This window comes from Engystomops pustulosus, chromosome 6, assembly GCF_040894005.1.
Source record: "Engystomops pustulosus chromosome 6, aEngPut4.maternal, whole genome shotgun sequence".
In the NCBI taxonomy this organism is placed as follows: domain Eukaryota; kingdom Metazoa; phylum Chordata; class Amphibia; order Anura; family Leptodactylidae; genus Engystomops; species Engystomops pustulosus.
In genome coordinates, this window is record NC_092416.1 from 13,891,711 (window position 1) to 13,963,799 (window position 72,089).

The window sequence follows — 72,089 nt, forward strand, 5'->3', positions numbered from 1 at the left end:
TTGTCTAGTTTATCCCAGAAAACTGCTGCAAAATTTTGGCGCACAGGCTTTTTCTAAAGAGGCCACACCTTCTCCGTCCTGCCCTCTTGTTTTACTAAGACATTTCAAACAGATTTGTTTGGGCATAAATTACACGATAATTATATTTCTTTCTTCTACCAGCAATGGAGTTTGTACATGTAGTAGGAAGTGAGAAATTACTTTAGTGAATAGGCCCAGCTGCTCCACCAAACTACCAGCCCCCTCATGTAGGGTATGAAGTATATTTCTACCCTACATACCCTTCTATATTTGTTTACCTGTAAAAAATGACCTAAAAATCATATGCAAATGAGCTTTTTGGCATAGAGGCTGGTGTGGGAGTGTCATTTTAGACATTCCAATATTGACTTCTACAAATACATCTGACAGAATTTTTATCAATAAATTTGAATATTAATTTCTTTTTTTTTTTTTTTTTCATTTCTATTTTTTTGCTTTTTTTTTTAGACTAAAGAAAACCTAAAACGTACTTACACAAGTCTTATAAAACAAGAAGTTTCAGGAACTTATTTCACCTTAAAGGTAATAGTATTTTTATTTCTATAATCTTTTTATTTCTTTTACATAATTTTTTTAACTGAAAATTTAATGCAAACCCCAAATGATAATATTTTACTGTAAAGACTTAAAGCAAAACAGTGATCATGTTAATATGTAATGACATTTTCAATAACCTTTCTTGTGTTTTTGTATTTTTTTCTAGGTTAAAAATTTTACTCAAGACATACAGATGCAACATGGAAAACATGGAAATAAAGAAGGTTGTGTAGGGAAGAGCTGGACACAGAATGCAAATTATTGTGTAACATTCTATATACTGGGATTAAATTGCAAGGCAAAAACAAGTATATACTCGTGTATAAGGCGAGTTTTTCAGCACAAAAAATGTGCTGAAAAACGTCCCCTCGGCTTATACACGAGTCACAACGAGTTAAAAAATACTTAAAAAATAATAAACTTATATACTCACCCTCCGGTGGCCCCGATCTGCAGCGCTGCTCCCCCGATGTCCTCTTCTGGCTTCCTGGCGCCTGTTCTGCCTCCTGTACATCACGCTGGGCGCCGCCATTGCTGTCTCCCGGGTGCCGCTGATGACGTCATACTAGGCGGCGCCCAGCACGATGTACAGAGGACGGGCACGGAAGCCAGAAGAGGACATCGGGGGAGCAGCGCTGCAGAACGGGGCCACCGGAGGGTGAGTATATAAGTTTATTTTTTTTTTTAATGCTGGGCTGGGCTGTATACTACTGGGGGCAAGCTGGGCAGTGCTGTATACTGCTGGGGGCAAGCTGAGCAGTGCTGTATACTACTGGGGGCAAGCTGGGCAGTGCTGTATACTACTGGGGGCAAGCTGGGCAGTGCTGTATACTACTGGGGGCAAGCTGGGCAGTGCTGTATACTACTGGGGGCAAGCTGGGCAGTGCTGTATACTACTGGGGGCAAGCTGGGCAGTGCTGTATACTACTGGGGGCAAGCTGGGCAGTGCTGTATACTACCGGGGGCAAGCTGGGCAGTGCTGCATACTACTGGGGGCAAGCTGGGCAGTGCTGTATACTACTGGGGGCAGGCTGTATACTACTGGGGGCAGGCTGGGGTGGCTGTATACTACTGGGGGCAGGCTGTATACTACTGGGGGCAGGCTGGGATGGCTGTATAATACTGGGGCCAGGCTGTATACTATAAGGGGCTGGCTGGCTATATACTGGGGGGGGGGGTCTGTGACCAATCCATTTCCCACCCTCGGCTTATACTCGAGTCAATAGGTTTTCCCAGTTTTTGGTGGTAAAATTAGGGGTCTCGGCTTATACTCGGGTCGGCTTATATTCGAGTATATACGGTATCTATTGGAGGCTGTATGATACAATTGAAAAAAAATATTGCATCACATGAAATAAATTTTCTCTTTTTCTTTTCATGAAATTAGCTTTTTTTTCTATTTTTATTTATCAGCCGTCACCATCTATATGAAAAGAGTCAATGGTGTATGAGCCATCATAAGCTGCCATCTTTAAGTACAGAGGATTGAAAGACATTGGGGCAGATTTATTTACCCGGTCCATTTGGCGTCGGCGCGTTGTCCGACGTGGATTCGGGTCTGCCGGGATTCACTAAGGTCTGTGCGCCCGATATCCACCAGGTGTCGCTGCTGCGCCGAGGTCTGCCCGAGTTCACCTTCTTCTTCCCGGTGCATGTGAGTGCGTGTCTTGCGACACCTATCGTTTTTTAAATTCCACGGTTTGTCCGACGGCCACGGCCCCGATTTCTGACGCGTGCCAATGTGACACAATTCAATTGCGTGTGCCAAAACCAATTCGGCGCAAAACGGAAATATTCGGGAAAACCCGACGGAATCACGGCCGCAGAACCCTGTATTACTGATGATTGTAGACAAGAGATCTCAGGAAGTGGACTATCGATTAATAATTCCTTTATATAGTGCACACAGATTACGCAGCGCTGCACAGAGCTTGTCAAATCGCTCCCTGTCCCAATGGGGCTCACAACCTAATCAACCTACTGATATGTTTTGGAGTGTGGGAGGAAACGGCAGGACCCGGAGGAAACCCACACAAACACGGGGAGAACATACAAACTCTTTGCAGATGTTGACCTGGATGGGACTTGAACCCAGGACCCCAGTGCTGCAAGGCTGTAGTGCTAACCACTGAGCCACCATGCTTCCCAATTACAGTAGTTACAGTAGTCAAGATGAGAGAGAATCTAAGTAAGAATTAGGGTTTTAGAGGTTTGTACTTTATGGTCAGGTCACGGAAATCTATTTTGAGGTGCATAAGAAGTGATTGAACATATGATGTAAAGAAGAGGTCAGGGTCAAGCGCAACCCCAAGACAATGGGCCTGTTACCCCAGAGCTACGGTGATACCAAAGATGGAAATGGAGATGTAAGGGTTGGGTTGATTAGTAGTCAGTGCCAATGTTGTATATCTGGACTTTTCAAAGGCATTTGACACCGTGCCACATAAAAGGTTGGTATATAAAATGAGACTGGTGGGAATAGGAGAAAATCTGTGTATCTGGGTAAGTAATTGGCTTAGTGATAGAAAACAGAGGGTGGTCATTAATCCCTTCTAGGGTCCCGGTGCATGGAGAGGGCTCGCGGGCCGATCCCTCTCCATAGCCGGTAAGTCTTTGCTGCATATTGCAGCAAAGGCTTACCGGTAACACCCGCAATCGGTGCTAGCACCGTTCGCGGGTGCTTTCACGGGGTGCTTTCACTGCCGGAGGCTTCAAAAAGATGGCGCCGCATGGACGCCACCATCTTGCCGCGGATCTTCACTCCCCGATGATTTCATGGGGAGCGGTGATCCGTTGCCATGACAGCTTCGGGTCTCACGAAGGCCTGAAGCTGTCTCGTTTTAACCCATTCATTACAATGTGCTATCAGCACATTGTAATGAATGAGGAGTAAAATCCCCATATACTGCCATATTGCAGTATGGCAAAATATGGTAGGATCGATCAGACAACCTAGGGTTAAAGTACCCTTGGGAGTCTGAAAAATAGTAAAAGTAAAAGTAAAAAAAAGTTTAAAAAAAAAAAATTATAATAAAAAAACCTAAAAATTCAAATCACCCCCCTTTCCCTAGAACTGATATTTAATATTATTAAACAATAAAAATCATAAACACTTTAGTTATCGCCGCGTCCCAAAATGTCCAATCTATCAGAATATAATAACGGGTTTTCACTGCCTTTAACCCCCTAACGGAAAATAGCGTCTAAAGTCAAAAATGACATTTTTTGCCATTTTGGAAAATATAAAAAAATTAATAAAAAGTGATCAAAAGGTCGCACAGTCCTAAAAATTATAGCAATGAAAACGCCATCGAAAGTCGCAAAAAATGACATCACCCACAGATCCGTACACCAAAGTATGAAAAAGTTATTGCCGCCAGAAGATGGCAAAATAAAAAAAAAATATTTTGTACAGGAGGTTTTAATTTTTTAAATGTATGAAAACATTATAAAACCTATACAACTTTGGTATCCTTGTAATCGTAGAAACCCAAAGAATAAAGTAGACATGTGATTTGGGGCGCTCAGTGAAAGCTGTAAAATCCAAGCCCACAAGAAAACATTGCAAATGTGTTTTTTTACCATTTTCACTGCATTTGGAATTTTTTTCCCGCTTCCTAGTACGCGCCATGGAATATTAAATACCGTCAACACGAAGTGCAATTTGTTATGCAGAAAATAAGTCATAACAGAGCTCTTTATGTGGAAAAATAAAAAAGTTATAGATTTTTGAAGGTGGGGAGTGAAAAATGGAAGTGAAAAAACTAAAAAAGGCCAAGTCGTTAAGGGGTTAATGGCACATTCTCAGATTGGGTTGATGTTACCAGTGGAGTACCACAGGGGTCAGTATTGGGGCCACTTCTTTTTAATATTTTTATTAATGACCTTGTAGTGGGTTTACACAGTCAAGTTTCAATATTTGCAGATGATACTAAGCTGTGTAAAGTAATAAATACTGAGGTCGATAGTTTAGCATTACAGAGGGATTTGTGGAAGCTTGAGGGATGGGCAGAGAATAATAATAATAATAATAATAATAATCTTTATTTATATAGCGCCATAAAATTACGTAGCGCTTTACAAATCATAGGGGACATATACAACTATATTACACTACAAAGAACAAACAGTCATATGGAACAATAGGAGTGAGGGCCCTGCTCACAAGAGCTGACAGTCTATGAGGATGAGGGGGTGACACAAGAGGTTGTATAATGGTCCAGCCATTCTTTATAAGGGAACAATATAAAATAATTTAATAAATAATTTACTAAACAACGATGTTGCTGCTTGAACCAGCCATCAGCCGCCATCTTATTTACAGGGTCCTAGGTGAAAACGACTGCAGAGAATCCTGGAGCTTGGTATATATCTGCTGTTTGCCCGATAACAGATAGGATAGTACATAGGATGGATTAGTAAAGGGAGAGTTGACATTTCATGCAGTTAGCGAGAGTGATAGGCTTGCCTAAAGAGATGGGTTTTAAGAGCACGTTTGAAGCTTTGGAGGGTGGGTATTAGTCTCAGAGTCTGGGGAAGGGCATTCCAGAGAATTGGTGCAACTCGGGAGAAGTCCTGGAGACGTGCATGGGAGGTTCGAATTAAGGTAGAGATTAATCTAATGTCACTGGCAGATCGAAGAGCACGGGAAGGGCGATAGACTGATATGAGAGAAGAGAGATAGGGAGGTGCAGCATTATTCAGAGATTTGTGGATGAGGGTTATTATTTTAAAGTGAATACGGAAGGAGACAGGTAGCCAGTGCAGTGATTGGCACAAACTGGAGGCATCTGTGTAGCGTTTGGCCTGAAAGACGAGCCTGGCTGCTGCATTTAGAATAGATTGAAGAGGAGAGAGTTTAGAGAGTGGAAGACCAATTAGTAGGGAGTTACAGGAGTCTAGTCGAGAGTGAATAAGTGCAACAATTAGCATTTTAGAAGTTTCAAATGTCAGAAACGGCCGGATTCTGGAGATGTTTCTGAGATGCATCCGGCAAGAGCGAGCAATAGATTGAATATATGGTGAAAAAGAGAGGTCGGAGTCCAGCACAACCCTAAGACAGCGGGCCTGCTGCCTCGGTGCTATAGTGACCCCACAGACCGAGATGGAGAGGTCAGGGGTGGTTAGGTTAGTTGATGGTGGAAAGACAAGAAGTTCAGTCTTAGAAAGATTAAGTTTCAAGAAGAGAGAGGACATGATGTTAGAGACAGCAGAGAGACAGTCACTAGTGTTCTGGATTAAGGCAGCGGTGATGTTACGTGCAGAAGTATACAGCTGGGTGTCATCAGCATAAAGATGATGCTGGAAACCAAATCTGCTGATGGTTTGTCCAATGGGGGCAGTATAGAGAGAGAAGAGAAGAGGACCTAGGACTGATCCCTGAGGAACCCCGACACTGAGAGGAAGATGAGAAGAGAAAGATCCAGAAAAGGAGACACTGAAAGTGCGGTCAGAGAGATAGGAAGAAAACCAAGAGACTGCAGTGTCCTTTAGGCCAATAGAGTGAAGCATCCTAAGGAGGAGCTGGTGGTCCACAGTATCGAACGCTGCCGATAGATCCAGGAGAATGAGGAGAGAATAGTCACCTTTGGATTTTGCAGTGAGGAGATCATTGGAGACTTTAGAAAGAGCAGTTTCAGTGGAATACATAGAGCGGAAACCAGATTGTAGGGGGTCAAGGAGGGAGTTCGCTGAGAGATAGCGGGTTAGTCGAGAATAGACCAAGCGTTCCAGGAGTTTGGAGATGAAAGGGAGGTTAGAAACTGGTCGGTAGTTAGTAGCATTGGATGGGTCCAGTGAAGGTTTCTTTAGTAAAGGAGTAACAATAGCATGCTTGAAAGAAGAGGGGACGACACCAGAAGAGAGAGAGAGATTGAAAATTTTAGTTAGGTGAGAAGTGACTGCTGGGGAGAGAGACTGTACCAGATGTGAGGGGATGGGGTCACTGATGCAGGTAGTGGGGCGAGCAGAGGAAAGGAGCCGGGACACTTCTTCCTCTGTGACTGGCTCAAAGGAAGAGAGTGAACAAGATAAGGTATGGGAGGGAAGGGGATTGGAGGGGTGAGTGGATTGAGCAATTATTTCCTGGCGGATACAATCAATTTTATCCTTAAAATAGGCGGCCAGATCTTCAGCCCCAAGGTCTGTGACAGGTGGCTGCACCTTTGGTGTTAGTAAGGAGTGAAGGGTATCAAAGAGCCTTTTGGGAGAAATGGTTGATGAGGTTTAATGTAGAGAAATGTAAAGTTGTGCACTTGGGCCATGGAAACAAAACGTATAATTATGTTCTAAACGGTCAATTACTTGGTAAAACTGGAGCTGAAAAGGACTTGGGGGTATTGGTGGATGGTAAACTTAATTTTAGTGACCAGAGCCAGGCGGCTGCTGCTAAAGCAAATAAAATTATGGGATGTATCAAGAGAGGAATAGATTCTCATTATAAAGACATAGGGGGATATTTATCATACGCTGGCGCTCGTGTGCCAGCGTATATGATCGCCCCGCCGCTGAAAATTCGCAACCCGATACATCAAGAGGCTTCTACCTCTTGATGTATCTGGCTGCCAGTAGCGTTTATCCTACGCCAGGCAGGGCCTGGAGTAGAAAAATATGCAGCCGGCGACTTTTCACGCTTGAAAAGTCGCCGGCAGCAGCGAGTGCGCAGGCGCGGGGACAGTAACGCCCCGCGCCGGCCAACTCCCATCCGGCCGCGCCCCCCGCTCGGCCGGCCGCGCCCCCCCTTCATGCCCCACTAGCGTGAAGGTGGCGGATTGGGGAAAATAATCGCAAAAGCTAGCAATAAGCTAGCATTTGCGATTATTTCAGGGCCTCTGCGCCAGTGGCGGTGTGCAGAGGTCCTGATAAATATGCCCCATAGTTTTGCCCTTATACAAATCCCTGGTCAGACCACACATGGAATATTGTGTACAGTTTTGGGCACCAGTGTATAAAAAGGATATAGTAGAGATGGAACGGGTGCAGAGGAGAGCAACCAGGATAATTAGGGGAATGGGGGAACTAGAATACACTGACAGATTACAAAATTTTGGATTATTCAGTTTAGAAAAAAGACGACTGAGGGGAGACCTCATTACAATGTACAAATACCTGAACGGACAGTACAAGGATCTCGCCAAAGATCTTTTTATACCTCGGCCTGTGACCAGGACAAGGGGGCATCCTCTACGCCTAGAGGAGAGGCGATTCTACCATCACTATAGACAGGGGGCATCATCTACACCTAGAGGAGAGGAGGTTCTTCCATCACCATAGACAGGAGGCATCCTCTACACCTAGAGGAGAGGCGATTCTACCATCACCATAGACATGGGGCATCCTCTACACCTAGAGGAGAGGCGATTCTACCATCACTATAGACAGGGGGCATCATCTACACCTAGAGGAGAGGAGGTTCTTCCATCACCATAGACAGGAGGCATCCTCTACACCTAGAGGAGAGGCGATTCTACCATCACCATAGACATGGGGCATCCTCTAGGCCTAGAGGAGAGGCGATTCTACCATCACCATAGACATGGGGCATCCTCTACACCTAGAGGAGAGGCGATTCTACCATCACCATAGACATGGGGCATCCTCTAGGCCTAGAGGAGAGGCGATTCTACCATCACCATAGACATGGGGCATCCTCTGCACCTAGAGGAGAGGCGATTTTACCATCACCATAGACAGGGGGCATCCTCTAGGCCTAGAGGAGAGGCGATTCTACCATCACCATAGATATGGGGCATCCTCTAGGCCTAGAGGAGAGGCGATTCTACCATCACCATAGACATGGGGCATCCTCTGCACATAGAGGAGAGGAGGTTCTACCATCACCATAGACAGGGGGCATCCTCTACACCTAGAGAAGAGGAGGTTCTACCATCACCATAGACAGGGGGCATCCTCTACACCTAGAGGAGAGGAGGTTCTACCATCACCATAGACAGGGGTCATCCTCTACACCTAGAGGAGAGGCGATTTTACCATCACCATAGACATGGGGCATCCTCTGCACCTAGAGAAGAGGAGGTTCTACCATCACCATAGACAGGGGGCATCCTCTACACCTAGAGGAGAGGCGATTCTACCATCACCATAGACAGGGGGCATCCTCTACACCTAGAGGAGAGGAGGTTCTACCATCACCATAGACAGGGGGCATCCTCTACACCTACAGGAGAGGTGGTTCTACCATCACCATAGACAGGGGGCATCCTCTAGGCCTAGAGGAGAGGCGATTTTACCATCACCATAGACAGGGGGCATCCTCTACACCTAGAGGAGAGGAGGTTCTACCATCACCATAGACAGGGGGCACCCTCTACACCTAGAGGAGAGGAGGTTCTACCATCACCATAGACAGGGGGCATCCTCTACACCTAGAGGAGAGGAGGTTCTACCATCACCATAGACAGGCTTCATCCTCTACACCTAGAGGAGAGGAGGTTCTACCATCACCATAGACAGGGGACATCCTCTATACCTAGAGGAGAGGCGATTTTACCATCACCATAGACATGGGGCATCCTGTACACCTAGAGGAGAGCAGGCTCTACCATCACCATATACAGGGGGCATCCTCTACACCTAGAGGAGAGGCGATTTTACCATCACCATAGACAGAGGGCACCCTCTGCACCTAGAGGAGAGGAGGTTCTACCATCACCATAGACAGGGGACATCCTCTACGCCTGGAGGAGAGGCGGTTCTACTATCACCATAGACAGGGGGCATCCTCTACGCCTAGAGGAGAGGCAATTCTACCATCGCCATAGACAAAGGTTCTCTCCTGTAAGAGCAGTGAGACTATGGAACTCTCTGCCGCAGGAGGTTGTTATGGCCGACTCTATGTTCATGTTCAAGAGAGGCCTGGATGACTTTCTGGAGAGAAATAATATCACGGGTTATGGGGATAAAACATTTATTTAATTCTTAAAGGTTGGACTTGATGGACTTGCGTCTTTTTCCAGCCTTATATACTATGATACTATGATACTATGACAGTATAGAGGAAAAAGAGAAGAAGACATCGGACTGAGTCCCAAGGATCCCTGAAACAAGTGGGAAGGGATGAAAAGAGAGAACCAGAGAAGTAGACACTAAAAATGTGGTCATAGGGAATGTAATAAAACCAAGATACTACAATTGTCTTAAGATCTGAGGCGGAGCTGGTGGTCCACAATGTCAAACACTGCAAAGAGATCAGAAATAATACTGTACTATAGCACTTGCTATTATTATTTGTTTTATTATTTTCTGTTTTGTTGCATTCTGTAATATTCCGCAAATGCTTGTATTGCTTATTCTGTAATCAACTCAAAATGCATTCGAAGAAAAAAAAAAAGACTAAGAAGAAAATAGTCAGTTTTGATATTACAATGTGGAGATCATTGGAGACTTTAAAAGGAGCAATTTCCATGGAGGGCAAAGTGTGGAAACCAGATTGTAAAGGGTTGGAGAGGGAGATGGAAGATAATGGGTTAGGAAACAAGATAAGATGATCTCAGACTTTGGAGATGATAGGGAGGATAGAGATTGTTTGGTTATTGGACATGTCCAGGGAAGGGGTTAATAATGTGGTTATGTAGTTACGGCAGAATGTTTAGAAGAGGAGGGAAAGACACTTGAAGCCAAAATGTGTGCCAAACTTTTGGTGCCTAATATTTTGTATTAGACCACAACCCTTCCCTGCCAGGCCTCATGTCAGTTAGCCTAATCCTAACCCTAAAACTATTGATTGATGTGTGTAAGGTCTGTTGTTTTTTTCATTAGTTATCCGGGCCCCTTGTGCCTATAAGATGATACAGGCTTTATAGCTGCCTATGAAATCTAATTACACCATAACTGAAGAGATGATCACATTTCATAGGAAAATTACAGAAATATGAAAAAGGAACAGAAAATTCGGAAGGAGAACTTCCACTTTTGGCTTTAAGGTTTGTCAAGACCCAAAAAGAACCCATTCAAGTGTGTATGTTAATCCCTCTGCCATCATCCTACATCACAGTCAGGGGATGCTGCATTCTTAACAGGTTCAGGTCCTCAGGTAGGACTAATATTAATAACAAAATATATAAATATGTAAATAAATATATACAAAATTGCTTAAAATATTAGCAAAAAAAACATATAGGGGCACAATAACTAAGAACAATGCAGTTTTTACTATATGCAGTGTATACTATGTGCAGTGTCCTGTTTGCTATGTGCAGTGTCCTGTGTACTATGTGCAGTTTGTACAATGTGCAGTGTGTGCTATGTGCAGTGAGCAAAATGTGCAGTGTGTACTATGTGCAGTGTCCTGTGTACTATGTGCAGTGTGTACTATATGCAGTGTGTACTATGTGCAGTGTGTACTATGTGCATTGTGTACTATTTGTAGTGTGTACTATGTGCAGTGTCCTGTGTACTATGTGCAGTGTGTACTATATGCAGTGTGTACTATGTGCAGTGTGTACTATGTGCAGTGTGTACTATGTGTAGTGTGTACTATGTGTAGTGTGTACAATGTGCAGTGTGTACTATGTGAAGTGTCCTGTGTACTATGTGCAGTGTGTACTATGTGTAGTGTGTACAATGTGCAGTGTGTACTATGTGCAGTGTCCTGTGTACTATGTGCAGTGTGTACTATGTGTAGTGTGTACTATGTGCAGTTTGTACAATGTGCAGTGTGTACTATGTGTAGTGTGCAGTGTGTACAATGTGCAGTGTTTACTATGTGCAGTGTCCTGTGTACTATATGCAGTGTGTACTATATGCAGTGTGTACTATGTGCAGTGTGTACTATGTGCAGTGTCCTGTTTGCTATGTGCAGTGTCCTGTTTGCTATGTGCAGTGTCCTGTGTACAATGTGCAGTGTGTATAATGTGCAGTGTGTACAATGTGCAGTGTGTACTATGTGTAGTGTGCACTATGTGCAGTGTGTACAATGTGCAGTGTTTACTATGTGCAGTGTCCTGTGTACTATGTGCAGTGTGTACTATATGCAGTGTGTACTATGTGCAGTGTGCACTATGTGCAGTGTGTGCTATGTGCAGTGTGTACTATGTGTGGTGTGTACTATGTGCAGTGTGTACTATGTGTGGTGTGTACTATGTGCGGTGTGTACTGTGTGCAGGATGTACTATGTGCAGTGTGCACTATGTGCAGTGTGTACTATGTGCAGTGTGTGCTATATGCAGTGTGTACTATGTGCAGTGTGTACAATGTGCAGAGTGTACTATGTGCAGTGTGTACTATGTGCAGTGTGTACTATATGCAGTGTGTACTATGTGCAGTGTGTACTATGTGCAGTGTGTACTATGTGCAATGTGTGTACTATGTGCAGTGTGTACTATGTGCAGTGTGTGCTATATGCAGTGTGTGATATATGCAGTGTGTACAATGTGCAGTGTGTGCTATGTGCAGTGTGTGCTATGTGCAGGGTGTGTGCTATGTGCAGTGTGTACTATGTGCAGTATGTACTATGTGTACTGTGCACTATGTGCAGTGTGTACAATGTGCAGTGTGTGCTATGTGCAGTGTGTACTATGTGCAGTGTGTGCTATGTGCAGTGTGTACTATGTGCAGTGTGTACTATGTGCAGTGTGTGCTATATGCAGTGTGTACTATGTGCAGTGTGTACTATTTGCAGTGTGTACTATATGCAGTGTGTACTATGTGCAGTGTGTACTATGTGCAGTGTGTGCTATATGCAGTGTGTGCTATATGCAGTATGTACATTGTGCAGTGTGTACAATGTGCAGTGTGTACTATGTGCAGTGTGTGCTATATGCAGTGTGTACTATGTGCAGTGTGTACTATTTGCAGTGTGTACTATGTGCAGTGTGTGCTATGTGCAGTTTGTACTATGTGCAGTGTGTGCTATATGCAGTGTGTGCTATATGCAGTGTGTGCTATATGCAGTATGTACAATGTGCAGTGTGTACTAGGCGCAGTGTGTACTATGTGCAGTGTGTACTATGTGCAGTGTGTGCTATATGCAGTGTGTACTATGTGCAGTGTGTACTATTTGCAGTGTGTACTATATGCAGTGTGTACTATGTGCAGTGTGTACTATGTGCAGTGTGTGCTATATGCAGTGTGTGCTATATGCAGTATGTACATTGTGCAGTGTGTACAATGTGCAGTGTGTACTATGTGCAGTGTGTGCTATATGCAGTGTGTACTATGTGCAGTGTGTACTATTTGCAGTGTGTACTATGTGCAGTGTGTGCTATGTGCAGTTTGTACTATGTGCAGTGTGTGCTATATGCAGTGTGTGCTATATGCAGTGTGTGCTATATGCAGTATGTACAATGTGCAGTGTGTACTAGGCGCAGTGTGTGCTATGTGCAATGTGTACAATGTGCAGTGTGTACTATGTGCAGTGTGTACTATGTGCAGTGTGTATACTATGTGCAGTGTGTACTATGTGCAGTGTGTACTATGTGTAGTGTGTACTATGTGTAGTGTGTACAATGTGCAGTGTGTACTATGTGAAGTGTCCTGTGTACTATGTGCAGTGTGTACTATGTGTAGTGTGTACAATGTGCAGTGTGTACTATGTGCAGTGTCCTGTGTACTATGTGCAGTGTGTACTATGTGTAGTGTGTACTATGTGCAGTTTGTACAATGTGCAGTGTGTACTATGTGTAGTGTGCAGTGTGTACAATGTGCAGTGTTTACTATGTGCAGTGTCCTGTGTACTATATGCAGTGTGTACTATATGCAGTGTGTACTATGTGCAGTGTGTACTATGTGCAGTGTCCTGTTTGCTATGTGCAGTGTCCTGTTTGCTATGTGCAGTGTCCTGTGTACAATGTGCAGTGTGTATAATGTGCAGTGTGTACAATGTGCAGTGTGTACTATGTGTAGTGTGCACTATGTGCAGTGTGTACAATGTGCAGTGTTTACTATGTGCAGTGTCCTGTGTACTATGTGCAGTGTGTACTATATGCAGTGTGTACTATGTGCAGTGTGCACTATGTGCAGTGTGTGCTATGTGCAGTGTGTACTATGTGTGGTGTGTACTATGTGCAGTGTGTACTATGTGTGGTGTGTACTATGTGCGGTGTGTACTGTGTGCAGGATGTACTATGTGCAGTGTGCACTATGTGCAGTGTGTACTATGTGCAGTGTGTGCTATATGCAGTGTGTACTATGTGCAGTGTGTACAATGTGCAGAGTGTACTATGTGCAGTGTGTACTATGTGCAGTGTGTACTATATGCAGTGTGTACTATGTGCAGTGTGTACTATGTGCAGTGTGTACTATGTGCAATGTGTGTACTATGTGCAGTGTGTACTATGTGCAGTGTGTGCTATATGCAGTGTGTGATATATGCAGTGTGTACAATGTGCAGTGTGTGCTATGTGCAGTGTGTGCTATGTGCAGGGTGTGTGCTATGTGCAGTGTGTACTATGTGCAGTATGTACTATGTGTACTGTGCACTATGTGCAGTGTGTACAATGTGCAGTGTGTGCTATGTGCAGTGTGTACTATGTGCAGTGTGTGCTATGTGCAGTGTGTACTATGTGCAGTGTGTACTATGTGCAGTGTGTGCTATATGCAGTGTGTACTATGTGCAGTGTGTACTATTTGCAGTGTGTACTATATGCAGTGTGTACTATGTGCAGTGTGTACTATGTGCAGTGTGTGCTATATGCAGTGTGTGCTATATGCAGTATGTACATTGTGCAGTGTGTACAATGTGCAGTGTGTACTATGTGCAGTGTGTGCTATATGCAGTGTGTACTATGTGCAGTGTGTACTATTTGCAGTGTGTACTATGTGCAGTGTGTGCTATGTGCAGTTTGTACTATGTGCAGTGTGTGCTATATGCAGTGTGTGCTATATGCAGTGTGTGCTATATGCAGTATGTACAATGTGCAGTGTGTACTAGGCGCAGTGTGTACTATGTGCAGTGTGTACTATGTGCAGTGTGTGCTATATGCAGTGTGTACTATGTGCAGTGTGTACTATTTGCAGTGTGTACTATATGCAGTGTGTACTATGTGCAGTGTGTACTATGTGCAGTGTGTGCTATATGCAGTGTGTGCTATATGCAGTATGTACATTGTGCAGTGTGTACAATGTGCAGTGTGTACTATGTGCAGTGTGTGCTATATGCAGTGTGTACTATGTGCAGTGTGTACTATTTGCAGTGTGTACTATGTGCAGTGTGTGCTATGTGCAGTTTGTACTATGTGCAGTGTGTGCTATATGCAGTGTGTGCTATATGCAGTGTGTGCTATATGCAGTATGTACAATGTGCAGTGTGTACTAGGCGCAGTGTGTGCTATGTGCAATGTGTACAATGTGCAGTGTGTACTATGTGCAGTGTGTACTATGTGCAGTGTGTATACTATGTGCAGTGTGTACTATGTGCAGTGTGTACTATGTGTAGTGTGTACTATGTGTAGTGTGTACAATGTGCAGTGTGAACTATGTGCAGTGTCCTGTGTACTATGTGCAGTGTGTACTATGTGCAGTGTCCTGTTTGCTATGTGCAGTGTCCTGTTTGCTATGTGCAGTGTCCTGTGTACTATGTGCAGTGTGTATAATGTGCAGTGTGTACAATGTGCAGTGTGTACTATGTGTAGTGTGCACTATGTGCAGTGTGTACAATGTGCAGTGTTTACTATGTGCAGTGTCCTGTGTACTATGTGCAGTGTGTACTATATGCAGTGTGTACTATGTGCAGTGTGCACTATGTGCAGTGTGTGCTATGTGCAGTGTGTACTATGTGTGGTGTGTACTATGTGCAGTGTGTACTATGTGCGGTGTGTACTATGTGCGGTGTGTACTGTGTGCAGGATGTACTATGTGCAGTGTGTACTATGTGCAGTGTGTATTATGTGCAGTGTGTGCTATATGCAGTGTGTACTATGTGCAGTGTATACTATGTGCAGTGTGTACAATGTGCAGAGTGTACTATGTGCAGTGTGTACTATGTGCAGTGTATACTATGTGCAGTGTGTACTATATGCAGTGTGTACTATGTGCAGTGTGTACTATGTGCAGTGTGTACTATGTGCAATGTGTGTACTATGTGCAGTGTGTACTATGTGCAGTGTGTGCTATATGCAGTGTGTGATATATGCAGTGTGTACAATGTGCAGTGTGTGCTATGTGCAGTGTGTGCTATGTGCAGGGTGTGTGCTATGTGCAGTGTGTACTATGTGCAGTATGTACTATGTGTACTGTGCACTATGTGCAGTGTGTACAATGTGCAGTGTGTGCTATGTGCAGTGTGTACTATGTGCAGTGTGTGCTATGTGCAGTGTGTACTATGTGCAGTGTGTACTATGTGCAGTGTGTGCTATGTGCAGTGTGTACTATGTGCAGTGTGTACTATGTGCAGTGTGTGCTATATGCAGTGTGTACTATGTGCAGTGTGTACTATTTGCAGTGTGTACTATGTGCAGTGTGTACTATGTGCAGTGTGTGCTATGTGCAGTGTGTGCTATGTGCAGTTTGTACTATGTGCAGTGTGTACTATATGCAGTGTGTACTATATGCAGTGTGTACTATGTGCAGTGTCTACTATGTGCAGTGTGTGCTATATGCAGTATGTACAATGTGCAGTGTGTACTATGTGCAGTGTGTGCTATGTGCAGTGTGTACTATTTGTAGTGTGTACTATGTGCAGTGTCCTGTGTACTATGTGCAGTGTGTACTATATGCAGTGTGTACTATGTGCAGTGTGTGCTATATGCAGTGTGTGCTATATGCAGTATGTACAATGTGCAGTGTGTACAATGTGCAGTGTGTACTATGTGCAGTGTGTGCTATATGCAGTGTGTACTATGTGCAGTGTGTACTATTTGCAGTGTGTACTATGTGCGGTGTGTGCTATGTGCAGTTTGTACTATGTGCAGTGTGTGCTATATGCAGTGTGTGCTATATGCAGTGTGTGCTATGTGCAGTGTGTACTATGTGCAGTGTGTACTATGTGCAGTGTGTACTATGTGCAGTGTGTACAATGTGCAGTGTGTACTATGTGCAGTGTCCTGTGTACTATGTGCAGTGTGTACAATGTGCAGTGTGTACTATGTGCAGTGTCCTGTGTACTATGTGCAGTGTGTACTATGTGCAGTGTCCTGTGTACTATGTGCAGTGTGTACTATGTGCAGTGTGTACTATGTGCAGTGTTGGACGAGTATCTCGCCGGCTCGAGTTCGAGCATTAAATTAATAAAAGACAGTGAAGAATAACACATTACATGTTTACAGATGTTTTGCTTGTAAGAACACATTGAAATAACACTATTCTTCACATTGCAGGTGTGTGTGCGTGTCTCCCGATAGGTTCGGAGATACGCCCGCACATCTGCAAAGTGAAGAATAGAATTAAAACATTAAAAACAGTGAACACAGGACCATGTAAGTGCAGAACACATTGAAAGAACGCTATTCTTCACATTCCAGATGTTCCAAACATCTCCGAACCTAGCGGGAGACACGCGCGAATACCTGGAAAGTGAAGAATAGTGTTATTTCAATGTGTTATCACAAGTAAAACATCTGCAAACATCTGGAAACATCTGGAAACATCTGGAAACATCTGTAATGTGTTCTTTAGTGTTCTTCTTTTAATGTGTTCTGTCAGTGAAAAAATGCTCGAGTCTCCCATTGACATCAATGGGGTTCGTTATTCGAGACGAGCACTCGAGCATCGGGAAAAGTTCCTATTGAATAACGAGCACCCGAGCATTTTAGTGCTCGCTCATCTCTATTAACCACACATATAGCAGTGGTGATACCCATCTCTCGTCAGTAGATGTCAGTCTTGTTCATCATCTCATATGGGATATCGTAAGATTGTATCACTGTTGTGATTGTATTATAAATAGACTGAGTGCCAGGTTGACTGACTTGTATCAGGTCTAATGCACTCTGTGCTATTCAGTGTCGCTCTGTTAATGGTCAGTACTCTAGGCACTAATGTCTATATATGATACTATTAGATATTATATCATGTCCCGATCACGGGTCTGTAATATCCCTGTACATCTGTTTTAGTAATTACTTAATGACAGTTCTATTCACTGTCAAATTATCAGTGTGTACTGATGCTCTATATACACTGTCCTGTCACTTGGTATTGCACTTAGCCTCGGATACTTGCAATAGTGCTAATTCGTAATGAACAACACTCATATTCCTCACTGGACTTAGCTGTCATGCACTCATTTATATATCCACACACACACTTTGCCTACTAACTAAAATCATTGTATCACACTAACACCCCCTGACATGTTTGTGGCGTCCTCAGGGGTGCCAGGGCTAGAGTGTGCTCGTGTTCACTCGGCTCAAGGTTATAATACTTCTGTTTGTGATGTCACAATGCCGTTCCCATTTTTCTTACCCAATAGCACTCTTTGTCTCAAATGGACCAATAGTATACTATATCTCCTGCTGCTCCTATTGGTCACAATCTACCCAAACACAACCTTCTCATCACGCATGCAGGTAGACTCGAAGTCCGTCAAACATTATGGGGCAGATTTACTTACCCGGTCCATTCGCGATCCAGCGGCGCGTTCTCTGCGGTGGATTCGGGTCTGGCCGGGATTCACTAAGGTAGTTCCTCCGCCGTCCACCAGGTGGCGCTGCTGCGCTGAAAAGCACTGGAGTTCACCGAGCCGGGCTGAGTGAAGGTAAGTGCAAGCTCAGCGACAGATTTTTTTTTTTAAATGCGGCGGTTTTTCCGAATCTGTCGGGTTTTCGTCGGGAAACTGCGAATCGAGCCCTTAGTAAATGACCCCCAATGAGTTAGTAAGTGCGCTTGCGTGAATTACAACACCTGACCGATCATCACAGATTGTGAATCCAGGAACTGCGGCCCCGCGCATGCGTGTGGACTTAGAGTACTTTTGCTCTCCGCTTCCTCAACTCCGCGCGTGCGTGGGAACTTAGAGTTCTATCACTCTCTGCTCCACCACTCATTTGTCTAAAGCGCTGGACTTTCTACCTTTGCGCTTTGTAAGTGCGCTTACAATTGAGGAATTTGCGGATTGTCCAAACCTTCCCATTTACAGTGAATTGTTTCACTTTTGGCATATACTTACAGAAACTACAGTCTCCACAAGGATACGATCCCATTATTGATGTTGTCAGCCAGGACTGTTTTTTGATACGTTTTGGTTCATAGTAGCTATGCACCAATGTATCTTTTATATTCCTTCCCCGGCGGTAGGTTATACTGGGTCTATTGCTGATTATTTCTTTCAGATCCTCATCTGACTGTAGTATAGGCCAATATTTGTTCAAAATATTAATGATGTTTTTGGTACGTGAATCGTAAGTCCCTATACATTGTACCATTTTCGAACTCTGCTGCCTACGCACCGACTCTGAAATTAAGGTATCTCTGTTGGTAAATTTGGCTCTCCTTTATGCCCTCAAATATTGACCAATGGGAATTCCTCTTTTTAGGGGTTTTGGGTGCCAACTTTTCCAGTTTAATAAACTGTTCTTAGATTTAACCTTCCGTTAGACTGCGGTCTCTAGGTCTCCCTGGTGATTTATACTTATTGTCAGATCCAGAAAACTAATCTCGGTGTAAATTTCATGCCTATGCCATTTTTGTTCAATATACCAACCAGCCTGGAGAATGAGTCCTTGTCCCCACCCCAGAGGACAAGGACATCGTCTATATAACGGCCCCAAAATAATATGTGATCTGTGTATTGTGTGTTTTCATCATTAAAAACATAAACAGATTCCGACCACCCAAGAAAAAGGTTTGAGTAAGTAGGTGTGCAAATAGTGCCCATGGCAGTACCTTTCACCTGGTGGTAAAAGGTACCACCAAACAGAAAATAATTGTGGGAAAGTAAAAAAACAAGTAATGTCAGGGTAAAGTAATTGTGGTCTGCAAACTGTGTGCCTTTTGTGTCTAGGAAGCTCTTGACTGCAGTCAATCCCAAGTGATGTCTGATATTTGAGTACAAACCCTCAACATCAGGACTGGCCAGAAACGTTCCTGGGGGTACCCTCATGTCTTGTATTTTATTAATAACATCCTTTGTATCTTTTAAGTAAGATGGTAAGGTGGACACAGCTGGATGCAAAATATTGTCAACGTACTCACTGATGCCCTGGGTCAGGTTGTTAGTACCTGACACTATAGGACGACCCGGTATGGGGGAAACTTGTGTGTGAACCTTTGGGAGGGCATACAGGGTTGATATGGTTGCTTTTTTTTAATTAAAGATATATTTGTATTCCTCTGATGTTATGAGATTTCTACAGAGGCCATCGTCTAAAATGCTTTTAAGATCACTCAGATACTGACCAGTCGGATCATGTGGTAATATTTCATATGTATCCCTATCCTCCAAAATTCTTCTTACCATGCCCGCATACTGTTCACAGTCCATTACAACTGTATTACCCTCCCTTATCGGACGGTTTCAGAATGATACTGTTATTTTCTTGTAACCTTCGTAGAGCCTGTTGTTCTTGTGGGTTTAAATTAGTGTTACTTCCACTTCTATAAAATTAAATTTTTTTTATGTCTTTAGTGACTAATTGTATGAAGGTTTCAATCATGGGGTATTGGGAAAATGGTTCTTAGATTTAGGCTTCAGAGGTGTAAAGGGTGGATTGATTCCCTGTGGACATTTTATGTTTTCCTCCTCCTGATCTTAAAGGATTTGTCATCCCTCTGATTTTCTGTATTGCATTCATTATCCCATTTTATATGCTGTTTGTGTAATGCAAGCTTGCGTGCAAATAAATTGATGTCCTTTACCCAGGTAAAGGCATCAAAAGGTGGCGTAGGGCTAAATGATAGGCCTTTTCTCAGTAGTCTTAATTCATCATTATCCAGATCATAGGGGGAGATGTTTATTACCAACTAATCTCTCTCATTTTGTGTTTTAATATCAACATTCCCTTGGGTTGAATTTAATTTCCGTTGAACCCCCATTTCTCTCGGTCCCACAATTGCATATTCGGGACTGGTGTCCCTAAAAAAGAGGTCTTGGGCATAGTGTTTATATTTGTAGTAGTTGAGATTGAGGGATTTGTCATCATTGTTTGGTTCATTCCAACATTGATATTGGGCGCGCCCAATGGTTCCGATGGCATGAACACTGGCACATTTCCACAGGGGATTAGTTCCCTCGGTGTATGGTGGTATGATTCATTCCAGTCGAGGTTTGAATGGATGGTCTTTGTGTGTTCGGAATTAACACAGGTGTGCCTGATGTCTGTATATGCTGTGAATATCCCATCGATGGGTATGAGCTGTGGGTATATGAGACAGTAGATAGGCTGAGAGGGCCATTTCTCTATTTTCCTGTTCTGAGATCTTTTTGTCCACCTTTATGGTGGTTAATTTTCCGTTTAATACTGCCCCCTTGCCTAGACTGGTTGGAATCTTCTGATTCTGAGATGTCAGTGTTTGTAATCGTTCTGCCCCTGAATTGGTTAGAGTTTCTTTGGGCATAAATTTGACCTGTCTCAAAATCTTTAACGTCGCATAGGAACCTCTTATGTTTACATTCCTTTATATCATTGGTAAGGGAGGTTACATTTTTTTGTAATTTGTTTTCAAGAATAAGAAATTCTGAGTTTGTATTGAACGCTTGAATCTCTTTAATTCCTTCATCTAGTAAACTGAGATATGTTTTCTCATAAAGGTAATTATTGAGTCAAAAAGAGTTTTCAGTGAGGAGACTGGAGCGGCTCTTGGCACGTCGGAGACTGGAGTGACTCTTGGCACACCGGAAACTGGAGTGGCTCTTGGCTCACTGGAGACTGGAGTGACTCTTGGCACACCAGAGACTGGAGTGGCTCTCGGCACACCGGAGCAGCCTCTGAGAAGGCCGGAGACTCTGGAGCGGCCTCTAGGAAGGCCGGAGACTCTGGTGTAGCTTTTGGGAAAGTCGGAGACTCTGCAGCGATTTCTGGGAAAGGCAGGGACTCTGGAGCGAATTCTGGGAAAGTCGGAGACTCTGGAGCGGCTTCTGGGAAAGGCGAAGACTCTGGAGCGGCTTCTGGGAAAGCTGGAGACTCTGGAGTGGCTTCTGGGAAAGTCGGAGACTCTGGAGCGATTTCTGGGAAAGGCAGGGACTCTGGAGCGGCTTCTGGCAAAGCCGGAGACTCTGGAGTGGCTTCTGGGAAAGATGGAGACTCTAAAGTGGCTTCTGGGAAAGCCAGAGACTCTGGAGCGGCTTCTGGGAAAACCAGAGGCTCTGGAGTGGCTTCTGGGAAAGCCGGAGGCTCTGGAGTGGCTTCTGAGAGAGCCGGAGACTCTAGAGCAGCTTCTGGGATCAAGCAGGGCAGGCATGGAAGCCAGGCTTGAGGTTGTTCGAACCTGGACCGAATCTTTGCCAGAAACATGGTATGGGTAGCCATGTCCGGATCACCACTATCCAACAGAGGAGCAGCCCAGGCCAGGGCCTCTCCAGAGAGCAGGGAGAAGACAAACGCCAGCTTAGAGCATTTGGTGGTGGTCTGGGAGGACATCAGTTTAATGTGCAGTGAGCAAAGGAAAACAAAGCTCCAGCAAAAATTGGGGTCGCCATCGAATTTGTTAGGCATTAAAAATTTGTGTCCAGAGTCTACTGCTGGAAAACACAGTGGGGTGACTGGAGCAACAGGAGGCGGAGTTGTGGGAGCCTGCTGCTGGGAGGCAATCATCCATCGAAGGGTGGCAGTGAGTTTGACCAGGAGTTCTTCTTGGACAGCAATCTCTTGAGACTGCTGGGCGAGAATGCTTGGAAGATCATCCAGCAGCCGATGTGGATCCTTAGCATAGTCCATGGCTTTAGCAGGATACAAGACCTTGGCGGAGTCCATGGCCGGATCTTACTGTCACAGTTCGAGAGGGACGAACTGTCAGAGTCTCTTTGTTTTAAATTGACCAATGGGTTTTAGAAAGATTGAATTCCATATAAGTGTAAAGGTCAAAGGTGAAATCAAAATGGATAATAAAACCTAAAATGTAATAAGTTTGGGTGAAAAAGGAAGGAAACAGCCATCAATCTACACAATGATTTGCAAATGCAATGAGTCACAAATTGGACAAAATACAGAACTTAACACTTTCCACTTCCCTCCAGCTTCAGATCTACAAAAATGACTCTTCTTATTGTGATGGGGAAGTAGCAGAAGGTCGGAGGAGGTTCTCCTGGGGAATATACAAAGCTCCAGAAAAGAAAAGCTCCAGAGTTCTGCTTCCTCTCCAGAGCACAGAGATTTATACACAAATGTGTGGGTGAGGACACCCGGACTCCTGGGATTTCTGTAGGAGTCCTGGAAGAATATCACCAGAACTTTAAGAAATATCAAATAAATCCCCAGGAACAGGTCCACTTTCATCATGTTACACAGATGACATTTTACCACAATGGGGCACTTTTACTAAGAGTCTGAATCACGCATTTCCATCGGGTTTTCCAAATTTTACCATTTTGCGCCGTTTTGCACCGAATTGCCCCAGATGTTTGGCGCACGCATTTACATTGTGTCACATCGGCGCCGGCTTGCATGCGGCGGAAAACGGGGGCCGTGGCCATCAGAAAACCTGACGGATTCGGAAAAACCAAGTATTTAAAAATAAAATTGTGTTGCTTGACCCACACTTAGGCCCCTTCCACACTAGCGAGTGTGATGCGATGAACTCGCATCACACTCGCAACGCAAGCTGCCGGGAACGCACGGCCCGAACGCTGCACCGCGGGAGTGAACTCAGCATGTCAGTTCACTCCCGCGGTGCAGCGTTCGGGCCGTGCGTTCCCAGCAGCTTGCGTTGCGAGTGTGATGCGAGTTCATCGCATCACACTCGCTAGTGTGGAAGGGGCCTTACATGCACCAGGAAGAAGAAGGTGAACTCCGGCAGACCTCGGCGCATCAGCGACACCTAGTGGATATTGGGCGCACTACCTTAGTGAATCCCGGCAGGATGCAAATCCACGTCGGACAACGCGCCGCGGGATTGCGAATGGTCCGGGTAAGTACATGTGCCCCACTGTGTTTTTTTTTTTAACTTGTCAGATATAGTTATACATGAAGTGTCTCTTTCTCTATTTCCAGCACTTCTACATTTGTTTTTGGAGAAGTAACTGCAACGAGGAAACTAGAGATGTACCGATATCTAGCCACTTCTCTAAATGTAATGACAAAGTGATAGTACGGATATTGCAGGTTTTCTTCAGTGCTAGATGTGGCCGGGGTGTAAGGAGGACGTGTGAGTATATATGTGTATAATCATGAGCCTGTGTGTTACATATGATGTGTATACAGTGTGTAGAAGAGGGAGGTGTACAATGTGACCAGCGTCCTAGAGTCAGGAGCCCATGCAACATACAGAATCACCGATTCTATAATCAGGTGAAAATGTGTGATTGTGGGATTACCCTTTAATTGATTTTGTAAGGAATATCCAGTCAGTGTGCAGACAGTTTTTTTTTTACATTTTTACTATTTTTAATATTTGCCTTTACTTTAGATTTTGCCACAACAAGAAAGAAATTATTAGAGCAAAAACCTTAAACTGACACCATGTTGGAACAATGACCGGGAGCTTTCTAAGAGGATGTTTTCTTCTGCTTCTTACTCTGGGTAGGTGGAATCTTATTGTTTTAAAATACCATATATACTCGAGTATAAGCCTAGTTTTTCAGCACAAAAAAAATGTGCTGAAAACACAAACTCGGCTTATACTCGAGCAAAAAATATAGGTTTTACCAGGTTTTTGTGGTAAAACTAGGTTTAATTTATGCACTGATGCAGGGGTAGAATTCCTATTGGGATCCTCCACCCCGAACAAGGTGGTAGCACATGTTTATAGATATTTGATCTATGGGTTCTTAAAGGGAATCACTCATCCTTCCAAAAGAAAATGGCATGATCAAGTGGGGTCTCTGTCTGAGACAGATTGGGAAAAATGCTACAGGGGCATTAGGCTGTCCTCCCTCTCTTGGAATCATAGAATGGTGCAATTTAATTTTGTGCACCAATTGTATTATTCCCCTCACAGTTTACTTAGAATAAAACTTAAAGACAATTTCAAGTGTCTGCGGTGTAGCCTGGAGAATGCGGATTTCGAACATGTGGCATTCGCCTGTAATAAAGTTAAGTTTTTCTGGTCTAGGGCTTTTCTATATTTGGAAGAAACATTTAAAGTAAAGATGCCCCACACTATTCAGGTTGCCCTGCTTAGTTGTCATCAATTTAGTAATGGGGAAAGGGGAAAAAAGTCCGTGGTTAACAAGGTTCTCTTGGTGGCAAGACTGGTCATTGCACGGAAGTGGGGGTGTCCGACCGCCCCGTCCCCGGAAGAATTCCAGGGAGAGGTGAAGTGTAAAAAGTATGAGAAATGGATGGCGGTCAAGGGAGGATATCTTGAGAAGTGGAAAAAGGTTTGGTGTATAGAGTCGGAGAATGACGGATGAAGTAGAGTAAGATGGGCATAAAGTTAGAAAGTTAGTAAAATTCTGTGCATTACTACTACTAAAAATTAGCAAAATGTTGTGTATTAGTTTCATTACATTTTCGTGTTTTTTTAATGATTTATTTATTTATTTATTTTCTTCTTCTTCTTTCCTCACGGCATAGGGGTTGGGTTGGCGGGGTGGGAGGGCGGATGCTGGGGCTATTATAGTATTTACTCGGGTTACAATTCCTGTATTTTCTCCGTGTGCTTTTGATAAATGTGGATATAATATTTTATAATGTTTTGTAACCCTTGCTGTCAATGTTAATGTATTATCATAAAAAATAAAATCTTAAAAAAAAAAAAAAGGCAGGCGGCACCAAGCTGTATGTATTTTACACTACATGTCGGTGCTCTATATGCATCTTATACTACATGACAGCATGCTGTATGCATTTTATACTACATGGTGGTATACTGTATGCATTTTATACTACAAGGCGGTACGCTGTATGTATTTTATACTACATGGTGGTATACTGTATTCATTTTATACTACATGGTAGTACGCTGTAAACATTTTATACTACATGGCAGTACTCTGTATGCATTTTATACTTTATGGCGGTACGCTATATGCATTTTTTATTACATGGCGGCACGTTGTATGCATTTTATACTACATGGTGGTACACTGTATGCATTTTATACTACATGGCGCATGCTGTATGCATTTTATACTACATAGCAGCACGCTGTATGCATTTTATACTACATGGCGGTATGCTGTATGCATTTTATACTACATGTCCATACACTGTATACATTTTGCATTGCTTTATGGCTCACCTTGGGCAGCAGAAAGGCTTGGTTCACCCCTGTTTACTATGAACCCATTTCTGTTTCTTGGCAAATGGAGATGTAATCCAGCAAGTCTAGATATGCATTATACATTTCAATTTATTCGGAGACTTATTTTTTTTACTCATGAAATACAAAAATGCATATTAATTGTTCACATTCTTTATAAGTCAAAGGAAGTCGCCATCTAATTGCTTTCTATTTTTGTGCCAAAGTTAGGGTGCCATAGCCGGACTCAAAAAATATTACAATTCAAAAACACTGAAAAGTAAAAAAAAAAAAAGAACTCAGCCTTTGTTATGTGACTGCTGTCAGTAATAATATTTTATAATATGACTTTTATTTTTCAGGCTGTTCTGGAGATGAAGTGAAATGGACATTTACTTTCCCTCCATCTATAAATGTGGTGAAACACTCGGATGTGGAGATCCCCTGCACATTCACGGCCCCCGCTGACTATGGAGACGACCTGATTGTGTGGTATAAGTACAATAAGCTCAATTATCCAATTGTGTACAGTGAGGACCAACATCAGGTCATCCAGGACTACAGGGGGCGCACATCACTTATAAGAAATGGGAATAACAGCTGCTCCCTGAGGATCAAAGACGTGAGATATACAGCGCGGTATTATCCGGGGATAAGTGACACCATAAATGCCTTTCATTTAAACACAGAGGAAGAAAAGAAAACCGTCCAAGTCAAAGTATCAGGTATTTATACTGTAGAAAATAATATTATCATTTATCAGTTTTATAGAAACTTTCTCCAAGCATCAAAAATGAAATTAATTTAAACCACATGACCTGCTGAAGCCTATCACTAGGAGGCTTCTATCAACTGAAAGACGTTCCCAATTTCAAGTGTCACAGCTCCACCCACAGGACGTGTGACTCCACCACATGATCTATTGTTAGATTGGCTGCAGCTACTCACATGACACACCATTAGCCACACCCACCCCACATCCTTTAAATCTCTTTGGATGCAGCCAGTATATTACAGGGTTACAGGACTATCATAACACAAAAATTGTAATACAGCGCCAAGCAAAAGTCTTCGCCCTTGAACCTTTCTACCTTTTGCCACATTTTAGACTTCAAACTTGAAGATATAAAATTGTAATTTCCTGGTGGAGAATCAACAACAAGTGGGAGACAATTGTGAAGTGGAACCAAATTTATTGGATATTTTACACTTTTGTAAAAATTAATAAACTTAAAAGTGGGGGGGTGCAATATTATTCGGCTCCTTTACTTTCAGTGCAGCAAACTCCCTCCAGAACTTCAGTCTCTGAATGATCCAATGTCGTCCTAAATGACTGATGATGATGAATATAACCCCCTGTGTGTAATCAGGTCTCCCTATAGATCCCCCTGCTCTGTGATATTTCAAGGTTCTGCATCATGAAGGAACACACCAGGCCGGTCCGTTCTGGAGAAGTTTAAAGCCGGATTTATATACAAAAAGATTTCACAAACTTTAAACCTCCCAAGAAGCCGAGTACAATCGTCATATTGTACTGGAAGGAGCATCAGACCCTGCAAATCTACCAAGACCCGACCGTCCCCCTAACCTTCATCTCACACAAGAAGAAGACGGATCAGGGATGCAGCCAAGAGGCCCATGATCACTCTGGATGATCTGCTGAGATCTACGGCTGAGATGAGAGAGTCTGTCCATAGGACAACAATCAGTCTTACACTGCACAAATCTGCTCCTTATGGAAGAGGAGCAAGAAGAAAGTCATTTCTCAAGGAAATCCATAAAAAGTCTTGTTTAAAATTTACCACAAGCCACCGGGGAGACACCAAACATATGGGAGAAGATGCTCTGGTCGGATGAAACCAAAATCAACCTCTGTGGCCACTATGACAAACGATAAGTAACATACCTCATCCCCCTGAATACACCATCCCCACTGTCACACATGATGGGGGCACCATCCCCACTGTCACACATGGTGGGGGCACCATCCCCACTGTCACACATGGTGGGGTGCCCTTCCCCACTGTCACACATGGTGGGGCACCATGTCCACTGTCACAAATGGTGGGGGCACCGTCCCCACTATCACACATGGTGGGGTGCCCTTCCCCACTGTCACACATGGTGGGGCACCATGTCCACTGTCACAAATGGTGGGGGCACCGTCCCCACCGTCACACATGGTGGAGGCACCATCCCCACTGTCACACATGGTGGGGTGCCCTTCCCCACTGTCACACATGGTGGGGTGCCTTCCCCACTGTCACACATGGTGGGGCACCATGTCCACTGTCACAAATGGTGGGGGCACCGTCCCCACCGTCACACATGGTGGGGGCACCATCCCCACTGTCACACATGGTGTGGGCAGCATCATGGAAAAAAACCTGTTGGTGTCTGCAAAAGACCTGAGACTGGGATAGAGATTTATCTTCCAACAAGACAAAGATCCCAAACATAAAGCAAAATCTGCAATGGAAGGTTCACAAATAAACATATCAAGGTGTAAGAATGGCCAATTCCCATCCAGACCTGAATCCAACCGAGAAACTGTGGAAAGAGCTGAAAACTGCAGCTCACAAACGCTTCATCCAACCTCACGGAGCTCCAGCTGTTCTCCAAGGAAGAACGGGAAGAATTTCAGCTAGAGATGAGCGAGCACTAAAATGCTCGGGTACTCGTTATTCGAGACGAACTTTTCCCGATGCTCGAGTGCTCGTTTCGAGTAACGAGCCCCATTGAAGTCAATGGGAGACTCGAGCATTTTTCAAGGGGACCAAGGCTCTGCACAGGGAAGCTTGGCCAAACACCTGGGAACCTCAGAAAAGGATGGAAACACCACGGAAATGGACAGGAAACAGCAGGGGCAGCATGCATGGATGCCTCTGAGGCTGCTTAAATGCACCATTATGCCAAAATTATGGGCAACAGCATGGCCATGACAGAGTGACAGAATGAAGCTAGATAGCATCTAAAACATCCAATAATTGACCCTGACACTATAGGGGACGGCATGCAGAGGCAGCGGCAGCAGCGGAAGGCTAGAGAGTGGCATGGCGACATACCCTAAATGGACTCAGGCTTCAAACCAATGGGTAGCAGAGAGGAACCAAAGGAGGTGAGCAAGAAGCGCTCAAATAATATCGGTACATGATAAAAGTTTGCCAGTATATTTTGTGGATTACACAGCAGGGTGGCGACAAAGTTAACATGGAAGCCATGAAAACAATCCAAAATTCTGCCTGACACAGCTCGTTTGATAAGGGGACGATGTATGGAGGCAGTGAACTAGTAGTAGATTAAAGGTGCTGCAGTTAAAACTATGTTAGTTGTTTCTTGGCATGGAGCTGGCGCTCTGCTGCCAGGCGAGCTTTCGCCAATCCAAGCCCCTGTCTCTAGGCTACTCCCCAAACAGCACTTCTAAGAACCTTTCGGATAAGATCAAGTGTAGTAGCGTTCTTATAAGTTTGGGATATGGCGGGTGAGGGGAATGTAAACATCTGCGCAAGAAGCGCTGAAATAATATCCGTAAATGAAAAAAGTTTTCCAGTATATTTTGTGGCTTACACAGCAGGGTGGCGACAAAGTTAACAAGTTTGATGTGGAATGCCCTGCAATAGCTCTTGGGCGGTGTGCCTTTTATCACCTAGGCTCAGCAGTTTGAGCACCGCCTGCTGTCGCTTAGCGACGGCACTGCTGCTGTGCCTAGAGCTACCGACTGATGGCGCCATGCCCACGGATGGTAATTCGGAGGAGGAGGAGGTGGAGGAGGGGTGGGAGGATTTGGAGGTATAGTAGGCCTTTGAGACCTGGACCGAGGTAGGCCCCGCAATCCTCTGCGTCGGCAGTATATGACCAGCCCCAGGGTCAGACTCGGTCCTAGCCTGCACCAAGTTAAGTGTAGTAGTGTTCTTATAAGTTTGGGATATGGCGGGTGAGGGGGATGTAAACAGATGCGCAAGAAGCGCTGAAATAATATCCGTAAATGGTAAAAGTTTGCCAGTATATTTTGTGGATTACACAGCAGGGTGGCGACAAAGTTAACAAGTTTGTTGTGGAAGCCATGAAAACAACCCAAAATTCTGCCTGACACAGCACGTTTGATAAGGCGGGCATGTATGGAGGCAGTGAACTAGTAGTAGATTAAAGGTGCTGCAGTTAAAACTATGTTAGTTGGTTCTTGGCATGGAGCTGCCACTCCGCTGCCAGGCGAGCTTTCGCCAATCCAAGCCCCTGTCTCTAGGCTACTCCCCAAACAGCACTTCTAAGAACCTTTTGTATAAGATCAAGTGTAGTAGCGTTCTTATAAGTTTAGGATATGGCGGGTGAGGGGAATGTAAACAGATGCGCAAGAAGCGCTGAAATAATATCCGTAAATGGTAAAAGTTTGCCAGTATATTTTGTGGATTACACTGCAGGGTGGCGACAAAGTTAACAAGTTTGTTGTGGAAGCCATGAAAACAACCCAAAATTCTGCCTGACACAGCACGTTTGATAAGGCGGGCATGTATGGAGGCAGTGAACTAGTAGTAGATTAAAGGTGCTGCAGTTAAAACTATGTTAGTTGGTTCTTGGCATGGAGCTGCCGCTCCGCTGCCAGGCGAGCTTTCGCCAATCCAAGCCCCTGTCTCTAGGCTACTCCCCAAACAGCACTTCTAAGAACCTTTTGTATAAGATCAAGTGTAGTAGCGTTCTTATAAGTTTGGGATATGGCGGGTGAGGGGAATGTAAACAGATGTGCAAGAAGCGCTGAAATAATATCCGTAAAAGGTAAAAGTTTGCCAGTGTATTTTGTGGATAACACAGCAGGGTGGCGACAAAGTTAACAACTTTGATGTGGAATCCATGAAAACAACCCAAATTTCGGCCTGACAAACCTCGTTTGATAAAGGGACGATGTATGGAGGCAGCTATATGGACGACTTTTGGAGGTAGCAATGGAGACAACGTGTGGAGGCTGCTATGGAGACAATTCAATTTGGATAGTGCCTGTATGTGGCAGTCCAAAAAATTTTCAAACCAGAGGAGCAGGTAGGTGGCCCTCCAGAAAAATAGAATAGATTGAGTGCCTGTATGTGGCAGTCCAAAAAACTTTTTAAACCAGAGGAGCAGGTAGGTGGCCCTCCAGAAAAATGGAATAGATTGAGTGCCTGTATGTGGCAGTCCAAAAAAGTTTTTAAACCAGAGGAGCAGGTAGGTGGCCCTCCAGAAAAATTGAATAGATTGAGTGCCTGTATGTGGCAGTCCAAAAAAGTTTTTAAACCAGAGGAGCAGGTAGGTGGCCCTCCAGAAAAATGGAATAGATTGAGTGCCTGTATGTGGCAGTCCAAAAAAGTTTTCAAACCAGAGGAGCAGGTAGGTGGCCCTCCAGAAAAATGGAATAGATTGAGTGCCTGTATGTGGCAGTCCAAAAAAGTTTTTAAACCAGAGGAGCAGGTAGGTGGCCCTCCAGAAAAATTGAATAGATTGAGTGCCTGTATGTGGCAGTCCAAAAAAGTTTTCAAACCAGAGGAGCAGGTAGGTGGCCCTCCAGAAAAATGGAATAGATTGAGTGCCTGTATGTGGCAGTCCAAAAAATTTTTCAAACCAGAGGAGCAGGTAGGTGGAGCTCCAGAAAAATTGAATAGATTGAGTGCCTGTATGTGGCACTCCCAAAAATTGTTTAAAACAGAGGACCGGGTCGGTGGCCCTCCAGAAAAATTAAATGCATAAAGTACTATAGGTAGAGCCAGTGGGCCCTGTCAAAAAATAGCCAGTTTCCTCTGCTTTACTGTACAAAGAGCAGGAGAAGGAGGAAAATGAGGAGGAGGAGGAGGAGGAGTGGATAAATTATTCAGGTTGAGCTTCCTTCACCTGCTGGAGATTGGAAATTAGGAGAAATCCATGCTTTATTCATCTTGATAAGCGTCAGCCTGTCAGCGCTGTCAGTCGACAGGCGTGTACGCTTATCGGTGATGATGCCACCAGCTGCACTGAAAACCCGCTCGGACAAGACGCTAGCGGCAGGGCAGGCAAGAACCTCCAAGGCGTACAGCGCCAGTTCGTGCCACATGTCCAGCTTTGAAACCCAGTAGTTGTAGGGAGCTGTGTGATCATTTAGGACGACGGTATGGTCAGCTACGTACTCCCTCACCATCTTTCTGTAAAGATCAGCCCTACTCTGCCGAGACTGGGGACAGGTGACAGTGTCTTGCTGGGGTGACATAAAGCTGGCAAAAGCCTTGTAAAGCGTACCCTTGCCAGTGCTGGACAAGCTGCCTGCTCGCCTACTCTCCCTCGCTACTTGTCCCGCAGAACTACGCACTCTGCCGCTAGCGCTGTCAGAAGGGAAATACTGTTTCAGCTTGTGCACCAGGGCCTGCTGGTATTCATGCATTCTCACACTCCTTTCCTCTCCAGGGATGAGAGTGGAAAGATTTTGCTTGTACCGTGGATCCAGGAGAGTGAACACCCAGTAATCGGTGCTGGAATAAATTCTTTGAACGCGAGGGTCACGGGATAGGCAGCCTAGCATGAAATCTGCCATATGCGCCAGAGTACCAACGCGTAAGAATTCGCTCCCCTCACTGGCCTGACTGTCCATTTCCTCCTCCTCCAACTCCTCCAATTCCTCTTCTTCTGCCCATACACGCTCAACAGTGAAGGACTCAACAATGGTCCCCTCTTGTGTCTCGCCAACATTCTCCTCCTCTTCCTCCTCATCCTCCTCCACCTCCACCTCCTCCGATATGCGCTGAGAAACAGACCTAAGGGTGCTTTGGCTATCAACAAGGGAATCTTCTTCCCCCGTCTCTTGTGAGGAGCGCAAAGCTTCCGACTTCATGCTGACCAGAGAGTTTTTCAACAGGCCAAGCAGCGGGATGGTGAGGCTGATGATGGCGGCATCGCCACTGACCATCTGTGTTGACTCCTCAAAGTTACTCAGCACCTGACAGATATCAGACATCCACGTCCACTCCTCATTGTAGACTTGAGGAAGCTGACTGACCTGACTACCAGTTCTGGTGGAAGTTGACATCTGGCAGTCTACAATCGCTCGGCGCTGCTGGTAAACTCTGGATAACATGGTCAGTGTTGAATTCCACCTCGTGGGCACGTCGCACAACAGTCGGTGAGCGGGCAGTTGGAGGCGGCGCTGCGCTGCCCTGAGAGTGGCAGCATCTGTGCTGGACTTCCTGAAATGCGCACAGATGCGGCGCACCTTCGTGAGCAAATCAGACAGATTGGGGTATGTCTTGAGGAAACGCTGAACTATCAGATTTAACACATGGGCCAGGCATGGCACATGTGTCAGTCTGCCGAGTTGCAGAGCCGCCACCAGGTTACGACCGTTGTCACACACAACCATGCCTGGCTTCAGGTTCAGCGGTGCCAGCCACAGATCAGTCTGCGCCGTGATGCCCTGTAATAGTTCTTGGGCGGTGTGCCTTTTATCGCCTAGGCTCAGCAGTTTCAGCACCGCCTGCTGTCGCTTAGCGACGGCACTGCTGCTGTGCCTAGAGCTACCGACTGATGGCGCCATGCCCACGGATGGTCGTTCGGAGGAGGAGGTGGAGGAGGGGTGGGAGGAGGAGGAGGCATAGTAGGCCTGAAACAACTGGACCGAGGTAGGCCCCGCAATCCTCGGCGTCGGCAGTATATGACCAGCCGCAGGGTCAGACTCGGTCCCAGCCTCCACCAAGTTAACCCAATGTGCCGTCAGCGATATATAGTGGCCCTGCCCGGCAGCACTCGTCCACGTGTCCGTGGTCAGGTGGACCTTGTCAGAAACGGCGTTGGTCAGGGCACGGATTATGTTGTCTGACACGTGCTGGTGCAGGGCTGGGACGGCACATCGGGAAAAGTAGTGGCGGCTGGGGACCGAATACCGAGGGGCGGCCGCCGCCATGAGGCTGCGAAAGGCCTCGGTCTCTACTAGCCTATAGGGCAGCATCTCCAGGCTTAGCAATCTGGAGATGTGCACATTAAGGGCTTGGGCGTGCGGGTGGGTTGCACTATATTTGCGTTTCCGCTCCAGCGTCTGGGGTATGGAGAGCTGAACGCTGGTGGATGCTGTGGAGGATCGTGGAGGCGACGATGGGGTTTTTGTGGCAGGGTCCTGGGCAGGGGGCTGACTATCAGCTGACACAGGGGAAGGAGCAGTGGTGTGCACGGCCGGAGGTGAACGCGCTTGTTGCTACTGAGTGGGGTGTTTAGCATTCATATGCCTGCGCATTCTGGTGGTAGTTAAGCTAGTAGTGGTGGAACCCCTGCTGATCCTGGTTTGGCAAATGTGGCACACCACAGTCCGTCGGTCATCCGGTGTTTCCTTAAAGAACCTCCAGACTTCTGAAAATCTAGCCATCGCCGCAGGAGCCCTTGCCACGGGAGCTTCACTAGTTGACACATTTGGCGCTGATGCACCAGCTCTGGCCCTGCCTCTCCGTCTGGCCCCACCACTGCCTCTTCCAACCTGTTCTGCTATAGGACTCTCCTCCGTCTCAGAAGCACTGTGTTCACCCGGCCTCTCAACCCAGCTTGGGTCTGTCACCTCATCATCCTCCGATCCCTCAGTCTGCTCCCCCCTCGGACTTCCTGCCCTGACAACAACTTCCCCACTGTCTGACAACCGTGTCTCCTCATCGTCGGACACCTCTTTACACACTTCTTCCAGTACGTCAACAAGGTCATCATCACCCACAGACTGCGACTGGTGGAAAACCTGGGCATCGGAAAATTGCTCATCAGCAACCGGACAAGTGGTTTGTGACTGTGGGAATGGTCCAGAAAACAGTTCCTCAGAGTATGCCGGTTCAAATGGCAAATTTTGCTGGGAGGGGGCAGACTGGGGGGGAGGAGGCTGAGGTGCAGGAGCTGGAGGAGTGCCGATTTCGGTGACATGGGTGGACTGCGTGGAAGACTGACTGGTGGACAAATTGCTCGAAGCATTGTCGGCAATCCACGACATCACCTGTTCGCACTGTTCTGGCCACAACAGTGCTCTACCACGATTCCCAGTAACTTCAGACATGAACCTAGGGAGTGTAGCTCTGCGGCATTCCCCTGCTCCCTCATAAGCAGGTGGTGTCTCACCCCGCCCAGGACCACGGCCTCTGACCCCTGCAGTAGTTGGACGCCCACGTCCCCGCCCTCGTCCTCTACCCCTAGCCCTCGGGTTAAACATTTTGAAAATGAGAGTTATAACTTGAATTTTTTTTTTTACTTTTTTTTTTTGTTTTTGTTTTTTTTGTGTTTTTTAGTTTTTAAAACCAAACGATGCTATCCTATTGCTATGGCTATTTTACAGCCAAGTATGAAAGCACACTGCTATGCCAGATGAGATGACGCTGAGTTATGAAAAAAATAAACGTAAAATAAAAAAGGAAATGGCAGACTGTGCCTAATTGAAATACAACCCCGGGCCCTAATAAATTTTCCCACTTCGGTCTTTGCGATGGATATGTGCGTCACTAAGCGCAAAACACAGTGGTCGCAAGTCTGACTCCAAATTGCTCACAATTTGCTAGTAGATGCACTGCAACAACTATAGCCACCAGCAGATCAACCAGAAATCAAATATATATAACGCTACTGTAGGTGTAATTAAGCCGTTTGTATTCTCCTATGGCTATTTTCTAGCCAAGTATTACAGCACACTACTATGCCAGATGAGATGACGCTGAGTTATGAAAAAAATAAACGTAAAATAAAAAAGGAAATGGCAGACTGTGCCTAATTGAAATACAACCCTGGGCCCTAATAAATTTTCCCACTTCGATCTTTGCGATGGATATGTGCGTCACTAAAACACAGTGGTCGCAAGTCTGACTCCAAATTGCTCACAATTTACTAGCAGATGCACTGCAACAACTACAGCCACCAGCAGATCAACCAGAAATCAAATATATATAACGCTACTGTAGGCGTAATTAAGCCGTTTGTATTCTCCTATGGCTATTTTCTAGCCAAGTATTACAGCACACTACTATGCCAGATGAGATGACGCTGAGTTATGAAAAAAATAAACGTAAAATAAAAAGAAACTGGCAGACTGTGCCTAATTCTACTCAAACCCCTAATAAATTGTCCCACTTTGGTGTTTGAGGTGGATATTTGTGTCACTAAGAGCTAAACACAACGGTAGCAAGTCCCCCTGCTAATTCCTCACAATATGGTACTAGCTGCAAATAAAAAAAAAAAAAAATTATAACGTTATTGTAGCCCTAAGAAGGGCTGTTGGGTTCTTTTAGAATCACTCCTGCCTAACAGTAAGCTAATATAACACCCTAACGCTTTCCCTGAGCAGCAGCAGCTCTCTCCATAGCGGCATCCAGACAGAGAATGATCCGAGCAGCGCGGGCAGCGGCTAGTCTATCCCAGGGTCACCTGATCTGGCCAGCCAACCACTGCTATCTACGTGTAAGGGTACCACGTCATGCTGGGTGGAGTGCAGAGTCTCCTGGCTTGTGATTGGCTCTGTTTCTGGCCGCCAAAAAGCAAAACGGCGGGAGCTGCCATTTTCTCGAGCGGGCGAAATACTCGTCCGAGCAACGAGCAGTTACGAGTACACTAATGCTCGATCGAGCATCAAGCTCGGACGAGTATGTTCGCTCATCTCTAATTTCAGCGTCTCCATGGGCAGAACTGATATCCCCAAGCGACTGCAGCTGTAACTGCAGCAAAAGGGGGCGCTACAAGGTATTAACTTGCACCCCCACTTATCAGTTTATTAACTTTTTTACAAAAAAGTTTAAAATATCCAATACATTTTGTTCCACTTCACAATTGTCTCCCACTTGTTGTTGATTCTTCACCAAAAATTAGAAGCCTGAAATGTGGCAAAAAGTTTTCAATGTTCAAGGGGCCGAATTCTCTTGCAAGTCAATGTTTGTTGGTGATTTACAGAATTAAAGTTACAAGTAAATAATTTTCTACAATTTCATATTTTTTTCAGGTTGCGCTGAGTTCTCATGCAAGGATTGGGGCTTCACCTTCCCTCGGTCTATAGAGGTGGTAAAAGGTTCTTGTGTGGAGATTCCCTGCCGTCTGACTTTTCCCGATGATACCCAGAGTTTTACCTTGTTCTGGTATAAGAATGTGCCCATAGGATACCCGAAGATATTCGATAGTAGGACCCCGAGTGATGTGGGAGACAAATATAGAGGAAGAACTTTCCAGCTCAGAGATTCAATGGACACCTGTTCCCTGCGAATTAATAATGTACAGGAAGCAGTGGAGATCTACCCCGGGGTCAATGAAGATATAAACTCCTATCACCTCAGTTATGAAAAATTCTGTAGAGTCTCAGTCATAGGTAAACTGTAGGGGATTATAATATAGGGGGATTGGGTGGTACCCGAGCCTCAAGCCTTCTAAGGGGCCCATGGCCACACAAAACACCCACCAATTTTTTACTGAGAACGACCTTCACCCACGAAATCCTCAAAAATCTGTTCCTTCTCTCAATGTACACAAGAGCCATTTCAGGACCTTTGGAGGTCCAAAGGTCCTGAAATAGCAGATTTGAAAGCAGCAGAAGGTACACGTCCTCCTTTCCCCAAGAAGCTGATTCTAGTACCAGATGTAGGAAGTGATTCCTGATTTGTAGGGGCTATAATATGCATACAGCCCTGGGCCCATGGCTTGCTTATCCACCCCTGTAGGTAAATGAGGGGCATTTAATAATTCCTGGCCATTCCATTATTCTTCTATATTATTTGCAATCCAAGGTCTCTTGTCCACAAACGATTTTCACGTACAAGTGTGAGGGCTATCATAGTCTACAAATGACAGCCCTCAGACAGTAGCTGCTGACCACATGGAGGAAGTTCACAGCAGGAAGTAGAGATTAAAGGGGTTATCCGGGTTTAAAAATTTTTTTATGGCCGGGCTGGGGAGGCCTATTTAAACATAATAAACATGAACTTACCTCCTCCGGTGCTGCCGAGGTCCCGCGCCGCGGCCCGTCTTCTCCGTGCGCCGGTTTCAGTACAAGGGCGCACAGGGAGCTTCCGGCCGGCCGGAAGCTCCCATGCGCACCATCTCCCAGCGCTTACAACGCTGAGAGATAGGGACGGATGGGAGGAGCCGTCCACAACGCGGACCGGAAGCTCCCTGTGCGCGGCTTCCGTGCCCCTGTTTGTTTACAGGGACACGGATCGAAGTGACCGCGGCGCGGGACATCGGCGGCGCCGGAGGAGGTAAGTGCATGTTTATTATGTTTAACTAGCCCTCCCCAGCCCGGCCATAAAAAAATTTTTAAGCCCGGATAACCCCTTTAAAGGAAATCTACCATTTGTTTTTATCCATTCATACCTTAAGAATATTGTAGCTACACTGATGCAGAAACATATCTTGTTTAATCCCTGAGCTCAGTGGTTTTAAACAATTATAAAATTCTGCATCCTGGGTGCCCTGGCTACAGTACATAAATACATTACTTCCACATACACAGGAGCTGCCTGAACTGTACAGACAGGACTAATCAACCTGAGATGGATGACTCATTCACAGTAGATGGGGGATGCTGCAGCTATTGATTACTTCTGCCTGTTAGAGACAACACAATGATGATGTATTCTCAGCTTATTATGGGCAGGACAAGGCTAGAGCAGTGCATAATTAAGGAGAGGAGAAGCGCCAAGGCAGCCACATTGGGGGTCATTTACTAAGGGCCCGATTCGCGTTTTCCCGACGTGTTACCCGAATATTTCCGATTTGCGCCGATTTCCCCTGAATTGCCCCAGGATTTTGGCGCACGCGATCGGATTGTGGCGCACCGGTGCTGGCATGCACGCGACGGAAATCGGGGGGCGTGGCTGAACGAAAACCCGACAGATTTGGAAAAACTGACTCATTTAAAAAAAGAAAAGTGTTGCGGAGCTTGCACTTACCTTAACTAGGAATAGGCCAGTGAACTTGAGTGCGTTCCGATGCTCTTCAGCTCCGAAGGACGTCGGAGGAACTGCCTTAATGAATCCCGACCGGACCCAAATCCACCACTGTGAAAATCTGACAGAAGTAGGATTATACTTGGGTCACCAAAACATATGGTCAAATACCACCAGGATATAATGGAAACATGGAAAAATCCTTTAATTAATTACCCCTGGTCATGTCGCTAGGCTTCCTGAAAGTTATACATTGATGTAGACTGAGTTGTATTTTTTAAGGGAGCACTTTTCACATCCTGCAAAAAAATATTTGCCTAAGTAAAACTTTTCTTATCCATTTTTTTCAGATTCTCCACCTGCACCATTATTAATAGTATCCAATAAATATAAAGAGAATGAAGCAGTCACTATTTCCTGTTCTGTAAACCACACCTGCGCCTCCAGCCCCCCATCCATTACATGGAATAAGCCTGACATACAAGTTATTAGGAACCATGAGGATCTGGACAGAGGAATTTGGAGGATAACGTCTACATTCACCTTCACCCCTTCATACAGAGATGATAAAACACTGCTTCAGTGTACAGTTACTTTCCCAAATATGAAAATCTCAAGGCACTCTGTAACCCTGGATATTACATGTAAGGAAGCCTGCAATTATTATTATTATTATTATTATAATTATTATTATTATTATATCTCTGTTTAAAGTGCTGAACTCTCCAATGATTTTTTTCCCAAAAATTTGAAAAGATAAAATAAAATTGGAATTCAAAATTTAACAAAAAGTAAAGGAACTATTAGTATTAGCAACATTGTATCTCATGTAAGTACCAAAACATAGTAATGGAATCCAGTGAGCTCTCAGTTTAAACTGATTGTTAAACCTTTGAACCTCTCGATCACCTTCATCTCAGAACATTTTTTTAAAATTTTAACCACACCCCCACCAAGTCTGCAATCAGTCTAGGGGAAAACAGGATACAAACTTGGCTGAACTTTGATCTTGGAAGTTCATTGGCATGTTCTTCTGATGACCAGTCTAGGTTCTCCTGCACACGAATGTTGTTTGTGGACAGGTTTTTGGCCTTTGCTTCAATGGTTAATCTACTGCCCCAAGTATTTCAAAGGGCTCCCACACACGACCTGTTTATGAGCCGATGGCCCGAGTAGTCTTTTTTCTTGTATCTATGACACACAGGACCCCCACAGCACACTACAGGCCTATTGTTTTTGGCCTAAGGTCCGTTCCACACTTGCGAGTGTGATACGGTGAACTCGCATCACACTCGCAACGCATGCTGCCCGGATCTCCCGACCCGAACCCTGCAAACCGGAACGGAACTCAATGGGGCAGATTTACTTACCCGGTCCGTTCGCGATCCAGCGGCGCCTTCTCTGCGGTGGATTCATGTCCGGCCAGGATTCACTAAGGTAGTTCCTCCGCCGTCCACCAGGTGGCGCTGCTGCACTGAAAAGCATCTGAACGCACTCGAATTCACCGGGTCGGACCAAGTGAAGGTAAGCGCGTCCCAAGCGACACTTTTTTTGTTGTAAATGCGGCGTTTTTTTCCGTATCCGTCGGGTTTTCGCTCGGCCATGCCACCCGATTTCCGTCGCGAGTATGCCAGCGCCGATCCGCCACAATCCGATCGCATGCGCCAAAATCACGGGGCAATACAGGGAAAATTGGCGCAAATCGGAAATATTCGGGTAATACGGGTAATACGTCGGGAAAACGCGAATCGGGCCCTTAGTAAATGACCCCCAGTATGTCAGTTCAGTTTGGGCCGGGAGATCCGATCAGCATGCGTTGCAATTGTGATGTAAGTTCATAGGATCACACTCGCAAGTGTGGAACAGCCTAAGGGAGATACTAGGCTAAACCGATAATTTAGGTGCCTCAATCTGATCCTATTAATTTTATTTTTTAGCTATTTGTTAACTTGTGAAATGTATTCACAAAAATAAAACAAAAATCCTCCAAATAAGAAATACATAAAACAAAAATAAAAAAAAAACTGCTTTTAAGCATCTGCTATCTTATAAGTTAGGGCTTTGACTAATAATAATCGTTTTCACCTTGAAACGTGCCACATTTTCATTTTGTAATGTTACAATTCTGAAGAAGTTTTTTTTTTTAAATATATAAATGGAAAAACCACTTTAATAAATTATTATTAACATGATAAATAAAAGACAAAGTTTAATGAGTGGAAAGGAACTACAAAAGAATTATTTTCTTCTTACAGATGAGCCAAAGAATGTAACAATATCAGTTCTTCAGGCGATAGAAGAAGACAACATGTGGTTACGGTGCTCAAGCCAAGCCAATCCGGCAGTGACTACATACACATGGTATAAGGTTGGAAAAACAAAGACCATTATGGGAAGTGGAGAACTGATAACGGTGCAGAACGGGACCTCGGAGAAGTATATCTGCTCTGCCGGTAACGAGATTGGAACCACCGATTCACCAGAGTTTTCCTTCGTAAATCAGAGTGAGTCTTAGCGACAATACAAAAGATGGTTTTCACAGAACAACCTCTAGGTGTTGTATATTATTACGTCTGTGGATTGATATATTATAGTTACATAGGTTGAAAAAGAATGCAGGTCCATGAACTTTTTACGTTTAATGTGTGGATCCAGAAGAAAGGGGGAAAAAACCCCTACAGGGTTAGAGGGGGATTTAGCATTTTTGCATTTTGGGGGCCACAAGCAAAGTTATGTATATACTCTGCCACTCGGTGGGGTGAGGAGCAGCCCTGAACCAATTTCCTCCACCTCTACTTGGTGTAATTTCTTCCCTGCCAGCACTCGAGATTTCAGCACCATGTGGAGGGGGAAGAAACAACACTGAGAAGAGGATGAAAGCAGTGCAGGGTCACACCAAGTGGTGGACATGGAGGATGTAGATCTTCATCCTGCGCTGTCAGGCTTCCCAGAATTGGTTGTCATTTTATCAGCTGCTCCCAGTAGTGGATTATTGCCCAGAGCCCAAGCCTTCTAGGGGGCCCATGACCACCCAAACCACCCCCCACATTTTATACTGAGATGGACCTTCACCCATGAAATCCTCATACACCTGTTCCTGCTCTCGATATATATTTACACCATTTCAGGACTTATAAAGGTTCTCCAAAGGTATTGAAACCACAGATTGAAAGCAGCAGAAGGGACACATCCTCCATTCCCCAAGAAGCTGATTCTAGTACCAGATGTAGGAAGTGATTCCAGCCTTGTAGGGGCCCATGGAGGTCATAATCCGCCTCTGGCTGCTCCTGTATAGTTCTGACACCAATTATTCCATATTAGTGAAATACATTCCCTACTTCACAATAATCTCTGGATCAATTACACTTTCACTTACAGAAGTTTGAATCCCATGGCTTGTAGAATTATTGTAATATATCACAAAAAGGGCAAAGCATATTCACTTAATTTGTGCTTTATGATGAGACCTACACAATGCTCCATGAGGTCTATGTATAAACTTTTTAGCATTTTAGTAGGGGTTATTATTGAAAATATTTGTTTAGAATGTATCATTTATTATTATTATTATTATATGTATCAATATGACAGTGCCGGCTGTAGACGCTTGAGTCCTTCCGAAATTAAAAGGCTTTATGATTGGGGTTTCTTACTGGATGGTCGGAACCCAATTATTTGGCAGATCCCCGTCATTACTGCCAAGATTCCTATTTAGCAAAGGGGCAGAATAGGTTCCCTTCTGCTCAGTCTTTATGCTCTATGGCAGTGGTGGCGAACCTATGGCACGGGTGCCAGAGGTGGCACTCAGAGCCCTTTCTTTGGGCACTCAGGCCATTGCCCCAGGACAGAGTTCATCATGTGGAAGAACAGGTAGCAATAAGTTACTGCATCAAATGCCATGTTGGCACTTCATGGTAAATAAGTGGATTTTGTTTGGGCACTCGGTCCTTAAAATGTTCGCCATCACTGCTCTATGGTATATATTGCTAGTAATAGAGGGGCTTTTATTTTATCCTTAATTCTGATGACTTTTATTTCTGGACCAGTATTGGATGTGCTCCTTTTTTTGCAATTCCCTCCCCACTCCCTGTAGAGTTTTCCTGTGTTGTGCCTGATTTCTAGTCAGAATACAGATGTTGAAGTCTCTAAATTGCTTCTGGGCTTTAAAAAAAGTTGCACGTTTTTGCATGAAAAAATAGAATCCACAGCTGGCAAAGGGAAAATTGTTGCACAAAAATTTTGTGACTTTTAGAAAAATAACTTAGACTGAGATCCCAGATTTACCGGCCTCTAAAATAGTTAAAAAAAAAATAAAAATACAAAAAAATAACAGACGGCTGCAGATCTCCAGACTAAAAAAAAGTGATCCTATTAGTCCTTCCACTATTATCATCACAGTTTGTCTCACATCTCAGTTTTTTTTTTTGCCAGATCCATCTAAAATTGATAAACGTCTGAATATTTCCATAATTGGAGGTACGGCCGGGCTCGTGGCTCTGATTATTATCGTCCTGGTGATAACTTTCTGCATCTTAAAGAGGTACAAGAATAAGTACATGATATATAATTGATTTAATTTAGAATTTGTATATTTCACTTCCTCTTTATGTCTTTCACCATCTTCCACTTTACTTTTCTTCCTTCTATTCTTTCTCCTCATTCATTTTAAAACCCTCCTTCCTTCCTTTCTGTGCCCTTTTTCCCTCCTTATCATTAACCACTTTCTCCTACTTCCTTTTTCAATCCCTCTCCCATAGCCTCTCCTTGTTCTTATTTTACCTTCCTCGCTCTTTCTTAACCCTTCCTACCTTCTTTGTCTCTTTTCTGTCTCTCTTTATCTCTTCACTTCTTCTCCTTTCTAGTCTATAACAAATGTCCTCATTACCAGTAATACATACTGCACCATTGTTCTTTTCTAGAAGAAAACAAACCCAAGCACTAGCAGAAGATAAAGGAACTGAGGAGGATGTTAAGGTATTTTTATAATACTACTACTACTAATAAATATAATAATAATAATAATAATAATAATAATAATAATAAAATAATAATTAAATAATAAGAAGAATGATAATAATAATTCTAATTATTATTATATTATCATTATCATTGTATTTGTTAATTTTTATTCAGAATAGTAGTTATTAATAATAATAATAATAATAATAATAATGATAACTATTACTACTTTTATTATTAATACTACTATTATTATCATTACTTATTATTATTATTATTACTACTATTATTATTATTATTTTTACTACTACAGGCGGTCCCCTACTTAAGGACACCCGACTTACAGACAACCCATAGTTACAGACAGACCCCTCTGACCTCTGGTGAAGTTCTCTGAATGCTTTACTATAGTCCCAGGCTGCAATGATCAGCTGTAAGGTGTCTGTAATGAAGCTTTATTGATAATCCTTGGTCCCATTACAGCAAAAAATTATTTTGTCTGGATCTACTATTATTAAATATACAGTTTCAACTTACATACAAATTCAACTTTAGAACAAACCTCCGGACCCTATCTTGTACGTAACCCGGGGACTGCCTGTACTACTTTTATTGTTATCAGTAGTCCGGCTACTTTTCTTACATCTCAGTAAACATTGTATTCATAGCACCAACATATTCCATAACATTCCTATTTTAGAAAATACACATAATCCTACTTTACATTGTAACTAACAATTCAAACAAGAGGAATCTAGTCACAAGAGCTAACAATCTATGAGAAAGTAAGCGCTTCTTTTGTGCAATGGTCAACTCATCTTTTATACAAAAATAAAGAGTCAGTGAATGTACATGTTAATAAACGCTGGTAATATTTCGGCATTTGCATGTTACCGCACTTAGTATACAGGTTAGAGCCGGATGAAGGGATCACATTTTTATGAAATACAATAATAGTGGGGTTCATAGGCAGTGGGATTAGGAAATGTGACAGCTCAAGCTAAAATAAATAGTTTTAGAAAAGGAAAATAAGTGAAATGTTAGTTAGGGATCTGATTGTAGTCAGGCTTCAGAGGTAGTGGACCCATTGGACCACCACGGACGATGACGTAAGCCAACACCTGGGACCGGAATCTAAGTGGCACCGGTTTTCATTGTGTTTTACCAATAAAAGAATCAACTGATACAAGAACACTCTTCCTTCATTGATACGACGCAGTGTCAACGTCATCGAGGCATCTCCTTGTGGATCTCCTATATTTCGTACGTTTAATATCCCCCATCGGCCGAATCCCAACTGACTGCGCCACTTTTGTGGAATTGAAATCCTGATAAATACCCTCCATTACACAATTATCTATTGCCGCTCGGCTACATTAATAAAAAAAACTCTAGGTCCTTAGTTACATTTTTATCAAATTGCAAAAGCCACTAACCACTTCACTGTGACCTATTTTTAGTGGGTCCCAACACTCTATGGTGCAGCATCACGTGGTGTCTACCATCACCACAAAACACATTGGGGCAGATTTACTTACCAGGTCTATTCGCCATCCAGCGGCGGGTTCTCTTCTGGCGATTCACGAAGGTAGTGCGCCCGATGTCCACCAGGTGTCGCTGCTGCGCTGAATTCCGCCAGAGTGTACTGAAGTACACCAAGCCAGGCCGTGAGCAGGTAAGTGCGTGTCAAGCGACACTTTTTTTTAAAAAATACGGCGGCTTCTCTGAATCCGACGGGTTTTCCGACGGCCACGCCCCCCGATTTCCGTCACGTGCATGCTGGCGTCGTCGTAAAACGGTAAAATTCGTGTACCCCAACGTAAAAACACGATTCGGGCCCTTAGTAAATGACCCCCATAGCCAACAGGGACCAAGACCTAGTTGCCCCCCAACACACATAATGTCAAGCTAAGCCCCCATGGCTCTGGGCCTCGGGTCTACACCAGCACCGCACCACAAAAACAGCAGAAGCCAAACAATACTGCACCATGGGAACAGGTCTTAAATGCTCACCATTCCATGTGGTCTCAGACACTAGTCGGGGGGAGGAGGGGCCACTATATGCAGTCTCCTGCTAAATCTCTGGGTCATATGGGGCGGAGTACTGGTGTCTGGCAAAAAACAAAATAAATGAGGGGATGGAATTGAAACTATAATAACATTTGGAGAGAAATAAGAACTGGTCCTCACATCTACTCATCATAACAGAATGATCTATTGCCTCTAGGCTTCATTAACAAAAGGAACTCAAAGTTCTTAGTTACATTTTGATCAAATGTTGGTGTGTATCAGTTACAATATTTATCTCAAAATCAATGAATACCTACATGAGTTTACTTATCTCTAACCCATTATCTCCATATTGATACAGATAGTGATGGAAAATATTGTATATGAAAATATGGATGTTGGGGCAAAGTCCAACTCTCCGAGATTGCGGTATGTTGTAACTTTCGTTGTAAAGAACAATCCTCAGGGCCCTTGATTTCTAAAAAAAAAGAAATCTACTAATACTACATCTTATAACTAGTGACCTCTGAAGGATATTCTACATGTATTTTTTTCTAAATTTTTATTATACGAGTATCTTGAATCTACTGAGGAAGTATAGCATCATACATATGTAATTCATTTCTGTATTTTCAGGAGCTCTCACAATGAACTGAATGACAATATAGAGGGAAGAAATAAGGTAAGGACGGATTATACCGTGTATATAGTTTCATGTACCTTAGCACCAGAGATGAGCCAATAATTCAGGAGTCAATTCACTAAAGTTTTGCTGAATGTCTAAAAAGATTTTTTGGGAAATTTATCATCAGGCGGCTCCTTACGACTCTTCTATGTCTGTCCATGTAGTTCCGCTGCAGTCAGATTCATTAAAGGAAACCTACCACCATGGATCTACCTATTAATGTAGATCCGGTGGCAGGTTCCTCTAATGTAGAGTAGTATAGTCCTTTTTAGGGCTTATTCTTTCATGGCCTAGAACTTTTATAAATTTTAATCCCCCCAATATGCAAATTTCCTAAAGAGGCTACTGGGGCGTGGAGTAGCGGGAGCTGAGGCTACACTGCACGGCTACTCCCCGCCCCAGTAGCCTCATAGCTCCTCATAGCTGAACGCTGAAGATGCATTGGTAGGCGGAAAGCTAGAGGCTACTGGGGCGTGGAATAGCCGTGCCGTGCAGCCTCAGCTTTGGCTACTCCCCACCCCAGTAGCCTCTTTAGGAAATTTGCATGTTGGGGGAATTAAAATTTATAAAAGTTCTGGGCCACAAAAGAGTTATCCCTAAAACGGGCTCTACTGCTCTACATTAGAGGAACCTACCACCGGATCTACCTAATTAGGTAAATCCAACGTGGTAGGTTTCCTTTTAAAGTGGCTGTGGCCCTGTGGATAAATCTGCTGGCAGTGTTTTATGCTATGGGGGTTGTTTGCGACAAAATAAGATCAACGATAAAATCAAGAGTCGCAGCACATAGACTGGTGTCAATTTGCACCTAAACGGAAAGTCAAAATTTCATGAATTCAATCCAATTGTGAAACATTTCCATAAACAAAATTTTTCCATAATTTTCTGCTCCGTAATCTGCATCAATATGGAAATTAGCAAATTAATAAATTAATAAGTGTGTTAAATTATTTTGAGAAAAAATTTGAGAAAATATTAAAGCAGAGGATTATAGTTTAGTGCAAATATTGGGGTGCATTTGGAATTTCTGGGGCCCCAATCAAAATGATGTCTGTGGAGTCTATTGTTTCCTGATCTATAATTTCTAGAGTGTTTTTAGTGATAAGAGAATCAATTTGGTGGTTTGTAGAATAATTCAGGCACCAAATCGAAGCCTATTTTTTATGATTCATTTTGGACACACTGATGTTGCTCCAATTGTCTTAAAAAAATTCTAGATAACCTCCTGTAGTTCTTTTAAACACAGTTTTTTTTAATAAAAATGTATTTTTTATCCAATTTTGTTCATTTTTTAATATTTTTTTTCATTAGGGTTAGGATTAGCACTAGTATATTTGTTAGAGTTAGCATCAAGGTTATTCAAGCAAAATTGGTTTATACTGATTTTGACCCGAACCAAGGGCAAAATGTATCAGAAACTAGAAAAGGGTCATTGGTCATTGCTGAGGCGAACTTAAGGCTGCAGCGGTGACATAACCATCAACACTGCTTGTCAGAAAGAAGAAGACAAGGAGGTCACACTAATGGGTCGCTGGAGAAGTAGATTTTATGGATAAGTGAATTTTATTTTTAGGGCTTACTCGGATGGGCGTGTCCGCTGCACATCCGCAAACAATGCAGACGTGTGATGTCGCTATTGTAGCCACACCCGTTTTTTCACGTCTGTATGTCATCTGTTTTTTTTTCACATCTGCGGATGGGTTTCTAATCTACTTTTTACCTTGCCATTTGTGCAATTGAGAAAAAACTGACCAAATATGGATGTCATCTGTTTTTCGTCCATTTTTTTAAATCTTTGAAGGTCCGTGTTCTGTGTCTATGAAAAAAATTGTGCACATCTGTGAAAAAAAAAATTGATGTGTGAACAGACTTGTAGGAATCGGTCAGTATGCCATAAGCAAAAAAAACAAAAACGGATAGCATATGGACCTCTAAATACCCATCTGAATGAGCCCTTAGACTGGAAAGCAACTTTAAGAAAAGATTTGAATATGTTAAATGTCAACAGTTTTCAAAAATTGATGCTATTTTTATAGGGGAGGAAGTCTGAAGACTCTGTAATGTACACATCGGTGGAGCTGCTTCCAGGAAATTCCATTTTGAGGCCTTCAAGACAAACTGAAGAAACAGAATATGCAGAACTGAATATATAGACATCTGCTGCTACACGTTCTACAGATCCAAGTCATCCTCAAATCCCCACACATGGACATTGTTACAGTAATTGTCTACACTGTGCCACAGAATCTTCATTGTATCCATGAAGATCATGGAGTTACTACGGAATATGGTCTCAGCTAGAATTCATCTATCCATGGATTGGGATCATCCAACCAAAAGTGATCTTCATGCCGCAATACTTTCAATTTATCTTTCGTTGCCAATTCTGAAGGAACCATGGTCAAGAGTTGAGTGGCTACAGAAGAGCACAGGGAGATAAAATGTGAGCTCATGCAGTCTGCATAGACACACCCTATACAGGCAAGAAAACTCATTTCCAAGGAGGGAGTTGCTTGATTTAAAAAAAAAAAACTAAGAAGAATTTGTGAAGAACTGAGCCTTTGGTCGTCCACTTGGTTAACGAGGTTCAATGTGGATAAATGTAAGGTTATGCACCTGGGGTAATAATCCACATGCAACATATGTCCTTGGGGTAAATGTTGGAGAGTCCCTTGTTGAGAAGGACCTGGGTGATAAATAGATCATAAATTAAATAACAGCACAATGTCAATCAGCTGCCTCTAAAGCCAGTAGGATCTTGTCATGTATCAGCAGTGGTCTGGACTCTCGGGATAGGGACGTAATATTACACTGTACAAGGCATTGGTTCGGCCTCACCTGGAATATGCCGTCCAGTTCTGGGCTCCGGTCCATAAAAAGGATGCCCTGGAGCTGGAGAGGGTTCAACGAAGAGCCACAAAAGTGAAATGTCTCTGACTGGAGAAATCAATGCTTAAAGGAAATCCTCCACTTTGAAAAACTTAAAAACCTATTAATACACCTCAGCTCCTCTTCATCTTAAACCTAGTGCTGTCCGTTGCTAATCTTGACCTAGAAAACAAAGTTATGATTAGCAGCCCGGATGTCCGACTCTACGGGCTGCTAATTATACATGCCCTCGCCACCTCCCTCTCCCATGCTGGGAGCATGAATTTGCGCCTCTTATAAGGGAGGTGCGGGGGTGTTCAAAATTAGTAGCCTGTAGTGTAAGGCATCTTGTTCAGCGCTCCATGCTGCAAATTCTGACTTTCTTTTCTAGGTGATCCCAGCATGTCAAGATTAGCGGTAAACAGCATTGGGGTCAAGATAAATAGAAGCGGAGGTGAGTATTAATCGTTTTTTTATGTTTTTTAAGTGGTTGATTTACTTTAATCACCAGAGGAGAAAAAGCTTTTTTACAGTAAGAATTGTGAATCTCTAGAATAGCTGAGCTCAGGCGCAGATCACAGCAGGGACAACAGAGAGCTTCAAGAAGGGCCATGCTTACAGATTATAACTCTGTGGAGTCTGGTTCTTCAGTTATAAGTTGCACCCATCCAATGGTGTTTCAGCCCTTGTAGGTTAACAAAAGAGAGCCCGGGGGGGGGGGGGGAGGGTTGGAGTTACAAATACAGTTAATGATAAAATGTGATACATCCCCCAGCTGCTGTGTATGAGTCATCCAGCTCAGGTTGATTAGTCCTGTCTGGATAGTACAGGATGCTCTGTATAATGTGTTTATGAACGGCAAAACAGCAAGCAACCCAGCTTTCCCAAGGGCCTGAATTTTATAATAGTTTTTTGAGCAAAACCACTTAAACCGGGGATTAAACAAGATATGTTTCTGCATCAATGTAGCTACAGCATTCTTAAGGTATATTTGGCTCACAATGCATGAAAACAAATTCCTTTAAGTTGGGCGGCACGGTGAATGGGTGAGCAGTGCTGGGGTCCTGGGTTCAAATCCCACCAAGGTCAACATCTGCAAAGAGTTTGTATGTTCTCTCCGTGTCCTCTGGTTTCCTCCCACACTCCAAAACATACTGGTAGGTTGTTTAGATTGTGAGCCCCATGGGGACAGGGACTGATCTGGCAGCTTTGTGCAGTGCTGTGTAATCTGTAGGCGCCATATAAATAAAAGAATTATTATTTAAGTGGATTTGTGAATTTTTGTTTTATATTTACATGTAACAGGTATTTTATGATTTATGACAATTTGTATCATTTTATTTTTATACTTTATTTGTAATGTAATTTAAAAAGATTTTCTAGGCCAAACACATTGATTAACTATTCTAAAAGTCAATGCTCTCTTTGGTGCCCTGGACCCCCACAGTTCCACTTTCTTTGTAGTGGCTGAACCACAGAAGGCTACCTGCAATTCAAATGAACGAGAGCTGATTTGCAGTAACCTGGCTAGACCACAATGCAGAGAATGGCGCTGTCTGTTTTCTGTATTATTCTCAATTTATCGGCAAGGAGTTGGGTGTTGGACTTCCACCAGTCTGATTTTCAGTATCTATTCTATGGATGTTATGAAATGTTTAGCCTAGAAAAAACTCTTTTTATAAGATTTGACTCTTTTATGCTTCAGTTTTGGTTTGAGGGTATTTATACATATTATATTTTTCTTTACTGTTCATAAAACATGTTATTTTGCAATAAAAATATATTATTTTGGATTTTAAACATGATTATTTAATAATTTTATATAACTTCTCCCTGAGCCCGTCGTGACATGAAAAAAACCTACCATTAGGAATCTACCTATTAAGGTAAGTCTGGTGGTAGGTGCAGCAAAACATCTGGATTGGTAGAATAAATTCGTAAAACATGGTTATTTTTGCTGCACAGCTAGTTTGGCGTTTAGGCGCAAAACTGGCACAAAAACAGTGCAACATTATGAAAAGGCCAAGAAAAGGTGAAACTCTTGGCACCATCCAATGGTGCGTCTGGCGAGGACGTCATAGAAGTGGAGCGACCCCGTCACAATATGCACGTTGCCGGCAGTGCTCAGCCGAAGGCAAGGCCTTTACGAAATTATAAGCGTGAGAAGAAGAAGCAATGACCGTCATTGGCTCGAAAATACGCTAGACAAGCATGAAGCGGCCTGTCGCCAGGCCCCGCTGCGTTGATGTATCGCACCGCAATGAAGGATCTTGCACTCATCGGTGATTGCTGCTACTTCTTCTCTGTGCTTACTATGAAAAGATAACAGAAAAAAACAAGTAATACATCTGGCCTGTAGACTGGCTTGATGAATTCAGATATAACAAAAATGGAATTGAACATAGACGACCAAGTCAAAGACAAATTGAAATGGTAGATTACACCATGTGTCCATATGTAAACATGAAATGTCAGGGAATTGAAGATTAAGGAGTCTTAATATTTCAGACAGGTTAAAGAAAGTGCAGTGAAAGTGTTTATGTACAGGACTTCACAGATACTTTAGGATTTTGCACTGATATCTGATCCCAAAGGATTATCTTTTAATTTGTTAGCATCAGCACAATAAATCTACATCATATTACCTGTATCCTTTATTCTCACATGTCGGGAAGGGGTTAAAGTTTGTTGAATCAAAGCCATAAGCAACTTATTTTCATTAAAGGGGTTATCCGGGTTTAAATTTTTTTTTATGTCCGGGCTGGGGAGGGCTAGTTAAACATAATAAACATGTACTTACCTCCTCCGGTGCTGCCGATGTCCCGCGCCGCGGCCCGTCTTCTCCGTGCGCCGGTTTCATTACACCGGCGCACAGGGAGCTTCCGGCCGGCCGGATGCTCCCATGAGCACCATCTCCCAGCGCTTACAACGCTGAGAGATAGGGACGCATGGGAGGAGCCGTCCACATAGTGGACCGGAAGCTCCCTGTGCGCGGCTTCCGTGCCCCTGTAAACAAACAGGGGCACGGATCGAAGGGACCGCGGCGCGGGACAACGGCGGCGCCGGAGGGGGTAAGTACATGTTTATTATGTTTAACTAGCCCTCCCCAGTACGGCCATAAAAAAATGTTTAAACCCGGATAACCCCTTTAAGTTATTCATTTTAATAAAAGATACAATAACCATAGCGCACGTCTATTTATTTAATTATTTTTTTTATATTTATTTTGAATGTTTTCATTAGTATTTTAACTTACGGTACACCTCGTATCATTTTGACCACAAGAGGCAGCATTGCTGATCTAGTAGAAGTCACACATTGCAGTTACACCACATTGCAATGTAATACTGTACATTAGGCGATCACAAAGTGAAAGTAAACCTAAAAGACTCTTCTTCAGGCAGAGTTTAGCTAGTGATAGTTTCCACCTGATTATTACTGTTCATCCATTTTTTGTTTTTTTCAACATCACCATTAGATGCTGGTAATTTAATATAATTGCATCTTCTATATGAAAGGGTCTTCAAAGCCACCGCATAATGTGGGTGTTTTCTTTTGAATAGCAAAGAGGGGCAATGGGGAGATATAGAAATGTTTTAATCTTTAGACCATTGCAGAATAGAACCAGACGGTTCTCCAGTTGGTTGATGCATCTGGTGGAGGATAAGGCTGGTGAGTCCTACTTTGCGCCTCCTATTGGTTGGTCTAGTTTGCTGCACCACATTATTGAATTTTCTGGCACATGGGTAATTTTCTGTCCAGTCACGCCCCCTGGGTACCAAGGACACGCCTCTTTTTCTTGGTCTAAAACCTTCAGTAAATGTGGTGTAGGGCATTTCAGGGACAAATTACTCCAGTTTTCTGGTGTAGACAGATTGATACATGTCCCCAAATTTTAAAATAAGATGGAAAAAGCTGTCAACACCCTTTAGATGCCACAGTTACAATTGACTCCATTATCGCTGGGGCTAAAGAGCTGCGGATTGTCTTTTTGCTGGTCATGTTATGTATTCTAAGAACGGTAATCCAGGGAGACTAATAATTTTTGGTGGGGGGCTTCAGTATTCAACCAAAATCCTAAGCAATAATTCAGCCTTAGGTTCAGTAGAAGAGGGCAACTGGCAACAAGGTAGAATCCTCCACAAGGTTTGCATAGAAATTCTTACAGATAAATAACCAGCAGTAGCTACAGAGCAAACCCTATAGACTTCCAGGTTCCATTTTTTTTAGTTTGTGCACTGAGATTTATGATAAAAGCTTTCAGAAATAAACCTTTTAATGGCATAAGTAGCAGTAGAATAGTGTATAGTAAGTAACTGAGGCTACAGAGAAATATGCAGCTGCAAGAGTCACACAAGTCTCACTAGATTCAGTAAAATCAACACTAGATAGAACTGGAGTATGATCACTGCAGATGTTTCATATACAATATTATAGAGGCATCTAACATACATATAGCCATCATATAGGATTCCACCTTGCATAAATATACAATGTCATATCTAAAATTTCTTGTTATTTATATATTTCAAAAACGTAAAGAATTTTAGGGGGGCAGGGAAAACATATGTTTGTGCTGTACACACAATTTTGTATTACCTTGGCAATGAACCTGACTCCTCGAGAGAAGCATGCATGGAAGACAACCGGAGGAACCAAGCCACAGTTTGGCAGTATATGGCATGTCTTAAGTACCAGTACTGAAGGGTTACTCCAGTAGAGAGGAAGATGAGTTGATAATAACATTTCAATAATTGATACAAGGTCTCTCTCTCTCTCTCTCATATATAGATATTTATATATATCTTGCTGAAAATATTACCGTGAGTTGGAAATTGGAGTTGAATTGGGGTCATGGTCTGATTCTGTAGACCTCTGTTGCATCATGGCCCCTCAGTTCCCCCTTAGTGGGCAAATTTGTGACATTTTATATAGTTTTCGTCTGAAGCCTGGAACTATCTTTAGTAGAGATGAGCGAACATACTCGTCCGAGCTTGATGCTCGTTCGAGCATTAGCGTACTCGAACCTGCTCGTTGCTCTGACGAATACTTCGCCCGCTCGAGAAAATGGCAGCTCCCGCCGTTTTGCTTTTTGGCGGCCAGAAACAGAGCCAATCACAAGCCAGGAGACTCTGCACTCCACCCAGCATGACGTGGTACCCTTACACGTCGATAGCAGTGGTTGGCTGGCCAGATCAGGTGACCCTGGGATAGACTAGCCGCTGCCCGCGCTGCTCGGATCATTCTGTGTCTGGATGCCGCTAGGGAGAGAGCTGCTGCTGGTCAGGGAAAGCGTTAGGCTGTTCTATTAGAATAGTGTTAGGCAGGAGTGATTCTACAAGAACCCAACAGCCCTTCTTAGGGCTACAATAACGTTATACTTTTTTTTTTTATTTGCTTGTGGCTGGGCTTGCTGGCACTAGTAGTGCAGCTAGTACCATATTGTGAGGAATTTGCAGGGGGACTTGCTACCGTTGTGTTTAGCTCTTAGTGACACGCATATCCACCTCAAACACCAAAGTGGGAAAATTTATTAGGGGTTTGATTTCAATTAGGCACAGTCTGCCATTTACTTTTTATTTTACGTTTATTTTTTTAATAACTCAGCGTCATCTCATCTGGCATAGCAGTGTGCTTTCATACTTGGCTAGAAAATAGCCATAGGAGAATCCAAACGGCTTACTTACGCCTACAGTAGCGTTATATATATTTGATTTCTGGTTGATCTGCTGGTGGCTGTCCTTGCTGCAGTGCATCTACTAGCAAATTGTGAGCAATTTGTAGTGAGAGTTGCGACCGCTGTGTTTTGGGCTTAGTGACGCACATATCCATCGCAAAGACCGAAGTGGGAAAATTTATTAGGGGTTGGATTTCAATTAGGCACAGTCTGCCATTTCCTTTTTTATTTTACGTTTATTTTTTTAATAACTCAGCGTCATCTCATCTGGCATAGCAGTGTGCTTTCATACTTGGCTAGAAAATAGCCATAGCAATAGGATAGCATTGTTTGGTTTTAAAAACTAAAAAACACCAAAAAAAAACTAAAAAACACAAAAAAAAGTAAAAAAAAAATTAAAGTTATAACTTTCATTTTCAAAATGTTTAACCCGAGGGCTAGGGGTAGAGGACGAGGGCGGGGACGTGGGCGTCCAACTACTGCAGGAATCAGAGGCCGTGGTCCTGGGCGGGGTGAGACACCACCTGCTGATGAGGGAGCAGGGGAACGCCGCAGAGCTACACTCCCTAGGTTCATGTCTGAAGTTACTGGGACTCGTGGTAGAGCACTGTTGAGGCCAGAACAGTGCGAACAGGTGATGTCGTGGAATGCCGACAATGCTTCGAGCAATTTGTCCACCAGTCCATCCATGTCACCGAAATCGGCACTCCTCCAGCTCCTGCACCTCAGCCTCCCCCCCCCCAGTCTGCCCCCTCCCAGGAAAATTTGGCATTTGAACCGGCATACTCTGAGGAACTGTTTTCTGGACCCTTCCCACAGTCACAAACCACTTGTCCGGTTGCTGCTGAGCAATTTTCCGATGCCCAGGTTTTCCACCAGTCGCAGTCTGTGGGTGATGATGACCTTCTTGACGTAGTGGAAGAAGTGTGTAAAGAGGTGCCCGACGATGAGGAGACACGGTTGTCAGACAGTGGGGAAGTTGTTGTCAGGGCAGGAAGTCCGAGGGGGGAGCAGACTGAGGGATCGGAGGATGATGAGGTGACAGACCCAAGCTGGGTTGATAGGCCGGGTGAACACAGTGCTTCTGAGACGGAGTAGAGTCCTCGACCAGAACAGGTTGGAAGAGGCAGTGGTGGGGCCAGACGGAGAGGCAGGGCCAGACCTGGTGCATCAGCGCCAAATGTGTCAACTAGTGAAGCTCCCGTGGCGAGGGCTCCTGCGGCGAGGGCTAGATTTTCAGAAGTCTGGAGGTTCTTTAAGGAAACACCGGATGACCGACGGACTGTGGTGTGCAACATTTGCCAAACCAGGATCAGCAGGGGTTCCACCACTAATAGCTTAACTACCACCAGTATGCGCAGGCATATGAATGCTAAACACCCCACTCAGTGGCAACAAGCCCGTTCACCTCCGGCCGTGCACACCACTGCTCCTTCCCCTGTGTCAGCTGATAGTCAGCCCCCTGCCCAGGACCCTGCCACAAAAACCCCATCGTCGCCTCCACGATCCTCCACAGCATCCACCAGCGTTCAGCTCTCCATACCCCAGACGCTGGAGCGGAAACGGAAATATAGTGCAACCCACCCGCACGCCCAAGCCCTTAATGTCCACATCTCCAGATTGCTCAGCCTGGAGATGCTGCCCTATAGGCTAGTAGAGACTGAGGCCTTTCGCAACCTCATGGCGGCGGCCGCCCCTCGGTATTCGGTCCCCAGCTGCCACTACTTTTCCCGATGTGCCGTCCCAGCCCTGCACCAGCACGTGTCAGACAACATAATCCGTGCCCTGACCAACGCCGTTTCTGACAAGGTCCACCTGACCACGGACACGTGGACGAGTGCTGCAAGGCAGGGCCACTATATATCGCTGACGGCACATTGGGTTAACTTGGTGGAGGCTGGGACCGAGTCTGACCCTGCGGCTGGTCATATACTGCCGACGCCAAGGATTGCGGGGCCTACCTCGGTCCAGGTGTTTCAGGCCTACTATGCCTCCTCCTCCTCCCACCCCTCCTCCACCTCCTCCTCCGAACTACCATCCGTGGGCATGGCGCCATCAGTCGGTAGCTCTAGGCACAACAGCAGTGCCGTCGCTAAGCGACAGCAGGCGGTGCTCAAACTGCTGAGCCTAGGCGATAAAAGGCACACCGCCCAAGAACTATTACAGGGCATCACGGCGCAGACTGATCTGTGGCTGGCACCGCTGAACCTGAAGCCAGGCATGGTTGTGTGTGACAACAGCCGTAACCTGGTGGCGGCTCTGCAACTCGGCAGACTGACACATGTGCCATGCCTGGCCCATGTGTTAAATCTGATAGTTCAGCGTTTCCTCAAGACATACCCCAATCTGTCTGATTTGCTCACGAAGGTGCGCCGCATCTGTGCGCATTTCAGGAAGTCCAGCACAGATGCTGCCACTCTCAGGGCAGCGCAGCGCCGCCTCCAACTGCCCGCTCACCGACTGTTGTGCGACGTGCCCACGAGGTGGAATTCAACACTGACCATGTTATCCAGAGTTTGCCAGCAGCGCAGAGCGATTGTAGACTGCCAGATGTCAACTTCCACCAGAACTGGTAGTCAGGTCAGTCAGCTTCCTCAAGTCTACAATGAGGAGTGGACGTGGATGTCTGATATCTGTCAGGTGCTGAGTAACTTTGAGGAGTCAACACAGATGGTCAGTGGCGATGCCGCCATCATCAGCCTCACCATCCCGCTGCTTGGCCTGTTGAAAAAATCTCTGATCAGCATGAAGTCGGAAGCTTTGCGCTCGTCACAAGAGACGGGGGAAGAAGATTCCCTTGTTGATAGCCAAAGCACCCTTAGGTCTGTTTCTCAGCGCATATCGGAGGAGGTGGAGGTGGATGAGGAGGAAGAGGAGGAGAATGTTGGCGAGACACAAGAGGGGACCATTGTTGAGTCCTTCACTGTTCAGCGTGTATGGGCAGAAGAAGAGGAGTTGGAGGAGTTGGAGGAGGAGGAAATGGACAGTCAGGCCAGTGAGGGGAGTGAATTCTTACGCGTTGGTACTCTGGCGCATATGGCAGATTTCATGCTAGGCTGCCTATCCAGTGACCCTCGCACCGATTACTGGGTGTTCACTCTCCTGGACCCACGGTACAAGCAAAATCTTTCCACTCTCATCCCTGGAGAGGAAAGGAGTGTGAGAATGCATGAATACCAGCAGGCCCTGGTGCACAAGCTGAAACAGTATTTCCTTTCTGACAGCGCTAGCGGCAGAGTGCGTAGTTCTGCGGGACAAGTAGCGAGGGAGAGTAGGCGAGCAGGCAGCTTGTCCAGCACTGGCAAGGGTACGCTTTACAAGGCTTTTGCCAGCTTTATGTCACCCCAGCAAGACACTGTCACCTGTCCCCAGTCTCGGCAGAGTAGGGCTAATCTTTACAGAAAGATGGTGAGGGAGTACGTAGCTGACCATACCATCGTTCTAAATGATCACACAGCTCCCTACAACTACTGGGTTTCAAAGCTGGACATGTGGCACGAACTGGCGCTGTACGCCTTGGAGGTTCTTGCCTGCCCTGCCGCTAGCGTCTTGTCCGAGCGGGTTTTCAGTGCAGCTGGTGGCATCATCACCGATAAGCGTACACGCCTGTCGACTGACAGCGCTGACAGGCTGACGCTTATTAAGATGAATAAAGCCTGGATTTCTCATAATTTCCAATCTCCACCAGGTGAAGGAAGCTCAACCTGAATAATTTATCCACTCCTCCTCCTCCTCCTCATTTTCCTCCTTCTCCTCCTCTTTGTACAGTAAAGCAGAGGAAACTGGCTATTTTTTGACAGGGCCCACTGGCTCTAGCTATAGTACTTTATGCATTTAATTTTTCTGGAGGGCCACCGACCCGGTCCTCTGTTTTAAACAATTTTTGGGAGTGCCACATACAGGCACTCAATCTATTCAATTTTTCTGGAGGGCCACCTACCCGGTCCTCTGTTTTAAACAATTTTTGGGAGTGCCACATACAGGCACTCAATCTATTCAATTTTTCTGGAGGGCCACCTACCTGCTCCTCTGGTTTGAAAACTTTTTTGGACTGCCACATACAGGCACTCAATCTATTCCATTTTTCTGGAGGGCCACCTACCTGCTCCTCTGGTTTGAAAACTTTTTTGGACTGCCACATACAGGCACTCAATCTATTCCATTTTTCTGGAGGGCCACCTACCTGCTCCTCTGGTTTGAAAACTTTTTTGGACTGCCACATACAGGCACTATCCAAATTAAATTGTCTCCATAGCAGCCTCCACACGTTGTCTCCATTGCTACCTCCAAAAGTCGTCCATATAGCTGCCTCCATACATCGTCCCTTTATCAAACGAGGTGTGTCAGGCAGAAATTTGGGTTGTTTTCATGGATTCCACATCAAAGTTGTTAACTTTGTCGCCACCCAGCTGTGTTATCCACAAAATACACTGGCAAACTTTTATCATTTACCAATATTATTTCAGCGCTTCTTGCGCTTCTGTTTACATTCCCCTCATCCGCCATATCCTAAACTTATAAGAACGCTACTACACTTGATCTTATACAAAAGGTTCTTAGAAGTGCTGTTTGGGGAGTAGCCTAGAGACAGGGGCTTGGATTGGCGAAAGCTCGCCTGGAAGCGGAGCGCCAGCTCCATCCCAAGATACAACTAACATAGTTTTAAGTGCAGCACCTTTAATCTACTACTAGTTCACTGCCTCCATAATAATAATAATAATAATCTTTATTTATATAGCGCCATCATATTCCGTAGCGCTTTACAAATCATAGGAAACAAATACAAATGTAATGTAACAGAGCACAACATTTGTATGGAACAACAGGAGTGAGGTCCCTGCTCGCCAGAGCTTACGGTTTATGAAGATGATGGGGTAACACGAGGTAAAAGAATTTTTAATGGTCAAGCCATTCTTCTTAGGGAATAGAACAAAATATAATAAATGGAATTGCTGTCGCTTGAACCACTCAGCCGTCACCAGGTCCAGGGTGAATGGGACTACATAGAAGTCTGGTGCCTGTTGGTTGCTGGATAACAGATGGGAGGACGACACAGGACGGGTTAGTAGAAGAGTTAAAACTTCATGCAGTTAATGAGTGTTATAGGCTTGCCTAAAGAAATGGGTTTTAAGAGCACGTTTGAAACTTTGGAGGTTAGGTATTAGTCTGATAGTCCGGGGCAGAGCATTCCATAGAATTGGTGCAGCTCTAGAGAAGTCTTGGAGACGCGAGTGGGAGGTCCGCACTAGGGTAGAGGTTGATCTAAGATCACTGGCGGATCTAAGAGCACGGGTTGGGCGATAGACTGAGATAAGAGAGGAGAGGTAGGGGGGTGCAGCATTATACAGAGCTTTATGGATGAGGGTTATTATTTTAAACTGTATTCGAAAGGAGACTGGCAGCCAGAGCAGCGACTGGCATGAACTGTAGGCATACATGGTCCCCTTATCAAACGAGCTGTGTCAGGCATAATTTTGGGTTGTTTTCATGGCTTCCACAACAAACTTGTTAACTTTGTCGCCACCCTGCTGTGTAATCCACAAAATACACTGGCAAACTTTTACCATTTACGGATATTATTTCAGCGCTTCTTGCGCATCTGTTTCCATTCCCCTCACCCGCCATATCCTAAACTTATAAGAACGCTATTACACTTGATCTTATACAAAAGGTTCTTAGAAGTGCTGTTTGGGGAGTAGCCTAGAGACAGGGGCTTGGATTGGCGAAAGCTCGCCTGGCAGCGGCGCGCCAGCTCCATGCCAAGATCCAACTAACATAGTTTTAACTGCAGCACCTTTAATCTACTACTAGTTCACTGCCTCCATACATGGTCCCCTTATCAAACGAGCTGTGTCAGGCAGAATTTTGGGTTGTTTTCATGGCTTCCATGTTAACTTTGTCGCCACCCTGCTGTGTAATCCACAAAATATACTGGCAAACTTTTATCATGTACCGATATTATTTGAGCGCTTCTTGCTCACCTCCTTTGGTTCCTCTCTGCCACCCATTGGTTTGAAGCCTGAGTCCATTTAGGGTATGTCGCCATGACACTCTCTAGCCTGCCGCTGCTGCCGCTGCCTCTGCATGAAGTCCCCTATAGTGTCAGGGTCAATTATTGGATGTTTTAGATGCTATCTAGCTTAATTCTGTCACTCTGTCATGGCCATGCTGTTGCCCATAATTTTGGCATAATGGTGCGATTAAGCAGCCTCAGAGGCATCCATGCATGCTGCCCCTGCTGTTTCCTGTCCATTTCCGTGGTGTTTCCATCCTTTTCTGAGGTTCCCAGGTGTTTGGCCAAGCTTCCCTGTGCAGAGCCTTGGTCCCCTTGAAAAATGCTCGAGTCTCCCATTGACTTCAATGGGGCTCGTTATTCGAGACGAGCACTCGAGCATCGGGAAAAGTTCGTCTCGAATAACGAGTACCCGAGCATTTTAGTGCTCGCTCATCTCTAATCTTTAGTCTTTTTCCATTGGTTTCACTGGAAGTAGCGCAATGGAAGAAAGGCCCATTAGCACATATCTGCTTCTCTAAAATGAAAGACCGCATCGTTGAGGATATTGTACAATTATTTCCTTCTCATTGACTAATTATTCCTTATATAAAGCTCTGAATTTGTATCAGGCACCTACCAGCTGTCTTCTCCGGGGGCCACCATAAGGTACTGTGTACTTTTACTATATACAATTTTAGGTAGTGTGCCAAACCTGTAGACAACTGCGGTTAGTAGAAGGTACAAAGAAGAAATGTAGATCAAACATGTAGCAAAGTTGAGGTCATCATTAACTTTTTCTACAGAGTACATAATGGGACACTGAGAGAAGTGAGGAATTGAGGTATAAGAGGACATCTAGGAGATCATGGAGAATTAACAAGTCCATTTGGTAATTTAGGTCACCTTCCCAGGAGACTCTTCATGTCTAAGTCTCTATAACGGTGGGCAGATTTATTTGACTCTTCTGGGAAATATCTGGTGAACCAGACATGTCTAGGGCCAGTGGAGATATTCATTGGGTATTTGTTGATGCAATGTTGTGGCCCCCAATCACTAATGTACAATTTTACTTTCCCGAGAGCTTGTGACCAGAATTGTCAGAAGAAAAGAAGGAAATAGCATTAGGGCTTCCACACACAACATCGCATAACATGATGAGCAGTGGAGATGTGATGGCCCATATCTCCACTGCTCATATCTCCAGTGGCCCGGATCAATCATTTTGGCTGTGCCAGTTTTCTGTCTGACTTTGTACTCAAGCGAACGTGCAAACTGCTCTTACATGTATATATGAAATCTTTGGGCTCACTGGGCTCATTTACTAAGGGTCCACGGAGCGCATTTTCGTCAAGTTTTCCGACAATATCCATTTTGCGTTGCATATAACAGGGGATTTTGGCGCACGCATCGGCGCCGGCCTGCACTCCATAGAAATCGAGGGGCAGGCTGTCGGACAACCCGACGGATTCGGACTATGCGCGGGATTTAACTATTCGAATTGTGTCGCACGCATTTACAAGCACTGGGAAGAAGAAGGTGAACTCCGGTGGACTTCAGCGGGAAAGCGCCAGATGCAGGAACTCGGGTGCACGAGCTACGTGAATCGCAACGGACTTCATCTTCGTCGGACCGTCTGAAATGGGGATAGCGACAGGACCAGGTAATTAAATTTGCCCCACTGTGTCCACACAACAAATGTGCACCTAAATGGACATATAAGTGCTTTGTCGAAGTTTGCAACAGAGTTATTACTGTGACTCAACAGAACTAAAGGTGCACCAAAAAATGATGGTGCAAACTTCCCGAGCAGTGCAGGGGGACCCGATAATTAAAGATCTTGCACCAGTTTTCAATAATCTGCCCCACCCTGCACATTCATGAGGCAAACTGGACTAAGGCAGAATGCACCCGTTTTTTTTATATCTCTGTATATTGGCTCGGCACTGGTTAGACCCAAGGGTTTGCTGACCGAGATCTATTGTCTATTATGAAAAGAATTTTCGACTTTACAAACTAGTTGGTTCCACACCAGCTCATTTTCCCAACACTTCCACTTATGTTGACTAAGTATAAGAAGGGCAACTTTTACAATATTTCTGGACCCCTGTATCTTGTCTCTTCATTAGTCTTTCTGCAGTAATAAATCTCCCGCACTGGTATTGGATGTTGGGTTATATGTAGAGGTTTTTACCCAGAATTTGCTACAAAACTGGAAAAGTTTTTGACCTGGTCTTCATTTTAGAAAGAAGTTCTGCTTCTACATCTACACAGTCAGGGAGTTAGTCTACAGATGCACTGTACCTCATACAAGGCTATTCTTACTACACTACGGATACATGAGTTAGAGGAGCTACAGATACAGTAGTTGTCAAGCTACAGGTGACGGGAGATGAAATTACATGAGAAGGTCCAATGTGAAGCCACAGGCGGGAAAATGTCACCGTGGCTTAGGTAGTATGACCAACACAGCCACGGGCCACGGTACATCTCAGAAGCTGTAAATATCATGAATGTTGTCTCATAACCTACAAAACTTTGGTCCTGTATTTTGATTCTTGCAGAAAAATGAACTGAAACAACAAAATAGCCCAAATCTTACAGGAGACAATGATGTCACATTTTGATTCTTTGCAATGGACCTTTTGCTTATTTGTACTTCCAGGTAACATTAATATTATTATTATTCATAATACTAAACCCCTTTAGTAGAAAGTGGATGACTCAAGATAAAATTATAGCACCAAGTATGAAGTTTAAAATCAAAGGGGATTTCTACGGTAAATCTTCTAAAGAGCTAACTATAGGCGATTGTTGAGGGTTACTTACGTGAGACCAGGGGCGTAACTACAGCAGTAGCAAACATAGCAGCTCTTATGGGGCTCGCAGTGTCAGGGGGCACCGGCATCCGACCTGACACACTTAAGAATGGAGGATGTGCGCCATAATATACATAATATGCTGCACATTGTACAGTACAATATGTATGTAACACTATGGAAGGATTCGGATGCAGACAATTCCATCTGTAGTGTCTGAGCTCATTACAGTGACTGATCCTACTCACTTAGCTAAACCAGTTCCCTACACTGTACTGAGGAGACGCTACCATCACTGTACACAGTTGTCCCTTCAGGAATAGATATACTGCTCTGGCTTTAAATCCCACATCATGTAATTAGGTTTTCAGAAAATCATACTTGATTTTAAGGGTTCTTCCTTACAAAGTAGCAAAAAGAGGTGTTGTTTTCCTTGTTCCATCCCGGAGAATGTATTTGTGTATTTACCAAAATCTCCTAGTGGAGCATCAGTGGCTCTAAGTCTCCACCCAACTGCAAGGCAGCCTTAATTGGCAAAGTCTCCGTAAGGAGAACTCTTACTTCCCGACCCTACTCACTTTATTGAGAGCTGCGCCTGCAGTGAGCCTGACCAGCGGATACACTATGGATGGAGTTGTCTACTTCCAGCTAAGTCTGTAGTTTCAAAGAGCAGGTTTTCTGGCTTTACGGTTTCTGGACTCTGCTTTCAATTACCTATTAATGACCTATCCTATGAGGTCATTAATATCCTATGCGGTCTGGATAGCCCCGCCCCACATAGCCATGGAGTATAATTTAGAAGTTATTTGTGTGTATTTTATTCCAAAGTTTCATTCAAAATTTGGAAGGTTGGAAATGATTTTTTTTTTTTTGTGTACTACATTTTCCAGTGTGTATACAGAGAGTGAAGAAATCAGATATACTGACAGATTTGAGTCGAGTAACTTACAGAATCAAGAATACAGCTCAGGGTAACATTAGGCTTAAAGGGAACCAACCACCACGAATCTACCTATAAAGGTAGATCGGGTGGTAGGTGAATGTACGGGACGTGAGGATAGCCCTTTTTAGAGCTAATCCTCACGTCCCCGCTAGCGTAGCATAAACTTTATTGCCCTAATATGTAAATTTTATTAAGCGGCTACTGGGGCGTGGAGTAGCCGGACACGAGGCTACACGGCGCGGCTACTCCATGCCCCAGTAGCCGCTTTCCCCCGCCTACCCTGTGATCTTCGGCGCACAGCTCCTGGCAGCTGCGCGCCCTCGTCCGAGAAGCCGGAGTTCTGCGCATGCGCAGTAACTCCGGCCTCGTTCCCAAGATCGCGCATCCTCGGGCCTGCGCTCGGAGCCCGAGGATGCGCGATCTCGGGAACGAGGCCGGAGTTACTGCGCATGCGCAGAACTCCGGCTTCTCGGACGAGGGCGCGCAGCTGCCAGGAGCTGCGCGCCGAAGATCACAGGGTAGGCGGGGGAAAGCGGCTACTGGGGCGTGGAGTAGCCGCGCCGTGTAGCCTCGTGTCCGGCTACTCCACGCCCCAGTAGCCGCTTAATAAAATTTACATATTAGGGCAATAAAGTTTATGCTACGCTAGCGGGGACGTGAGGATTAGCTCTAAAAAGGGCTATCCTCACGTCCCATACATCCACCTACCACCCGATCTACCTTTATAGGTAGATTCGTGGTGGTAGGTTCCCTTTAAAGAGCGACTCTAAAACAGCATAAAAACTTTAATATTACTAATAAATATTAATTATCATGAGATAAATTTATGGATCTCCCCAAATCTTGTGTTTATATTTCATTTTATAATTCTTTTGTATTCCTGTAATTTATTTAGGGTATTTCACTGATTCGCAACAAGGTAATTGGACGTTTACATTCCCACACTCCATAAAAACAATGATACATTCCACAGTGGATATTCCCTGCTCATTCACTGGTCCCAATGACCCTAAAAAGTATCATCTGATCTGGTATGAATATGGAGTCAACAGGTCAACACATCAACAGGTGTATAACAGCGATAACCAGAGTCAGGTCCACCCGGATTATATAAACCGCACCTCACTTATAGGTGGTGGAGCAAACTGTTCTCTGAGAATCAAAAATATGACAAAAACAGCCTGGTACTTCCCGGAAATAACTTCTAGCAACTCAAACAATGAGCAGAAGCCAATCAAGGTCAATGTTACAGGTAAGTTATATATGTATGTATCTATCTATCTCCTATCTATCTATCTATCTCCTATCTATCTACCTATCTATCTATCTCCTATCTATCTATCTATCTCATATCTATCTATCTATCTGTCTCCTATCTATCTATCTCCTATCTATCTATCTATCTATCTATCTATCTATCTCCTATCTATCTATCTATCTATCTATCTATCTATCTATCTATCTCCTATCTATCTATCTATCTATCTATCTATCTCATATCTATCTATCTATCTATCTGTCTCCTATCTATCTATCTATCTATCTGTCTCCTATCTATCTATCTATCTATATATCTATCTATCTCCTATCTATCTATCTATCTCCTATCTATCTATCTATCTATCTATCTATCTATCTATCTCATATCTATCTATCTATCTATCTCATATCTATCTATCTATCTATCTATCTATCTCCTATCTATCTATCTATCTATCTATCTATCTATCTATCTATCTATCTATCTCCTATCTATCTATCTATCTATCTATCTCCTATCTATCTATCTATCTATCTATCTCATATCTATCTATCTCCTATCTATCTTCTATCTATCTCATATCTATCTATTTATCTAAAGTAAAGTTTCAAAAACTGGCAGCACTCCGGATTGGTATCAAAAAAGTGACGGGGTGTCTTTTATTCCATGTGCAACGTTTCAGCTCACAAGGAGCCTTTGTCAAGCATCTATTTATCTATCTATCTATCTATCTATCTATCTATCTATCTATCTATCTATCTCCTATCTATCTATCTATCTATCTATCTATCTATCTCCTATCTATCTATCTATCTATCTATCTATCTCATATCTATCTCCTATCTATCTATCTATCTCATATCTATCTCATATCTATCTCCTATCTATCTATCTATCTATCTATCTCATATCTATCTATCTATCTATCTATCTATCTATCTATCTATCTATCTATCTCATATCTATCTATCTCATATCTATCTATCTATCTATCTATCTACCATAGCAGAGTGACTTTTTTATATTTCCTATAATGTCATTCCTGCCCTAAGCACAAAACATCATTGGGGGAATTCATTAAGACTGGCGTTTTAAAATTCCCCCCCACTGGCGCTCCAGCATCCATATCTACTAGTAGATACGAGCACAATCTCAGGCAGTTTGGACCTAAGACCAGGTGTGATCGTCTGGTTGTCCAGCAGAGACTATAGGAAATACAGTGGGAGGGTACATTTACACTCCTAAAAGAAACCTTGCTCGTATTCTCCCACTTAACCACTAGATCTGGAGTTTTTTGCTATTTTCTGTCTCGTCCCCTGGCTTCCCAGCTCCCTGCCCCAAAACGCCCATAGGGCCACATTTATCACTTTTGTGCGCCTAAGTGTAGTAGTTGCGCCTAAATTCTGGCGCACTGTTTGCCAAGAATTATCACAAGCTACAACCATCTGTGATAAGTATATTTTCTGCCTCTTATTAATCACTTTACTTTAACACAGTTTAGGCGCAATGTTAGATTCAGGCAGTTACATGTCATCCTGCTACAAGCTCCTCTCTGCTTCTCCCACAGCCCAGAATGAAGATAACACTCACAGCAGCACCCAGGTGTGTGACACCCAGCACCCAGTGACCTCCTCAGCAGCACCCAGGTGTGTGACACCCAGCACCCAATGACCTCCTCAGCAGTGGCTTCTCCTGGAGGGGATCCCCCAGTGCTGGTCTCCTGCTGCACCCCTGTAATTCTGCACAGTATCCCCCTCAGACACACTGGTGATACTGTGCAGAATTACATGGGGGACACTTGTATGAAGTTTCTGCAAACTTCTGCAAACTTCTGCAAGCTTCTGCAAACTTGTGCAAACTTCTGCTTTGAGCTCAGGTTTTGCAGAATATTTTGTAAATAGAAGTGATGAACTGTAAATAGAGTCTGCAGCTCCTGTCTGTAATGTATCTAATGTATCTATTATATGTCCTAGTGTCTGGCTGAGCTCTGCTGCTAGAAATGAGCTCTTCTGCAAAGGGGCTCAGTGTTACTTCTCAGATAACGCCACCTTCGGGCTGGAGTGTTTTTGCGCCCGTTTTTGCGCCTAAATGAAAACGTTGCAAGTGATGAATATCATTAGGCGGAGCAAAACATCTGGATTGGTAAGATAGATGAGGGAAAGCTGCTTATTTTTTCTGCGCGGCTAGTTTGGCGTTTAATCGCAAAAATGGCGCAAAAACGGTGCGCCTGAATGAAAAGGCGCAAAAACAACAGAAAAAACGAGTGATACATGTGGCCCATAGTCGTAGAAGGCCAACGACTGTCAGGGAGGTATAGATTCATGTGCGTTCTCTGCCAGAAAACTGTCTGAGGAGGCATAATGAATTTCCCCCACAATGTTACTACCTACAATACAAAGGATCCTGAGATCAAATACCATATGTGACACATTGTAATAGTTGTCTTCAATATTCATAGACAGGAGCAGTGAGAGTACATAGCAGAGACTTCTCCCAGTGTCAGAAGGGTGGGGGAGCATTTCCTGCTAAATGATAGATTTTTGTCAACTTCCTTTCAACAAAATTGATGCTAAAATATTCATGTAAGATGTCAAAGAGTTAATAACATTGATGCATTTGGATGTTATATAATAAAAGTTTATATTTTTTTCACCATATTATCTTTAATATGTAACTGGATTCTCATTGGCAGGTTGCTTGAATAGACCAACATGCAGTGACTGGAGCTTCTCCTTCCCGAGAACCATCAAAGCTTTGAATGGTTCTTGTGTGCATATTCCATGTACCTTAACCTCTCCAGAAAATGTCACAGATTTCAACTTAATTTGGTTCTTAAAAACTCCGACAGGAGATATACCAGTCTATAACAACAGAACACGCCTTAGAGTAGACCGCAGGTACAGAGGACGCACATCTCTGGTCAGGATGAAGTGGAGCAGCTGCTCGTTGAGGATTAATGATGTCACGGCTGAAGGACAATTCTACCCGGGAATAAACAGAGTGATAAATGCCTTCAACCTGGATGAAAAATTCTGCACAGTTAAAGTCACAGGTGAATAATGACTAGAACTGGATATGTGGCTGGGTCTTCTCTTATGGCTGGGGTCGTAGAAAAACAATATACTCATCTTCTCCATTGATCCTTGTCACCTGCGACAACTGCTGATGCTGACGGGGCGCTGCTGACGTCGGTGCCTTCCCGACTAGTGCCGCACAACTGCTACAGTATGAGTTTTTGTCAATTTTCGACATTTCTTGAATCAGGGTACATTGACTACCACTTAGAAATCAACCAACATTCAGGTCTCTCGGTGTAAGAACCTCCTCCAACTCTTGCACACTCCATATATAACCCAAAACAGATAAGTTTTCCAATCATTGACAAATTTTACTCTCTTTTTCTGCAGATCTCCCAATGAATCCAGAAATAACTGGAACTGAGAACCTCACAGATTCATCTCCGGTCAACCTCACTTGTTCTGTAACTCACACTTGTCTCTCAAACCGCCCATCGCTACGATGGAATATCCATAACAATCAAAACAACAGCCACAAAGTATACCTGACTCAAGGCAACTGGAAAGAGCAGTCTGACATTCTCTATATTCCCTCCATCAAGGACCATAACACATCCCTGGAATGTAAGGCAACTTTCCCAAATGGCCTCTCCATAGTCCAGAGAGTGACCTTGTTCATTGAAGGTGAGTAACTTGCGCTGTGGATGAGGAGGATCTCCCAGACTTCACTGTTGGGACTTAGACTTAATTTATATGGGACAATTCAGTTGAGGGTTCAACTCTAAGGAATGTAACTGGACTTTGTCACTAGACCCAACTACTGATATAGAGATGCAGGACTGGGTGATATGGAGCGTCTTTGTTGTCTGGCATTAATGAGTAAAAAAATTCAACAATCTAAACAGTGTTTTTATCACATTCTGCTATGTTTTTCTCATTTCAGACCCACAGAGTGATTCAGGTCCAGGTAAGGTCATCTACTTTATGTCACGCTATTCCAATCCAATTATTTTAAAAGTAACTTGTGTGCTTTAACTCGTCTGGGACCCCCGCTGATGTCTGTAGACGAGCTGCAGGCACTGCCGCCAGCTCCATAGGCTTGGTGGTCACGGGACTGCCAGGTCTAAAGTTTGAGTTAATTTGAAAATTAAAAAAAATAACTATAAATAACAAAAAAAAGTCTTTTTTCACTTTTAACCCCAAATAAAAATGAAAATGAAAAAAAAAAAAGTTAAAACTTTTAGTACCTTTTTAACTAGCTCTATGTGTCCCGAAAAAAAACACGGCAAAAAATGTCAAGGTAGCATGCAAAAAAAAAAGTTATGGCCCTTAATGCGCCGCTTATGAAGATTTGCTAAAAATGCCCGGTCACTAGAGCCTTTTCAGGCCGCGGCACTAAGGGGTAAAACAGTTGACTTAGCATGGAACAAGCTTCTAATATCCTGAAACAACACAATCATCAGTAGGGGACGACATCCAGGACCCCCACTGGTTATCTGTCCTCAGCAGCTGATGAACAGACAATGGATCAGGAAGCTGACAAGTGAATGCAGGTCGGTTGCCATTAATTTCAATGTCTGATATGTGGGGGTTCTGGCTGTTATACCCCCTCAAATCAGATATTGAAGACTTTCCAATGGAAAGGTCGTCAATATTTTGAGCTCGGATGAAAGAGACTTCGACCAAATTTATTAACTTGAAAAATATACATATATACTGGCAGCCCCCGGGTTACAAACAAGATAGGTTCTGTAGGTTTGTTCGTAAGTTGAATTTGTATGTTAGTTAGAAAACTGTATAGTTTATTATTGTAACCCCAACCAGAAATTTTTTTGGTCTCTGGGGCAATTGGATTTTAAAAATGTTGGGTTGTCATAAGAACCAGAATTAACAATAAAGCTTCATTGTAGACGCCTTTTATAACTCCCACAGATGATTATTGTATGGAGATGAGCGAGCACTAAAATGCTCGGGTGCTCGTTATTCGAGACAAACTTTTGCCGATGCTTGAGTGCTCGTCTCGAATAACGAGCCCCATTGAAGTCAATGGGAGACTCGAGCATTTTTCAAAGGGACCATGGTTCGGGAATAAAATGTGTTATTTAATTGAAAAGGAATGTCTTCTGATAAGTTATCAGATGTATGCAAACATCTGCAATCTATTCTTCACTGCTCCGTGTGTATATTATATCCCGACAAGTTAGCAGATGTGAAGTACAGTGAAGAATAGAATAAAAACAGTGACCACAGGATCATTTAAGTGAAGAAGACAGTGAAGAATAGATTGCAGATGTTCCGTACATCTGCTAACTTGTCGGGAGATAATATACGCGCGGAACAGTGAAGAATAGATTGCAGATGTTTGCATACATCTGCTAACTTATCAGAAGACATTCTTTTTCAATTAAATAACACATTTTATTCCTGAACCATGGTCCCTTTGAAAAATGCTCGAGTCTCCCATTGACTTCAATGGGGCTCGTTATTCGAGACGAGCACTCAAGCATCGGGAAAAGTTCGTCTCGAATAACGAGCACTCGAGCATTTTAGTGCTCGCTCATCTCTAACTGCATCTAATCCCTAGTTCCTAACTACTGATTCCTAATGAGATATTCTAATATTTTTTCTCTGCTTTTAGATAACCTACAAAACTCAGTCATCGCGGTTACCGTGTTTAGTGGGATCATCTGTCTTCTTTTGCTTCTTTTAGTCGTCTTCATTTATAAGAGGTAGAGTATCGTATGGTGATACTTCAAGATCGGCCTTTCAGCAAGGCGGTGGGATTTATTATGGTTCTTATGGCATAAAAATAGTGACATGAAGATGGAGATTGATCTTTGTACATTACCATAGAAAGGAGTGGAGCACCGGTACCACACGTGCATCGGTCGTTTCTATGCAAAAGGAATTTTTCGTCCCTCTTACCCAATCACTGTAGTCTTTCTCTATGAATGCCTCCCAAAAATTAGTGAGGATAGTCCACCCTGCCACTCACGTCATAGAGATGCCTGGTCTTCATAGCCGATCTCTACAGGCCAAATGTTGAAACGAACATTTCTAAAGTGGAATTCAGTCAAGTTTATTTTTATATTTTTATATTTTTTTTATTATCATATTATATTTAATACATTTGCAGTAAACATTTTTATACCCCTCTCCAAGTCCTAGAATTTTAAGTTG

At 43.9% G+C, this 72,089-nt stretch overlaps 2 protein-coding genes across 3 annotated transcripts in view; both read left to right on the forward strand.

Annotated features, from left to right (window-relative positions):
• The first annotated feature begins 23,621 nt into the window (after positions 1–23,621).
• Positions 23,622–48,876, forward strand: LOC140134591 (sialic acid-binding Ig-like lectin 7). 2 transcript variants are annotated; one of them, XM_072155024.1, is made up of 11 exons: positions 23,622–23,757; positions 24,034–24,146; positions 26,172–26,534; positions 36,743–37,102; positions 39,029–39,322; positions 40,934–41,182; positions 43,110–43,218; positions 43,598–43,652; positions 46,009–46,076; positions 46,284–46,329; positions 48,369–48,876. In XM_072155024.1, exons 2-11 carry the CDS (start codon positions 24,098–24,100, stop codon positions 48,483–48,485), a joined length of 1,710 nt encoding a protein of 569 aa, XP_072011125.1. In that variant the 5' UTR covers positions 23,622–23,757; positions 24,034–24,097; the 3' UTR covers positions 48,486–48,876. The 2 variants fall into 2 exon arrangements, with proteins under 2 accessions (XP_072011125.1, XP_072011124.1); XM_072155023.1 differs by having other exon boundaries at positions 23,626–23,772.
• A 12,615-nt stretch (positions 48,877–61,491) lies between these two features.
• LOC140065471 (uncharacterized) overlaps positions 61,492–72,089 on the forward strand; it is a 14,836-nt gene continuing 4,238 nt past the window's right edge. The window contains exons 1-7 of the mRNA XM_072113069.1: positions 61,492–61,538; positions 63,434–63,534; positions 65,527–65,883; positions 68,585–68,944; positions 69,300–69,593; positions 69,853–69,876; positions 71,548–71,638. Coding sequence (XP_071969170.1) covers positions 63,480–63,534; positions 65,527–65,883; positions 68,585–68,944; positions 69,300–69,593; positions 69,853–69,876; positions 71,548–71,638 — 1,181 coding nt within the window. The 5' untranslated portion in view covers positions 61,492–61,538; positions 63,434–63,479. The remainder of the gene's footprint in view (positions 61,539–63,433; positions 63,535–65,526; positions 65,884–68,584; positions 68,945–69,299; positions 69,594–69,852; positions 69,877–71,547; positions 71,639–72,089) is intronic.

What these genes read in the sequence shown, in the direction of transcription:
- LOC140134591 (XM_072155024.1), top strand. Translation starts at nt 24,098, where the DNA reads ATGACCGGGAGCTTTCTAAGAGGATGTTTTCTTCTGCTTCTTACTCTG. An exon ending in GTTTTCCTTCGTAAATCAGA is followed by an intron (nt 41,183 to 43,109) that starts GTGAGTCTTAGC and finishes TTTTTTTGCCAG; the next exon opens with ATCCATCTAAAATTGATAAA. An exon ending in GAACTGAGGAGGATGTTAAG is followed by an intron (nt 43,653 to 46,008) that starts GTATTTTTATAA and finishes ATATTGATACAG; the next exon opens with ATAGTGATGGAAAATATTGT.